General features: G+C 41.6%; 1 protein-coding gene across 1 annotated transcript; it reads left to right on the forward strand.

Moving 5' to 3' along the window:
- Nucleotides 1–16193: 16193 nt before the first annotated feature.
- On the forward strand, nucleotides 16194–53765 carry LOC124775652 (odorant receptor Or2-like). The gene is made up of 5 exons (XM_047250479.1): nucleotides 16194–17029; nucleotides 17651–17750; nucleotides 21036–21137; nucleotides 39503–39709; nucleotides 53694–53765. Exons 1-5 carry the CDS (start codon nucleotides 16194–16196, stop codon nucleotides 53763–53765), a joined length of 1317 nt encoding a protein of 438 aa, XP_047106435.1.
- Nucleotides 53766–72089: the final 18324 nt, after the last annotated feature.

A 72089-nucleotide genomic window follows, 5' to 3' on the forward strand; every position in this document is an offset into this window, starting at 1 on the left:
AACAAAGCAGTGTCTGCCCCCCGCGTTAGCCTTCAGTAAGAGTGGCGGCAGCAGTCCATATTTTCAGCGTGTTCACTTAATTTGCGAAGCCATTTCACCCACCCGGATATATTTATATGTACTGACGACACTCTATGGAAGGAGTTACAATTCGACAAGTGGTATAATTAATTATCTCTCTACTTCAGACAGGCGAAGCAAATGAAACGAGATTATATCTGCATTTCTTCATACGCTCACCGAAGAAAATTTAGTCACTGCTAGAGAAATCATTACAAGCACCACTTAAGGCTTGCGACTGGATTCAGTCAAGAAGTGAGATCACAACGTTGTGCAGGTCCGTCGCATCCAGGTTAAACCACTAGCTGAGGATTTTATGGTGAAATTTCACTAAATTGCGGTGATGCTGATGTCATCGTTTTACCCGCTGTTACAACATGTCCCACATATTTCACTATAAAAATACAGCAACCAGCCACTTTTTAATGCGTTTTATTTATGCCAATATGCATTTCGGGTTTGCACCCATCTTCAGCTGGCAAATTACATGTATCTTCAGTTTCTACAGTGGTACCATCTCGACAGCAGTTTGGATGCTGCAGCTGGCCTGTGGAAAAGCAACGATTCCAATCATTTACTTCAATTTCGCGAGTTTAAAGTTACGCAATATCAGTTGTTCATTTTATTTACATTCTCCTCTCCTTGTTTTTTCTTGGCTTTTCTTCTTTTTTGCAACAACACAAACACTTTTTGTCACGTATTTTGCACAGGCGCACTGCCTTATCCGCCATGTTGTCGACTGACAGTTTTTGTTCACATACAAGCGGTTTGTCTATGGACAGAGTTATATTTTACGAAAGTTCTGAGGTTCTAAGATAAGCTACTGTTTTCTAAACATTGACTTGGGTGGCAGAAGTATTCTAAGCACGATGTATACAAATTTTTTTTTGGCAGTATTGAAGATAATAAACTAACATAACACATTTATACAGAGCAGTAATTCATACATTTATAATATAACAAAAATAGAATTAAGATTTTACAATTAAGATTTTTATGTCGTATATTATTACATGCATTTGTTGGGTTTATATATACCACTGTAGAAACTGAAGATACATGTAATTTGCCAGCTGAAGATGGGTGCAAACCCGAAATGCATATTGGCATAAATAAAACGCATTAAAAAGTGGCTGGCTGCTGTATTTTTATAGTGAAATATCATTATCCACGGCCACGGAGCTCAACAGTCCAAATAAAATGGACAAATTGTTATGTCCCACATATTTTCTATGAGGCTCAAGTGAGGTGATTTTTCTGGCCAACCGAGATGTAATAGAGTGTGGGGTGATCGGAAAACCTGTCACATATAACGTCACAGCCCGACGAACTCCGCCGTTGTTGTCTTGAAAAATGGGGGTATCAATAGCATACTCATCACGCAGATGTTGACTGAAAGGCAACACCTGGCGGTTCATAATGTTTAAATAAGTACGCTGGTTCATTTTAGTGGTCACCTCAGTGAGCGGAACCAGTTCAGAATAAGGAAGAAACCCCTGAAAAATCACATGTCGGCAGGAGCCCGAGGTTGCGCACATTCAGGGTGAAATGCTTCATTTGGCCTTAGGTGCATCCGACGACGTGCCTCATTTTGGAATAAATTTCTTTATTTCCACTTAGGATTGCAAACTTGTCAGATCCTCAGACTTCCGTTTCCGGTTAGCAGTGATCATCTTCATATCTGTTTTAATAACATGTCCTATTATGGATATGATAACCGCTGATCGTAACCACTAGATTGAGCACCTAAAAAGTTTGTGATCATAAATTCAAATAAAGAAACTTTTTCTACACTTTCTGAATCACTGTTGTATTCTTGATAGTGAAACTAGGTGCGCCATTTTGATACAGGCAAAAACGTGACTCATTCAGACCACATTACCTGCCGCCAGTCGGTTACTCTTCACGTTGTATGATTTCTAGCCCACTGAAGATGTGCACCTTTACATACTTGCGTGAGCAATAGCTTCTTGCGAGGTGACCGACTCCAAACTTTTGTTGCACTCAATTCTCGTCGCAATGTTCTCTCGCTAACAGGTTGGCATGCTCTTCCATTCACTACCTGCAGCAACTGCAGTCGGGTTTGTAAGCGATTTTGATTCTCAAGCCGCGAAACACGTCTCCGGTCCCTCTTATCAACGTCTTTTCCCGAGCACAATTCTGACGTTTGGTGGCCAGATGTGTTACACCACATCATGTAGACACGTTGGACAGTCTTCCGCAAAACACTAACAAAGAAAGCTACTTCACTCGACATATGGCCATGGATACGGCAAACACAATTGCCTCTTTCCACCATTCAGTCACCTACTTACAATTGCCCATGTTTACGTACAATGTTTGCTTGAAACATAAACGTCTCACTGGCCACTACTTCCTTATGCTCACGAAGAAGTAGTTGCGCTTGGTTGAGCATGTGATTCTACCGCTGGTCCAGTTGTGATGACTTATCGATTCATCTGTGCCTGAACACTGCGGTGACTAATTTTAGTCCGCTAAGCTTATAATCGCGTCACACATGACTATACATTCGCTGAACTCCACCAATAGGGGAGTTCAGCGTTATTTTCTGGGTATCATTCGGTTCGTTACAGCGTAATTGCATTTCGTCTGATTTCTTAGCCCCATTTATCTCTGTATATGCGTTACACTGAAAACATCTAAAGAACACCAAATGTCTGTGGCACGCGCTGTATGTCTTGTTTGGGATGAATGTCGTTTCACTCACTTTCTGTTCTTCATGTACAGCATGAATCCCCACTTAGCTCTACTCCCGCAGGCAACTGCTGACTTCTGTCACGGGTTTCGTTTTCTGGCGGTATTGGTTGTGTTAACAGTGATACACTGCAGAATGAATAGGTTTTCTGAGGAAGAGATGGCCGAAATGCACCTCACCTGTGAATTCACTCAATGCATTGGAAGAGCGGCAAAACACCGCTACGCGCATCTATTCTGGCATTGGCACCCATCACGTCACGGTACTTTTGCACAGCCTGATGGTTGTTGCATTTAGATGATAGCGTGCTCCAAGGTTTGTCATAGCATTTTAAGGGAAAAGAAACACATGTAATGGTGGTAAGACACCAAGAAAATCATAATTACTGTCTACATCTGCACCTACATCTATATTCCGCAAGCCACTTTAAGGATTGTGTCGAAGGGTACTAATGTCGCCCCCCTCACCTTACCTGCCCCAGTCACCAATGGCTCGCAGGAGGAAGGCTTGTTCGTAATGGTCCGTGTGGTGACGAAAGTCTCTGATTTGATTTTTATGGCCTTTCCGTGAGGTATAAGTAGGAGGAAGCAATATTTTAGGTGACTCTTCTACTACGTACACCGTCGAAATTTTAGCTGTAAACAGCACCGTGATGCAGCATCTGCCACTGGAATGGGTTGAGCATCTCCGTGACCCTTTCCCGCTTACTAAATGAACCTCTAACGAAATGTTTTGCTCTTCTTTAAGTCTTATCTATTTCCTCCAGCAGTCCTGTCTACTACTGGTTCCCGGCCGGCCGTTATGGCCGAGCGGTTATAGGCGCTTCAGTCTGGAACCGCGCGACGGCTACGGTCGCAGGTTCGAATCCTGCCTCGGGCATGGATGTGTGTGTTGTCCTCAGGTTAGTTAGGTTTAAGTAGTTCTATGTTCTAGGGGACTGATGACCTCAGATGTTAAGTTCCATAGTGCTCAGAGCCACTGGTTCCCAACTGACTGACAGCATTTCTGGATGCATATGTGGTTATTATTCAACCACATTGGTATTACGAGCGGCGTTCATTAAGTAACGCATCACATTTTTTCTCGGCCAATTTCAGATGAAAAATATGCGCAATTTTCTGTGGGAAATCCAGTTTTTAGCTCCTTTAGTTTCTTAAAGTACCATTAGGAGGCGGCGCTGTACGTAGGCTTCAAAATGGTGTCTGTGACGGAGATGCGTTCCAAGTGGAGAGCTGTCATTGAGTTTCTTTTGGCGGAAAACCAGACCGTCGCAGATATTCACAGGCGGATGCAGAATGTCTGCAGAGGCCTGGCAGTGAACAAAAGCATGGTGAGTCATTGTGCGAGGCGTCTGTCATCATCGCACCAAGGTCTACATCTACATCTATATCTACATGGTTACTCTGCAATTCACACTTAAGTGCCTGGCAGAGGGTTCATCGAACCATTTTCATACTACTTCTCTACCATTCCACTCTCGAATGGCGCGTGGGAAAAAGGAACACCTAAATCTTTCCGTTCGAGCTCTGATTTCTCTTATTTTATTATGATGATCATTTCTCCCTACGTAGGTGGGTGTCAACAAAATATTTTCGCATTCGGAGGAGAAAGTTGGTGATTGAAATTTCGTAAATAGATCCCGCCGCTAAGAAAACCGCCTTTATTTCAGTGATTGCCACCCCAACTCGCGTATCATATCAGTGACACTCTCACCCCTACTGCGAGATAACATGAAACTAGCTGCCCTTCTTTGCTCTTTTTCGATGTCCTCCGTCAATCCTACCTGGTAAGGATCCCATACAGCGGAGCAGTGTTCCAGCAGAGGACGGACAAGTGTAATGTAGGCTGTTTCTTTAGTAGGTTTTTCGCATCTTCTAAGTGTTCTGCCAACAAAGCACAGTCTTTGTTTCACCTACCCCACAATATTATCTATGTGGTCTTTCCATTGTAAGTTGCACGTAATTTTAATTCCTAAATATTTAGTCGAATTGACAGCCTTTAGTTTGGTGCGATTTGTCTTATACCAAAATTTATCGGATTTCTTTTAAACCCATGTGGATGACCTCGCACTTTTATTTGTTTAGTGCCAATTGCCACTTTTTGCGCCATATAGAATTCGCTCTAGATCATTTTGTAACTGAAATTGATCGTCTGATGATTTTACTAGACGGTAAATTACAGCCTCATCTGCAAACGATCTAAGGGGGTGGCTCAGATTATTATCTAGATCATTTATGTAAATCACGAACAGCAGACGGCTTATGACCCTATCTTGCGGAACGCCAGATGTCACTTTTGTACTACTCGACGATTTACCGTCTATCAGTACGAACTGTGACCTCTCTGAGAGAAAATGACGAATCCAGTCACACAACTGAGCCGAAATTCCATATTCATGCAATTTGATTAATAGTCGCTTCTGAGGAACGGTATCAAAAGCCTTCTGGAAATCTTGAAATATGGAATCGATTTGAGACCCCTTGTCGATAGTACTTATTACTTCATGGGAATGATGCACGAGAACGATATTTTCTGACTCCGTGTTGCTTATGTATCAATAAGTCATTTTCTTCGAGGTGATTGTCGCACAAATCTGTCCGGTCTTCCGCGTGCCAGCCGGCCACACACAGCTGCGATTTCTGCAATGCTGTAACGTGCAGACTCTCTCGTCGCTACAAGACTAGACGTGTCTACCCACCTGAGAGGGGTACACAAAACTTCGTTGGACGCTTCTTACACATCCACCATACAGCACGGATCTCGCACCTTCCATCTATTCTACCCAATGAAGGAGGCGCTCCGCGGGAACCAGTACACGAATGGTGCGGACGTTATTGATACAGCGAGATGTTGACTCCGACATGAACTAGGAGAGTGGCGCCATGTGGGCATACATTTCCTCCCAGTACGGTGGAATAAGGCCGTAGCACTGAACGAAGATAATGTTAAAAAAACACGGTTTTGTATCCAAAACAGTGGTTTATTGGGGTCCTGAATAAAACCAACCTGCATTTAGAAAAAAAATGCTGAATTTATTGAACGCCCACGATGTAAAGTTGTGGACACTACGTTTAATGCTTATCTAACGTTTTTGATCCTGTTTTTTTTTTTTTTTTGCATGATTTAATAAAAGTGCATGGCTAGTATAGTGGTACGGTTTTATTGGTTACGAGTGGGACGGCAAGATTTAAAATCATTCTTCTTACCTCAGTATTCCATATGTGGAATTAATCACTCTTGACTAACACTCTCAAGTTCCTCTAGCGTAAAATAACGGGATTAGGACACCACACGATTACATGCGCATTCATAATATTCGGATTTAGGTCGATCTCGTTATGTTAGAATACCTAGCGTATCAGCATTAACAGAGTCGATGCACACAATTCACAATGAGAGATTTATTGATTAAAAGCAAATAATTAAATAGGGAGCTTTTTAGAAACGAGTCAGCCGATCTCACAACGTTACATATTGACAGAATGAGAAAGATTAGGTGGATCGTCCTAAGTACATCTGATATCACAAGACGTTATATTCTACGCCGATTCTCAACTTGGAGTGTGCGCCATCTACATCTACATTCTACATCTACATTTATACTCCGCAAGCCACCCAACGGTGTGTGGCGGAGGGCACTTTACGTGCCACTGTCATTACCTCTCTTTTCTGTTCCAGTCGCGTATGGTTCGCGGGAAGAACGACTGTCGGAAAACCTCCGTGCGCGCTCGAATCTCTCTAATTTTACATTCATGATCTCCTCGGGAGGTATAAGTAGGGGGAAGCAATATATTCGATACCTCATCCAGAAACGCACCCTCTCGAAACCTGGCGAGCAAGCTACACCGCGATGCAGAGCGCCTCTCTTGCAGAGTCTGCCACTTGAGTTTGCTAAACTTCTCCGTACCGCTATCACGGTTACCAAATAACCTTGTGACGAAACGCGCCGCTCTTCTTTGGATCTTCTCTATCTCCTCCGACAACCCGATCTGGTACGGATCCCACACTGATAAGCAATACTCAAGTATAGGTCGAACGAGTGTTTTGTAAGCCACCTCCTTTGTTGATGGACTACATTTTTTAAGGACTCTCTCAATGATTCTCAACCTGGTACCCGCCTTACCAATAATTAATTTTATATGATCATTCCACTTCAAATTGTTCCGTACGCATACACCCAGATATTTTATAGAAGTAACTGTTACCAGTGTTTGTTCCGCTATCAGATAATCATACAATAAAGGGTCCTTTTTTCTATGTATTCGCAATACATTACATTTGTCTATGTTAAGGGTCAGTTGCCACTCCCTGCACCAAGTGGGGGAGTGGGGGTGGGGGGCAAACCGGAGGCGTTACAGGCTTATGAGGTTTATAACCGGGAGGGGGGGGGGGGGGGGAGGGTGCTAACTGCTCAGAAGAAGGCAGAAACATGCGATCAGTCAAGTCACAAATTTTATACTCTTACGACAGTTAGCAAATGCACTTCTTGTCGAATTGGCAGCATCAGCTCTGCCTCATGTGTCACCAAGTTATTGTTGACACAACACATTCTTCAGTCTGCGCTCTTAAAGCAGCATTACTCCTACCGTTCTCTGTAGAAGTAAATCGTATTCTCATTGGCTTTGTACACTGAGTGGAAATGTCTGCTAAAAGAAGATTGTATAGTGAAGAATATATTAGGTATGTATTCACGTTTATTGACTCTCAGTGCAAATTTAAGATCACCCTCCACAATTGATGTGCATAGATTTCCTGGTGAAATTAAAGAGGATGCAGTTGAACTGAAATATTTTCGAGTGCTAAAGAACAATTTCAACTAATGGGGTTGGAAGAATTTTGGGCCAGTTTCCTTCCTATTGAGCCAGGGCTGGGAATGGAAACCTTAAAAGTCGCCGTATAGTTTTCAACTACACACCTGTGTGATACAGAATTCTCGACACTAGTCACCATGAAAACAAAACAAACAGTCACCTGAAGGTTGTGAGTGAGCTCAGATGTGCTTTAAATAGTTTGAAACCAAACACTCGAGAGCTGCGTAAAGAAAAACAACTTGAAGTGAAAAAATGTCATTATGTATTTAATTCAGTCATAACTACATTTCTGTTTTGGCTACCAAATCCTTTGAAATACTGTTGTTTTGTATTACTTTACGTTTGATAACCCTCTTTTACTAAAGTGTGGATTGCAGACTATTGTCAAAGAAAATATTTTGAAAGAAGCAAATAAATATATAAACATAGGAGGGGGAGGGGGGATGAGAGTATGTGATGCTCCTGTGTTGCCAAGGGGAACAGAAGGTAAAAAAGGTTGGGAACCACTGTTATACACTAATGAAGGTAGAAAGTTAATGTGAGCTTTAAGTTATGCGAAGGATTAAAATGTTTTTATTTTCGAAAGATAGATGCGATCTTGCAAGGGTGTATCTTCTACATGGACGCATGCAGAACCTGCGAGTAACTTTTACAATTATTTTTATGATCAAATGGTAAAAAATGGCTCTGAGCACTATGAGACTTAACATCTGAGGTCATCAGTCCCCTAGAACGTAGAACTACTTGAACCTAACTAACCTAAGGGCATCACACACATTCATGCCCGAGGCAGGATTCGAACCTGCGAGCGTAGCGGTCACGCGGTTCCAGACTGAAGCGCCTAGAACCACTGGGCCCCACCGGCCGGCTTTTATGATCAATTCACCTTTGACAAATGATCAGTGTGCCCTCCGCCAGACGCACAACAAACATCCATGCACAAACATTCGTGTAGTATCGTACTCTCCACGGAAGTCGAGTTGCACAAAACTAAGATGCACCTCTTTAAACGTCGATCGTCAAATGCCTCTTGTCACTGTGTTAGTGGACCTCGGCTCTTCTCAAGTTGGATAAAAATCATCCGAACGAGAGAGTTAGCTGTACAAAGGGGACCGCTGCCGACAAACCACATGACCCGGCAACTTACAACTGGCGCTAAGGTGAGGTTTCAATTTCGATGCTTAAGCTAAAATTCATCTCAAGTTTATATTTTCAATCATGTAGAAGATATTGTGAAATCAACGACTCTTGTTGAAACAACCCTGCACCGCAATTTCTAGTGACACTATGTTCACAGCACAAACATCTTGACAGACGTTTTTATCCAAAACAACCCAACACAATTGAACATAGCAGCCGTAACAGTCGTGCCAAGACAGCAGCAGGAAACATGGATACGTTCTGGAACAGAGCTCACCACTACTGAAGCGGTGCTATCCGTATCTACGTCCAAGTACACGACGAAAGCAAGTAAGTAAGCCGTTGAATTTTCTTGATGTAAATGGGGCCTCGATTTGAATATCGCTAAAAGCCAGATGATTCGCGTGAGAAAAGAGAAAATCCTGAGGTATCCGAATACAAGGCAACTGATAAATGTTTCGACTCAGGGATATGCATTCAGTTCATTCGGAGAAAGATCCCAAATTAATAATGTGACATGAATAAGAAACAACACTTTCATTCCATATTACGGAGTGTGAAAAGAAGACAGATATGCGGAGAGAATACTTGGAAACTTTCATGTATCTGTTAAGGATACAGTATAAAATTTTCTCGGTACATCTATTCTCTGAGTGGCCTCATCTCATCTTTTCCTGGAGGGAACTGTTAAAGGAATTCCAGAATTTGTTTCCATGTTGTAATTTTATAAAGTTTTAGAGAGAATCTCTTGCTACTTAAATAGAATATAGGGGGAAAATCGAAGTATTATTCTAGAAGATTGCACTGGGGCTATTCATTTACGCGTTAGGTATAACGAAAGCATACATGTACCTCACAAAGAGACATCTTTTCAGGATGGAACGAGAGTTCACTTGTTCTACACTGCTGATACAGTTTTCTTCAGCCTTTTCGGCATTACTATTTGAAAAATCTACAGCGCTGATAAAACTGGACCCATTTCATATGTATTGCGCTCCTAAATGCATTGTATTGATTGGACGAGTCCACAGTCACCTCGAGGATCATCTTAAAAACCCTACACTATCATTATCTCCCTACTTCAGGCCACTCCAGTCTACATTCACATCACAGTTTCTTAGTGGGGTTGAATGCTTCCAACTTACAGATTCGGCCAGCACAAGAGTATGGCTCATAGCTTTTGATACGCCCCAAATCTACTTCTATTATGATTTTGAGTGAAAGTTCTTTGTCACTTCAACTACTCGGCAAATTGCCTATTACAGCACTCCATCTCTCGTATGGTCTTACTACATTTCATGTTCGTGTGCATTTATAATTTAAAGCCTTTACTGGGAATAATTCTGTACTCGTATGGTCTACATGTCCCTTCCATTTTTTCCTATTCTCATTTATTTTTTCGTTTATATATTCCTAAACTATTCCTTGTATCTCCATTTCTTTTTCGATCTTCCCTTGTACAGCCTTCTACTCTTCTTGGAGATCCCATTTTGGAGCCTGTATTCCAATTTTTTGACGTCTTGTTGTTCCCCATTCTTCAGTTCAATAAGTAAGGGTTGGTACTGTTTTTGTTTAATGAAACTTCAGCTGCGTTTCTTTTCTGGCCTTATTCTGCAAAATTTTTACAATGGTTTCAGTCATCGAACTAAATTTATTTAAATTTTGGTCCACGTCTTGGTTATATTTGTAAGTGATGTCGCATACCAGATATTTAAGATGTCTTACTTGTCTATGATTTTAATATTCAAGATTATTTTAGATCTTACTGGTAGTCTACCCTGGAATAACATGGCTTTCGTTTCATCTACTGGCGATGTTAGTTTGTTATCTGATGCTATCTGTTGCAACATTAGACTCCCATCTGAAAGACATCTTCATTCCCTGTAATCAGAGTTGGGTCATATGCACATAAAATTAGATTTAGTCTAGTGACATGATCAAAAAGAAATACATTTATGTTCAAAATTTTCCATCCTTGTACCCCTTTGTTTGTGTTGACTGGCTCTCTTGTTATGTTTCCCATATCTATAACGAATGTGGTATTTGTGTATAGATTCTTAATAGTATTTATGAGATAAATTGCATAACGTCGTTCAGCCATGATATTCCTTAGCATTCATCAATTTGCGTTATCACCAAAGCAAAGTCAATTTCCTTACCGACCTCTCGTCTCTTTTCCATAACTTGTTGCAGTGTAAAAACATTGTCAATAGTTGTCGTCGTCTAATAAAACCTGACTGTTCTTCAGCTATTAGCTTTTCCACGATGGTTTTAAGTCTAGATTTCGGGATTTTGGCATATAATTCGTAGCATTATAGCCCTCGATAACTACTACATTTATTTTTAAACCCATTTTTAAAGATTATTATAGCCCTTTTCAAAAATTAATTTGACTCTGCGTCGGTCTTTCGGTATCTTTTTATTTCGGCCACATTCACTAAATATTTCCACAGTTCTATTTCAATCCGTTTCCATTTATGTCAGTGGCTTCCCTATTTTTTGCAGCTTTTAGAGCTTCCGCCAGTTCTCTCGTATCAATATTGTCCAGCCTTTTGTGTCATTCACTTCAGGTAACGTCCGAATTAAAGTATCGACAGAACACAATTTCTTATAATGTCTTATTCGTTCGTTCTCTCCTATATTATCATTTTCTTGTCTGTTGAGTGATTTCATCAGCTGATAAGCAATTGTTTGCCTGCCATTTAAATCATGCTCTATATTGTTAATAAAGCGTTCCCATGATTCTGTGCGCGCTTTCCGATTGTCTTTTCTTTATATTCAGTACTCTTTTTCATTAGTGGAATTATTTGCATAGGTGTTGAAAGCTTCCTATTTTTCTTTAACTGTTGTTACCATTTCTGGCATCCAGCTTCTTACTCCTCTACGTTTTCTGTATTTCCTTTTCTTACCCAGAACCTCATTAGCTATGTTCGATAGGGTTATCTTCAAGTTTTTTTCATTCCTCCTACAATTCTTCTACCGCTTCTAGATTTGTTGATATCGTTTTCATCCATTTTTGGTAGAGACCCCTTATGCTGCTATTTTCTAAGAGGTGAAGTTTAAGAACTTGTTCTTTCTTCTTATCCGTAACTGGTTTCTTTGGTTTCGTCCATTCTCCGTAGACGTCAGTTACTGACACCAGTAGGAGGTGATCTGACCCAATATCCACTTCTCGATAAAATCTGATATTTTTAGCCTGTCCAGGAAATCCCTCGTGTATTAATATGTAATCCATAACACATCTATATCCTCTGGCTGACTAGGTAAATTTGTATATGGCTTTCTTACTAAGAAAATACTGATATTTTTTTGTATGATTAAAGATAGCAAAATCTCAGAGTATTTTTTTCGTTTTTATTACATACGTTTTCTCCAGATGTGCCTATTATTTTTGTAATAGCTATATTTTCTATTATAGCATTGAGATCTCCCATTAGTAAAATGTGACTTTAACTGTCTCTGTTTAACTTCATTTGTAACTGTTTGTAAAAGGTCTTGGACTCGTCAATTTCTCCTCTTCCCGGGCATATGTTTCTATTACTCTTAGGACTCCTGTTGGACCTTGAATTCTTACTAGTACAATGCGTCGATTTACATGTTCTTAGTCCAGTATTTCATCTCCTCATTCTCTATCAATGTAGGTGGCCACACCTTTACTTGCTCTTTTTTCCTTTTGTACTCCACTGTAGATCATAATACAGTCGCTTAAATACTTAGTTCCAGATGATTTCTTCTTTGCATCCGTAATTACTGCAAAATCTATTTCATTTTCTTTCAGATGTTTAGCAAGTGCGATTTTGTTAAGAACAATTCACCTAACGTCCAAGTGGCAACTTTCCAAGCTCCATTAAACCATTTTCTCTTGATCCTATTTCTTGTCCATGTTGTATATCAGAAATGCATCCTGTATCCGAGGCTAGATTATGTACTACAAGTGCGCTTATTGGCTTACTGAGTGGGGTACTCTACACTTTGTACGTCGAGAGAAGAGCTCTGACAGCTGGCAGCGCATCGAGCCAGGAGCGGTCGCCCAGCACAACATCACTGGGGCGTTGCTACGGTAACGTAAACAAAATCTCACGATCTGATTGACCGTCGTGGACGGGCGAAGCACGTGCGGCAAGGTCGCGTCATCTCCCAGAGCTCTTCTCTGGCCTACGCTTTTTTTTTCTTTTTGGCCCATTGCAGGTAAGACTGGTCCAGGGACTACCATCTCTGAGCAGTGGTAGTCACAGCTCATAATGCTCGTCAGTGAGCATAGTGGAGCATTTCCTCTGTACTCGATGTTACGGTTACGCAGCCAATACTCTGTCCGTGATCAAAGACTCCTCTCCTTGGCAAGGTATACCGCTGATGGGCGAGGTTAACAGTTGGGGAGAGAAGTTGTATATTCGTGTCATCATCCCATTACTCTCTTATTATTAAAATCAGTCCCACATCAGGAAACAGGGGTTTTGGGGAGCACTGGCATGCATAGTCAGTCACTCTGAATTTGAACTCAACTAAAACTGAAGTGAATAGTACTTATATGTAGTGGCTGTCGAAGAAACCTTCCATGTCGATGAACAAACATCAGCGCACTATTGATGCAGAAGGACTCAAGGGTAAACAGAGAAAAGATGAAGGTGATTAAGGAGAGTGAAAACAAAGGAAATGACCTTCTTCACACCAAAACTGGGAACGACACGATAGTGGAGGAAATGAAAGAATTCTTTTATCTTGGAGGCAACATTACGTAGCATCTCCAAACCAAGGAAGTGGAATGACAAAGAGAAGTAATCTGTCTTCAAGAAAACCAGCTCCATTGGTATTTGGTACTGATATAGAAATAAGGAAGAAGAACCTCAAAGTATACGTCTGAAGCGTAGCAATCTTTAGAAGTCGGTCATGAACCAACGCAGTCGAACAGGAAATAGTATCAGTTTTCTGTCACCCTTCGCTGGGTTCAGGACTAGATTAGTGTTCAAAGAGTGATAATTTCCATGATCTTCTTCAAAATGAGAAAGCGGAATCTATAATTTCTTTAAATAAGTTACGATAAACTGTTACTATCCTATAATAGTTTTGTCGTAGTTTGCTTAAAACTATTTGGACCTGTGACAAGCCTGCACAGCTTCTGGAACAAGCAAGCCACCTGAATAACGGAAATTACTTTCGGTGGTAGTGGGTTCCTTTCCGGTCACGTTTATGTTGGACGCCGGGTACTTTTGGTGAATGCAACATTGCTTTGATTTCCGATGGTCTCCTACATTTATTTCGTGCTAACAAAACCCTGTTTTTTCTCTTTCTGCCTTCTTCCTGACCAGCATAAAAAGTAATTGTGTTTGACGTACCTAAATTTTGTCTCATGCTACTTTTTAGTTTTTTCTGGATACCACGCTGATGCAAATGTTTTCTTGTGTCAGATACTATTATTTGGAACAACAGAGGCAGGCTCACGATCCACGTAATAAGCAATAAACCAAGCTAATTTACACTTAACTTATTTATATGTTCAGAAAAAATCACGAAAAGAGCCTCCCCAAATAACCAGTTCTTAGTTCATTCACCCTTTCTCTCGGCTATGCAAGTTACTGACTGATAATTACACTTCTGGTGAAATTGCAACAGATACGAAAAGTTACAGAGTGGTTTATTTATGTGTAATTTACATTAAATCTTGGAAATAATGTTCCTGAATCGCTTACAGTATGCTATGAAGTCGACGTTAATTAACCAAAAAGTAGCTTTCACACCAATAAAAACCTGCACTTCCAGGAGTCTCACTGTAGCCCGTTATATAGAGGAAGCATTCGAATGTCGCAAAGCAACAAACGCAGCCCTCATTGATCTGACAACGGCTGTGATACTGTCAGTCATCGGATAATGATAAAAATAATCTCTATCTTCTTATCAAGGATTAATATTTCATTGAGAATTACTCAGAAAGAGGAGGTTCTGTGAAAACAATGCAATCGACGGCGATATCTGAAAAATAGGTTACCACAAGAATATTTATTGGCCCCGCACTCTTTTCAAGATCTACAGCAGTAGTCAGCCACTTTCAGAACAGAGAAACAGTTTTATTCATGCAAATTATGTAGCTTTGTAAGCTCAGGTCAATACTCTGAAGAAGCAGAATTTCACACAGCACATGCTTTAAAGAAGAGGAGTATTTATTTCAATACAATTCAACTTCCCCGAAACTCAGTTAAAACCTAGCCGTGTGCTCTCCATCTTAAACACAGACAGAAACATTGCATACTCATTGTCTCATGACAAGAAGTGCTAATTGTATACTACAATACATCCAAAATATTTAGGTCTCACACTATTACGAAGTAGATTCATAATATGTGACTGATTCGAATGAGTATTACAATAATACAAACCAAAGTGTTACATTGTACGGCAAACATTAAACAAATAATACTTAAATCACGTAGAGTGAACATCCAAGAACGAAAAGCTTTTTGATCTGTCATATGCTATTTGAAACACATTAACACTGTACTTTCTATTTAAAGTAATCGGAAGTTGAAATGCAAACTTATAAATGTATCTACCTTTGTTTAGGGGAATCGTAACTTTTTAAAAACTAAAATCTACTTTTGATTCCACAGCCTAGAAAACATATAATAGGGAATGCATTTAATGTATTAATATATTACATAATGCCAGTAGTCGCCACAGTACCTGTCCCTTTCTACATGGATACATGTCCAAAGGAACTTTGCATCGTAATCTGAATATCACAGGCACTGCAATATCATATATCGTATCACGATCCTCGGAAAAGCGGTTGTATACTTAAGGCGTCATAGTTTATGAAATATTTCATAATAACTTTCATGTCACAAATTTATAACCTACGTACTTCTAATTGCAATAAGTAAAAACCAGCGTAACTGATAAGTAATGAAATGAAATTCGTCCATTCCTGCTCTGTTGAAAAAGCTCACCAGAGACGAAAATGAATGGTAGAACACACCACACTTGTTTTTCTTTGAGAGGACAGCCGTATCTTGAAAGCAAAGTCGTGCGGAAATATTCATCTGCTTTCCGTGCACGAGGGTCAATTGTGACAACGTCTCATATTTTTAATACAGTGTCTGTCCTTTTCGTCGATCTATCATTTAAAAGCGTATTACTAACCCAGCTGGATTTTCATAAGACGACCACGAGGATGGCCCGGCATCAGTTTGTGTGTAATTACATTCCGAACTGCTCCGTCATTCTGTTTGGTCTCCCTGCAGTTCGGAGGTGAAATTGAAAGGACACGTTGCTCATGAAGACTCCCTTCAATACTGAATACACAGGTCGAGATACAAAGAGTAGGAGACATCGGGACAACGTTAGATCCCTGGGCGGTCACACCGCACGTGAGTGCTGAGATTCATCGCGGCTCCCGCGTGACGCCACTCTGCTGGTGGCGCGTTCCACCTGTCAGTAAGAGAGACCTCAGCTGAAGCCGCGCGACGCACAAAATGAACGCCGGTGCCAGCGGATACGAGGGCTACAGCGACGCGCCGCTGACGCGCGACTACGCATCCAGCTCGGTACTGAAACACAGCCTGCGACAGCTGAACTTCCACGGCATGTGGCCGCTGCCCGGTTCCTGGCGTTTCCACGCCTTCAGCGCCACTGTGTTCGCACTTGGAGTCGGCAACTTTTCGCAGATCGCGCTCGGCGTCTACTCCAGCTGGGGCGACCTGCAGGAGCTCACCATGGCCTTCTCCAACACCTTCACCGTCTTCAGCGGCATCCTGAAGATGACGCACTTCCTGAGGAACCACCGCCGCTACTGCGCACTCGTCCGCCTCACGGACAACCTCGCCGCCTTGCAGCAGACACACTGCGAGGTTGACGACGGCATGGCGGCCATCTCCCGCGACTCGCTGAAAGTCGCTTATCGCCTCCCGCTCGCCGTCTACGCCTATATCGCACTGCTGTGTGTCATATGGTTCCCCATGCCGCTCATCGTGGAGCCTCACAGTCATAAACTGCCCTTCATACAGCTTCATTACTGGATTAATCGGACCAGTTTTCCTGTTTACGAAACTTCGTTTCTTCTGCAGGACATTTCTTCCTTCTTCTTCATCTTCATCAGCACCGGCTTGGACTGTTTCTTCGCGGTCATCATGGTCCACGTCACACTTCAGCTGAAACTGCTAGTTTATCGCATTACTGATATTAGATTACGTGACGCATCCACGATTGCTGACGTGTCTGAGGTTCGCCACGGCTACGATGACAATGAAGCGCACGAAGCAATGTACAAAGAACTGTGTCTCTGCATAGAGACCCACCAGAAAATCTTAGGGTAGGCTGATAACGAGAATATGCTGATGACTCAGTATAACAATACATTATCCACTGTTCTATTTATTAAACAAAAAATTTTTAAGGTAAAAAACTTTTTATGCCTCGTCCATCATTTTCAGTATACACTTAAATCACGATGGCTAGTTTTGGTTGTTTTATACAACCATCTTTATATCGTTCGAATTGTAAAAAGGCACTGAAAAAATCGTATTTAATGTTAGTCGTGCAGTGAAATTTATTTTTAGTAGGGGTCAAATTACTATGACAGTACGTAGGTAAAAACGTCCTCATGAGCGAGCCAGGTTGTAAGTTTTTAACTACATACTCTCATTGTTTTGTTGGCCCATCATCCGAATACATTTCATTGCACGCCTGCAGCTAATGATGTTTTTCAATGAACATACACTGCTTTTTTACGATCTGAACTATCTGAAGATTTTAGAAAACAACGGAAACTAGTCACCGTGTTTTAATTGTATACTGAAACTTGTGGGCTGGGCATAAAAAGCTTTTTACATTCATTCTTTTTATTTACTACATTACATGAAGACCGCTTTCTCCTCCCTCACAATGTCAAGCATCACTAGAGAATTATTATAATGGATTTTTCTGTTCGCAGGTTTGTGAAGTACCTGGAGAGTGTCATGAATCCCATTGCTCTTACACAGTTCGTATTCAGTGTGTTGGCTGCTTGCGTGACACTGTTCCAAGAGACATACGTAAGTTCTCATTAACATACCAATCCAATGCATATTAGAACTTCATCTAGTTCATTCTAGATTTTGTATCATCTCCTTGAAATCCATTGTCAGAAAATTTGCCGCACCCTCAAAGATGGTGTTCAGTGGCACCATTAGACAATATGTTCATACGGAAGGGTTGTACTGTTACCGATTCATCTGTCACACTCACCGGTGATCAGATGGCGCCTTCGAGGCCTGTCGGTGCGCGATCTGTTTTGACTCTGAAGGCAGGAGGTGCACCGACGTTAGAGATGAACAGTGTTTGCAAAGTTCATTCCCCCGACTAGTATGTGATCCTGTTGAACAGCTTCAGCCAAGTAAACTGTGTCGCAGTGTGGGCTTGCAGTAAGCTGGACAGACGTATCGACGGATTGCCATATGTGCTCAACACAGCGTGTCAATGACGCGTCGCTGCTTTCAAGTGCGGTCTGTGGAACATTCCCAAACCTGTATATCAGGTTGTGGACCTAAGCCTAATACAGACACACATCAAGGGCACCGCATGGTCCAAGCAGTGGTGTCCTATCGAACGTTATCTAGGGAATATGTTGCAACTTTTGTGTCATGAGGGATCATAAGGTAGCGTCTGCTTGCAGCAGTATTAAGATCACAAATGCCTCTCCCCAGGCTACAACTGACATCTCGACAACGCCAAGTGTGGGTACTCTGGCGTCGTGAAAGAGTCGAGTGGAGAGGGCAATGGCACTCTGTTGCACTCTGTCTGTAAGGGTTGGTGGACATACAGATGTATGGCATTGACTTGTGGAGCTGCCTATTCCAGGGCGCATTCGCCCGCGACAAACAGGTCCCATCCAAGGTTTCATCATGTGTTGAGCCATCAGTTACAACTCACGGTCACATTTGGTGTTTCTGCATGGTAAAGTAACCGGTGCCCGCTACATTGCACAATGGCTACTGCCATTTCCTCGACAGGGAGGTGATGTGCTTTTTCAGCAAGACATTTGTGGTGCGAAGCAATGTGCTCTTCGTGGTCTAAGACAACTACCCTGGCCATCAAGATCATGATATCTCTCACCAATTGATCATGAATAAACGTGAACTTAACTCGTCTGTAAGTATCAGTGCCAAATTGCAGAAAAAGGAGCGAGGTGCTTGGACAGTCTACCGCAGGATGCATTTTGGCACCTTTTGATCGTTTTCATGGGAAGTACATACGTGTGTGGCACCATCTGGGGGTACGTTGCATATTGACGCGACTGTTCTGGCAACTTTTACTGTGACATGAGTGTTCCATTTGGTCTGAATTTATCACATACTACCTGTCATCTCATTTGTCAATAAAATGACGTTGTCCTTGTCGGTCTTGATACTTTTAGGAGAACCAAATTTATTTCACTGCCAGCATCACTTGGATAGTACTGAATGTGGACTAGGACGGAAGACTTCATTTGAGCGTGGAAGAGCAATTATTCTTGCATTACGCCGTTTGTGATAAGTCACAGGCTAACAGGCATAACACTCAAATAACTAGTAGGGGCGATTGAGGGTGGCAAGACCACATGAAACAAGTTATGAAAAATCCAGATGTCGTCTTGAAATTCCTTGGAAAAATTCCAAGAAGAAATTAATTCATCCATAAATAAGGAAGCTCACATAACTTCCGTTAGGGCGATTTTTGATACTGTTCGTGACATTGAGAGTCTCAACAGACAAAATCATTATATTTGTATCAGGATAAGGAGAGACACATGTATAACTGTAACTCCACTTAGTAACATTACAAATGAGCCGTTTTGCATCACAGAGACGTTATTGTTGAAGTTACGACACCACAGATTTGGAAAAGAGACGTCCTTTTACTTACCTCTCGAGAATTTCAGTGGCGATGAAACCAGATTCGTTCAAGTTTCTACAGAGAACGTCAAGTTTAGACTAGAGAAGGAGATATGGGGTGGGGGGACGATAGTGATAGTATAGTATATATCCTCCGCATTGTAGGGCGGTTTACAATTTGTAAGTATAGATATAAAATTTGTTACTTTCTTCACAATACAGAAGGTGGTCACTCAGAATAGATGTGTTAATATTCAGCGTGTGACATGAAGAAATAAGATATTATGATTTCAGAGACTGTGAAACCAACAAACGCAAAATAGTGGAAGATCTATGACGAACGAATTGTTACAGTGGACGATTTTTATTACGGAGACCAGCACGGCATGACTGATGGCCGTGATATTTTCAGCCCATATATAGTACACGACCTTGCGTACATGTTGGACGAAACGTGAGACGTCAACGCAATTTCTTACGACGACATCGGCATCGGAGTAAACGCATGAACGTTCTGTCTCTGAAATGCCATATGTTGGAACCAAGAAGGATGATTTGTTTTCTAACGTCCGTCGACGAAGAGGTATAGGAGATGGTACAAAAGCAGAAAAGCAGTGATTAGGCAAAGATAAAGATGGTTGATATAAACAATTTAGGGAGGTCTGGGATACCTAAATTTCTATGGCTGGATGTCTTTCTGCATCGCCGTCGTCCCAAGTACCGGACCAGTGCGTTACAACTGGATCAACTCGCTCGGCATGTGAGGACTGGATCCGTCATTGGGAGCAGTTGTAGTGGCCAATGTGTGGATGAATGTCTTCGTTTAGCATCTGAGTTGAAGCAGATCATTCAACAGTTCAGTGCTGGACAGTAACATGCGAAAAGTTCCACCACACAGAATCATCTAATCACTGTATGGTGTATATAACACTAAATCATGTAAATACTATTACTAACAGCTCTTAACTCTCAGTGGACGCAGGCCGCAAGGAGATATGGGTGGGGCCCATTATGATCATATCAATAATAAGTTACTTGCACATCATGGCAAACACAGTGCAGTTACCACTAGTGCAGCAGTACGCGTATAGAAATGACGTCTGCTGTCTTCTCGAAAAGATCAGCCGTATAACTATTCCCTGAGAGATCAATAAAACGTGTTTATTTTCCTTCTACATCACACGAAGACCTGTACATTCAGTAGCAAATGTACAAATCGGCTTTGGTGCAATTTATTAAGTACGATATGTTTTGAAAACATTGATATTTACTGGCAACCTGTCAACTTATAGAACCTTAAAGGGCACATAAATTGGGAACAGTTTTAAGTTTGGTTATCAAGTTAATGTTTAAACTTTTGTTCACCTGCACGCAACTGTAGAAAATACTAAAATTATTGTTGCTACCCTACTCTGACAGTGGAAGCTCCTGACTCCGATAACTGATACCAGCAACTTTCGTTTGCAGAATCCAGACATAAGCGCTGTGTTCAAGTGCGCGTCTTACCTGCCGACACCCGGAGCTCAGGTGTTCCTCTACTGTTGGGGCGCACACAACATCATGGAGCAGGTAAGCCGTGCACCTGGTTTCAAATAACTTTGTGAGTGACGTCTCAGCGAATGAGGGGTAATGGCCAGCCGCCAGCCAGTTGTAGTTCCGTCTCGGGCGCCAGTCTTTGTTGTGTTGCTTGTTTTATTTTAATGGGACATCCTCCACCCTGGCAACACTCCACTCCTCCAGTGCCATTTGTCAGTCAGGAAGTTATTTTATTCGATCTCTAATTATCATAATGAACGGAACTCACAGCTAACGTTAACCATAATAAAATGTCGCAACTACGTCTTCTCCAACGTTACATAAGTATTGCTCTTTTTAATTAGCTACACCTACACGCATAGAAGAGTATGTGCAACATTTTTAATTATTTCGCCATTTGTTGACTCCAACCACAATGTCAATAACAATGTTGCACGTTTCAGGCAAATGGACGTGAGTGTCAATACGTTATCGAGGTTCCTGCACCGATTTAATCAATTCGTACCACCGCGAGACTGTGCTGTATAATCATATGAATGGCTCGGCCTTTGCTTGTAACTCTGTGTCTTGGCTGTTACAATGCGCTGTCATCCAAGTGATATAAACCCATTTTCGTTTTTCCTTTATACGGCTGTACTACTCCTTCCCTCTTCGTATCCCTTCATTTTATGGTTGGATGCCGCGACTGAAGGTGTACTTAATTTGAAGCAGGGAGTAACCATCGGAATTCGGGCAGATCCATTAATTTCGCTCCAAGCAAACAGTAAATAAATAAATATAAGTATCTAATTTTACCTAAAATGTTTGTGAAGGTTTCACCTTGACAGAAGTACTCGAGGAAATTTATCCACTAATTCAGTTTTGATATATATACAAATATCTTTAGATAAAATTAGGTACAATAATCTCATTCAGGATTTATTTAACCGTACCTATGCATTACTTGTGTTTTTGTTTAATGAGATGCTGACCGGAAGACGGTTACAAGGGAGTAATAACGCAGGGGAATAGGGAAGAACTGAAATGCAAACGCACTGAGAAAATCAAGACTTACTTGAGCCTGACGATTCTAGAGAAAACAATATTAAGTCAGTTGAATTGCTATCTGAGCTAATTACGAATGCATAAATTTTCTGTCACTGTAGTAGTTCTGTCTCATTCCTTATACAGGAGAAGACCTTTAATAACTCGGCAGTAAAATACTTCTTGAATAGGCGGTCATCAAATTTCTATTACACCAGACCGCATAAGCAAGTACGAGATACTTCCTCTGGGGTATTTATTTATTCTACAAATGCTGATGAAATTTACACTACTGTTTCAGTATACTTTGAGAATACAATACGATTGATGGACTACTCCAATAGCTGAAACTACTTCAAGTTTTATCAAGCACTCCAACCGAAAAATTAATCAAATTTCAATATTTATGGAATATTCCGTCGGTAGAAGAACATAGCAATTCCATGACTTCCGACGACAGCTAGAACTTATTAAGCATTTCAAATATTTATTTACATGTTAGGTCACACATTAAATACGGAGAGTACTGATGTTTCTTGTTCTTATTTTTAGTTTGTATTTACGCGGTTTGTCAAGTAAAATGAACATGGTGTTTATTTCGCAGCAGCGTTATGCGCGCGGGTAGTTTACACGCTTGCGTGGTTTGCGTGACTACGAATTACTTAAAAGCCTGCAGCCCGTGTGTGCACTTCAACAGATTCGTTTCCCCAGAAGAGAGTCCAGTGGTTACGCTAGTGGGCTGGTAGCAGTTGTGTGCCCTGGGAGATGTGAGTGACCGTACTGTTTCAACATGACACGATGACCACAGTAATTCATACAGAAACTTCGGGCATTAAACCCTACATATGTGGATGTTTTCGAAACACCCTAAAACATTTTTTTTCGTAACTGTTTTAAAGCTACCATCACTGTCTTCAATACAGCCACTCCATTGATACAAACAATGCAGAACGTCTCAGAATATTTCTTTAGCCTTGAAACAGCAGCAGCAGTAAGAAAAATTATAGTCGCATTCTGTAAAATCGGTGTTGTAATCATCTCCTGGCTCTCATGCTTTAGGTCTACAATCTTTTTCTCTGATTATCTGAGGCAGAAGCCACTGCAGTTCCTTGGACTACTCTCGGTCGCTTATTTTTCTCATTGTTGCACAAATGGGCTAGTTCTGGAAGAGACGCTCAGCTCCAAAGTTTGGTAATGCTTTGTCCTTATATAGAGATAATTAATATTTAATGTTGAACGCTGATTCGTACTAAGCAGCTTATTTTATTACCTTCTTTTCCGCCTGTTGCTATTAGTGCTGTTTTTTTTTCGGTCATCAGTCTACTGACTGGTTTGATGCGGCCCGCCACGAATTCCTTTCCTGTGCTAACTTCTTCATCTCAGAGTAGCACTTGCAACCTACGTCCTCAATTATTTACTTGACGTATTCCGATCCCTGTCTTCCTCTACAGTTTTTGCCCTCTACAGCTCCCTCTTGTACCATGGAAGTCATTCCCTCATGTCTTATCAGATGTCATATCATCCTGTCCCTTCTCCTTATCAGTGTTTTCCACATATTTCTTTCCTCTCCGATTCTGCGTAGAACCTCCTCATTCCTTACCTTATCAGTCCACCAAATTTTCAACATTCGTCTATAGCACCACATCTCAAATGCTTCGATTCTCTTCTGTTCCGGTTTTCCCACAGTCCATGTTTCACTACCATACAATGCTGTACTCCAGACGTACATCCTCAGAAATTCCTTCCTCAAATTAAGGCCGGTATTTGATATTAGTAGAGTTCTCTTGGCCAGAAATGCCTTTTTTGCCATAGCGAGTCTACTTTTGATGTCCTCGTTTCTCCGTCCGTCATTAGTTATTTTACTGCCTAGGTAGCAGAATTCCTTAACTTCATTGACTTCATGACCATCAATCCTGATGTTAAGTTTCTCGCTGTTCTCATTTCTACTACTTCTCATTACCTTCGTCTTTCTCCGATTTACTCTCAAACCATACTGTGTACTCATTAGACTGTTCATTCCGTTCAGCAGATCACTTAATTCTTCTCCACTTTCACTCAGGATTGCAATGTCATCAGCGAATCGTATCATTGATATCCTTTCATCTTGTATTTTAATTCCACTCCTGAACCTTTCTTTTATTTCCATCATTGCTTCCTCGATGTACAGATTGAAGAGTAGGGGGGAAAGGCTACAGCCTTGTCTTACACCCTTCTTAATACGAGCACTTCGTTTTTGATCGTCCACTCTTATTATTCCCTCTTAGTTGTTGTACATATTGTATATGACCCGTCTCTCCCTATAGCTTACCCCTACTTTTTTCAGAATCTCGAACAGCTTGCACCATTTTATATTGTCGAACGCTTTTTCCAGGTCGACAAATCCTATGAAAGTGTCCTGATTTTTATTTAGCCTTGCTTCCATTATTAGCCGTAACGTCAGAATTGCCTCTCTCGTCCCTCTACTTTTCCTAAAGCCGAACTGATCGTCACCTAGCGCATTCTCAATTTTCTTTTCCATTCTTCTGTATATTATTCTTGTAAGCAGCTTCGATGCATGAGCTGTTAAGCTGATTGTGCGATAATTCTCGCACTTGTCAGCTCTTGCCGTCTTCGGAATTGTGTGGATGATATTTTTCGGAAAGTCAGATGGTATATCGCCAGACTCATATATTTTACACACCAACGTGAATAGTCATTTTGTTGCCACTTCCCCCAATGATTTTTGAAATTCTGATGGAATGTTGTCTATCCCTTCTGCCTTATTAGACCGTAAGTCCTCCAAAGCTCTTTTAAATTCCGATTCTAATACCGGATCCCCTATCTCTTCTAAATCGACTCCTGTTTCTTCTTCTATCACATCAGACAAATCTTCACCCTCATAGAGGCTTTCAATGAATTCTTTCCTCCTATATGCTCTCTCCTCTGCATTTAACAATGGAATTCCCGTTGCACTCATAATGTTACCACCGTTGCTTTTAATGTCACCAAAGGTTGTTTTGACTTTCCTGTATGCTGAGTCTGTCCTTCCGGCAATCATATCTTTTTCGATGTCTTCACATTTTTCCTGTAGCCATTTCGCCTTAGCTTCCCTGCACTTCCTATTTATTTCATTCCTCAGCGACTTGTATTTCTGTATTCCTGTTTTTCCCGGAACATGTTTGTACTTCCTCCTTTCATCAATCAACTGAAGTATTTCTTCTGTTACCCATGGTTTCTTCGCAGCTATCTTCTTTGTACCTATGTTTTCCTTCCCAACTTCTGTGATGGCCCTTTTTAGAGATGTCCATTCCTCTACAACTGTACTGCCTACTGCGCTATTCCTTATTGCTGTATCTATAGCGTTAGAGAACTTCAAACGTATCTCGTCATTCCTTAGTACCTCCGTATCCCACTTCTTTGCGTATTGGTTCTTCCTGACTAATGTCTTGAACTTCAGCCTACTCTTCATCACTACTATATTGTGATCTGAGTCTATATCTGCTCCTGGTTAAGCTTTACAATCCAGTATCTGATTTCGGAATCTCTGTCTGACCATGATGTAATCTAATTGAAATCTTCCCGTATCTCCCGGCCTTTTCCAAGTATACCTCCTCCTCTTGTGATTCTTGAACAGGGTATTCGCTATTACTAACTGAAACTTGTTACAGAACTCAATTAGTCTTTCTCCTCTTTCATTCGTTGTCCCAAGCCCATATTCTCCTTTAACCTTTTCTTCTACTCCTTCCCCTACAAGTGCATTCCAGTCGCCCATGACTATTAGATTTTCGTCCCCCTTTGCATACTGCATTACCCTTTCAATATCCTCATACACTTTCTCTATCTGTTCATCTTCAGCTTGCGACGTCGGCATGTATACCTGAACTATCGTTGTCGGTGTTGGTCTGCTGTCGATTCTGATTAGAACAACCCGGTCACTGAACTGTTCACAGTAACACACCCTCTGCCCTACCTTCCTATTCATAACGAATCCTACACCTGTTATACCATTTTCTGCTGCTGTTGATATTACCCGATACTCATCTGACCAGAAATCCTTGTCTTCCTTCCACTTCACTTCACTGACCCCTACTATATCTAGATTGAGCCTTTGCATTTCCCTTTTCAGATTTTCTAGTTTCCCTACCACGTTCAAGCATCTGACATTGCACGCCCCGACTTGTAGAACGTTATCCTTTCGTTGATTATTCAATCTTTTTCTCATGGTAACCTCCCCCTTGGCAGTCCCCTCCCGGAGATCCGAATGGGGGACTATTCCGGAATTGCCAATGGAGTGATCATCATGACACTTCTTCAATTACAGGCCACATGTCCTGTGGATACACGTTACGTGTCTTTAATGCAGTGGTTTCCATTGCCTTCTGCATCCTCATGTCGTTGATCATTGCTGATTCTTCCGCCTTTAGGGGCAATTTCCCACCCCTAGGACAAGAGAGTGCTCTGAACCTCTATCCGCTCCTCCGCCCTCTTTGACAAGGCCGTTGGCAGAATGAGGCTGACTTCTTACGCCGGAAGTCTTCAGCCGCCATTGCTGATTATTTATCAAAATTTAGGCACTGGTGGGGATCGAACCCGGGACCGAAGACGTTTTGATTATGAATCAAAGACGCTACCCCTAGACCGCTCTATTTTCGCTAATGTGTGTGTGTGTGTGTGTGTGTGTGTGTGTGTGTGTGTGCGTGTGTGAATGGAGGATGAATTTGCTATTGCGATTCCGTAAGTAAATATGTTTCCTCTCTTCACATCCGTTGCGTTACAGGTGAAGTCATTTCACTGCTTTCTATGGACCATACTCTGGCCGTTCTACATCGTATAACAATGCCAGGGCTGCACGTAGGTGGCGGCCATCGAGATGTGAGTAAGGGGCAGAGGATGGCGGCCTTCCCGTTATGTGACACGTTCAAGGTGGCGTAGGTGTGATGATATTTGGTGCCAATGAGACATCTTTAACCCACCTCACACGAACTTATGAGACTAGCTTTCTTTTTGCTTGTGTTGTGAAACTTCCTGTCAGATTAAAACTGTGTGCCGGACCGAGACTCGAACTCGGGACCTTTGCCTTTCGTGGGCAAGTGCTCTACCGTCTGAGCTACCCAGGCACGACTCACGTCCCGTCCTCACAGTTTTAGTTCTGTCATTATCTCGTCCCGAGTTCGAGTCTCGGTCCGTCACACAGTTTTAATCTGCCAGGAAGTTTAATATCAGCGCACACTCCGCTGCAGAGTGAAAATCTCATTCTGCTTGTTTTGTGTTTGAAGCATCGCCGAGCCCGATGGGGGCGACGCAAGGCTCCTTGTTTTTCCATCATTACAGCGGATGAGTCTTAGCATTTAGCAGTAAGACTTACTGAGGATATTGGGCAGGAGAGTCGCAAGAGTGGACGCCGTAACTGGTTCAACGATAGCCGAGGAAGTGCGCCCTTTGAAGAACTGCTAGCTGGGGGTTCGACTAGTGGAAGCTACCCTCGTGTTGCCAGGGGGAAAGTCACCTCGGCTAGCGCCATATTGGCGTACAGCTTATTGTGTGGTTCATTGCACGTACCCATTTTGGATGGCCAAGCTGAAAGTATTCTTTCCGGATGATGGCGCCTATGACATGCTCAGAAAGGTACGATCAGCTGATAAACATCTCTCAGCTGTCTTAAAAACCCTGTAAAATATCTATAATATGTTACAAGCTCCTAAGATTCTGCAGATTCGACAGAAAGTCTATAACACAGTATTTTTAGGCTCTTCCAGCGACCCTGCTTGAGAGAGCACCGATTGGTGAAATTGATGTGACGTCAGGAGAACGTAGCAAGTCGTGCGAAGTTTTCAGTAAAAATGAGGAATAAAGCGAGGTTATTGATTTTTAACAGTTCGCCTCTTCTTGCTGTAGATTTTGTTGTAAGGAAACAATTACACCATTGGCGGGTAGGGTGATTGAAGAGAACAGTTTGCCGAGATTCTTGGCAGGAATAAGTGAGCAGTCAGTTCTTTTTCTCACTAGATAATTGGGACTACGTCTCTTTGTCATGGCGCCGAACGCATCATTATTCCACAGCATTCACTGTCGTCTGGAACAGGTGACTCACTTAGCAGAGTGGTGTCCAATGTTTGAGTCCCTACAGCGTAGTTGATGGCAGCCAGATATGGCGTCATAGATCTACCCATATCGCGCTAACGGTAATGGTGAGCACAGTTTGCATCTTCGACATGTTGGGACTGTCTTATACTAGAAGTTCAGAATAGTGTTCGGATTCACTTTCCCACTTTGTCAGCGGGTTCTCAGTTGCATAAGCTTCTTGGTTTCTCTCATCAGAAAAAGAATCACTGTAATTGATGTGTTGGCAGGGAGAGTTAAATTTCGCAAACTCAGGTATGTGATCAAGAGCTAATTCCTGCCTTCACCAAGTAACTTTACCAAGAGAAACTTCAATCACCTACTTCTCATAATTAAAATATCCTGTACATGTAATTTTCGTTGTCTCATGACTTTTTCAGATGGTTGTTCATTCTCATGCCTTTTTGTAATAAACTAAAGAATTCACTTAAATTATATATTTGATTCGAGTACAGAGTCTCTCCTTGGTCATACCTCATATATTTCGATGGTAAAATGCGTATTTCCGACCTTAAGATTAACTGCTAGAACCGAGATGTTCCATAGCATTAATAATTCCGTTGCGTAGATTTTTAGTCCAACATTTTTCTGCATCAAGACTAGTTATGATGCAGTTAACTTCAGTCACGAACACAGGGTTTTCGCAAGACTCATTCTTATGAGATGTTGTCACAATTGGAGCGCAAATTCTTAGGAAGAACAATTTTAAGATTTTGTAAATGATTCGATTTGGCCTTTTTGATTTTCAGTCTTTCTTCGTATGGTCTCTAGGAAGCAAAGTCTAGCATAAATTTTGCTCCGGCGTCGTAGTATTTCTTGTCACACTTCGATAAATGTGCACTTGTAACAAATAAAAACTGCTGTACGGTACTGTATCGCCCACAAGTCCATAACTGCGGTCTCATTCCTTACAGCTCTTCGAAGTCTAATTGAGTCATATAGCCACAAACTTTTCTCTCCATAGTGAAAAACGAGTAATCTAGGTAATGGACTTCGTAAGGTCGTAGCTTTTTTCTCGCGTTTTTATATATCAGGGCACGCTGGCTAGCAAGAGTAACTTCACGTCGTTTAAGCTTGCTCTCGATAGAACTGCGAACAAAGTCACACTCCATCTGAGTATGAACATCCTCCAAAGCCTCCTGCGTAACGCGTTTCTTTTCTGGTGTAAGGCAAACTTGATGCATCCTTCCGTTCCCTCGAACCACTAACAAGGTTCTCTAAATTACACGGTGTTAAGTTGTGAACTATCAACTTTGTGTTATAATAAACTGCACTTGCATTTAAAAACGAAGCTACTTTGACGGCCTGTAATTCCAACGTGTTCCCCGAACAGCTTCCGCTGGGCATCTTTCTTATGTAGATGATTTTGTGCCTCTTCGCTTCCTATGTGCAGCTTTGTCTGTTCGTCTCGTTATGTGTACAGCTTCCACATGTTTTCGGTCAAGTTTCCGAGCCTGTAACTACAACACAAGTCGCATTGGTGGAAAATAAGCTAATGTGTCTCGACCTAAAGGTGAAAGCTTCTTCATTTTGTATTTTTTATTCTAGAGTCCATACAGATATTGTTTGCAATGTAGAATAGCATCAAGACTGAGTTTGAGGAGGATTTCGTGCAGCAATGCGATGACACTTTTGGGAGGCAGCCTAAGGATTATTGTATGAAGAGTCTCTGAACTTAGATCTTGGTTTGTTTATTCGAAAATACGTGGAATTAACCTGTCATATCTGATGGTTCTTTCGTTAAACCCATGGTTATTGACTTTTCAAGTTTTCCCACCTCAGTTCTGAGATGATAAATCAACGTGCCTCTTTTCCTAGTTTCGCCAGCTATCTTCCCTGGACGTTTGGTTTGAATTTTGTCCACCAGACGGATTACGTCAATCTCCCTCTGATCCTATGGCATCGTTTACCCGAATGTATTAAATACCGCACATACTTCTAGACACTTACTATGAACGTATTTCTCACACATCTTCAACAAAAGGCCGGACCTAATGTTCGTGACTATCTTGGATTATTAAAAGTAATTTTTCTGCTTCGACGTTTTTATATTCAATATATGCTTGTTCACGCATTCTCAGAACTATGTTGGCGTTTCTCCTCAGTCTTCGTGGCTTCCTTTACTTCCTTTACCTGTATCTGCTAAAGTCACTATCAAATTCTTGGCCTTCCATTTCCACATAATTGTTTCCGTCATTTTCCAGTAAATTATCTGAATTAATTTGTGCACAATCAGCATCAATGTGTAGCAGTGAGCGTGGAGATGTACTCTCATATGCAATGGCAACTGTGACTGGTGTTTAATTTGAGGATTTCTAGACAAAAAAAAAATAGTAAATAAACGTAATCAAAATTGAAGCTCAAATTCACATGTTTACAATAAAGACGATATCAATAACGTCATTAATAATAACGACAAGAAAAATTACTTTCGTCGTTATATGATCCAGGCAAAGTTACGGAGAACCACACATACAAAATTAATTCGTCTTTTGTGCATGTAACTTTACTGTTAGTACTGTTCTTACCTGTTATTCGTTCTGGGTTTACAGGAGAACCTATAATCCTACAAATAAGTGGGTATTCTAAAAATTTTGGCAGTTATAACTAAGGCACAGAATGAGTGAAGTGCGGCGTTTTGATTTACATAATAATCAAACACTTGTGGTACTAACAGTTTCCATACTTTTAACGGACTGCTGTTAATGCGAGGTAAATAACAAAATAGTTTTCTTACTGCTGTCATTCTGAGGAAGGAATCTCCGTTTCCATACGTTGATTTCAGCCAAGGAACAATTTCTTCCCAGTAAACAGATAGTCTTGTACCATGCTGTCCTTTTTTATGAAGTGAAGTTACTCGCAAGGAATCGCATTTGAAAACTGCGAGATACGTGGTAAGCAATAACAGTGTTCTGTGGCTTCCCGCACTTTTAGGTTGACACGGTGTTGTTTACCACACCCAGAACAGTCTAGTCACGGACTGTTTCATTCTGTTGTAGTCACGGGGTGTTCCCTTTACTTTTTCGCTATTTCACAAACGCTACATTGTTCTAGTTCATTTCCCTTGTAAATAGCTAAAAATTCGGCGTTATGGCGGTAAGAGCAGCTAAGCCGAGAGTCAAGGATCAGTTGACTGAACAAAGGCGAAATCGACAAATATTCCGTGACACAGTACTGTTTCTTCACCGACGATATGCTATTTCACCGAAGGATTCAGATTTCAGCCGATACCTGCGGACTGAGGCTTGAGGGAGACGCGAATGTGGAGAAAGCTGTCAGCAGAGGTTGTAAACCCTCGATGTGTATAACACATAGCGTGTGTATGTGTGGCTGCCTGGTGTTGTGTCCGCAGTGGAATTCTCACGCCTATAAACGATTAACCTCACCCTCCCGTTGGCAAACTACAAATAGGGATTTCCATAAAACGAAGTATCGAGTTGTGCTTTAGTTCAAATTAACACATCAAACCAATCATTCTCACTGGGTTGCTACTCGAATGAATTATAGCGAGACACTATAACTTGTTTCTTCTTAAGAAACATGTAGAATGCAAAAAAGTACAAATATAAAACACACAATATCGAATTCTAACCTATATGTAATTTCGAGATTGGCGACGCGTATATTTGACTTTAGGACACCCTCCCTCCCCGTTATTAGACGGACCCAAAGTTGGCTCATACTGATTAGTGCTGAGAAACAGAGAACCTACAACCCGACTGGAACTTTCAACAAAAACCTGAGTGGGCCAGGAAATGGAACTCAACACATGTACTGTGACTGCTTCCCTATCGCCAAACTGGAGAACGCATATCACCTGTTTAAGTACGGAGAGCAGTTGTACTGCGCCGATGATACGCTAGTGGTGGCGCTGACCGCTGCGCAGATGATGCACATGGCGTCCCTGCAATTCTCTGCCTCATTAGTGAACGCAGTATGCCGTCCGCCACCTCCTAGACCGGAAATTATTCCAGTGCAAGACAGAACACGAGCCGAGATTTCTGTTTGCTCACTGGCCAGGAACAGAAATTCGACTCAAGCATTCTTCGGTAAAGAAGCACCCCTTAGATGGTCGTCAGTGCAGTAAACAGAATAACTCTCCCTCAAAGAAACGACTTGCGCGCTCCTCATGTTGAAATCAACACTTCATAAATTTCGACCGCCAGCTCCTCCGCTATGGCTATCGCCAGGGAAATCCCATCTAGTGATATTTAGATGCCGACCGGTGTGGCCGAGCGGTTCTAGGCGCTTCAGTCTGGAACCGCGCGACCGCTACGGTCGCAGGTTCGAATCCTCCTTCGGGCATGGATGTGTGTGATGTCCTTAGGTTAGTTAGCTTTAAGTAGTTCTAAGTTCTAGGGGACTGACGACCTCAGATGTTAAGTCCCATAGCGCTCAGAGCCGTTTGAACCATCATTTGGTATTTAGATGCAAATGGTCTCAGTCACTGCCGGCAGGGAAGCCCCGTCTTTTTCGCCATGCGCCGCCCTTAGCTGGACATAAGATCTCTATATTAGGGGTCCAGATGACGAATCTCAGCGGTCGTTCTATAAAACCTTACCTCCAACTACATGGATCACGAATCGGCCTGCCAATCGCCTGAAGTTCATACTCCCTTCAGAAGAATTTCTGGAAGGCTCCATTTCCCATCTTTAACGCGTCTCTGCTTTCTTCAGTTGGAGACGTGCTCTGGCGCTGCCCGTAAGAAGATTCCAAAGAGATAAGGTCGAGAGCATCGTATGTGACCCCGCGCATTCCTTCGCACTAAAAGGATGTCTTTGCTCGTTCTTTCACCCCTGATGCTCTTTTTTCGAAGTATGCCATTCTGAAATTTTTTTCGTCTCTCCGGCGAGCACCTCTCGCCTACTGTGTACCCACTACTGGGGATCTGCGCCTGTAGTACCTTAAGTCACCGACGTCACGCACTGTTATCTTCCAGTGCAAAAAAATGCCTGCTCCTCCTTAGCTGATAGCGGCTTTTAAAGAACGCTGTCACTGCTCATGCAAAATTAACTCCCATACATGTAGTGTAACGGGAACTGTGGTGCTACCCAGTAATAGCCAATGAACTGATTAATCCGATTTTCCACCGTAAATATACTGAAGAGCAAAAGAAACTGGTACACCTGCTTAATATCGTGTAGTGCCCCCAAAAGCAAGCAGAAGTGCTGCAACACGACGTCGCATGGACTCTACTAATGTCTCAAGGAGTGCTGGTTGGAACTGACACCATGAATCCTGCACGGCTGTCCATAAATCCGTAAGAGTACGACAGATTGGAGATCTCCTCTGAACAGCACGTTGCAAGCCATCCCAGATATGCTCAATAATGTTCATGTCTGGGGAGTATGGTTACAAGTTGAAGCGTTTAAACTCAGAAGAGTGTTCCTGGAGCCACTCTGTAGCAATTCTGAACGTGTAGGGCGTTGCATTGTCCTGTTGGAATTGCAAAAGTCCGTCGGAATGCACAGTGGATATGAACGGATGCAGGTGATCAGATAGGATGCTTACGTATGTGTCACCAGTCAGAGTCGTATCTAGACGTATCAGTGGTCCCATATCACTCCAACTGTACACGACCCACACCATTATACAGCCTCCACCAGCTTGAACAGTCCCCTGCTGAAATACAGGGTTCATGGTTTCATGAGGTTGTCTCCACACCCGTACACGTCCATCCGTTCCACGCAATTTGAAACGAGACTCGTCCAACTAGGCAACAAGTTTCCAGTCATCAACAGTCCACTATTGGTGTTGGAGAACATGCTGGCCACTCTAGTCGAGCGATGTCGTTAACCTGAAGGATGTGCACGATGGGGCGCGAATTGTCGTCCATGCAGTCGAATGTCTCGCCAATATGCTCCCGATATGGTTGCACTATCGGTCGGAGGAGGGCATTCACGTATCGTACAGCCATTACTCCGCCTTCTATGACCACTAGCGACGTACGTCTCCCCCACATATCCCCACATAATGGCACCCCAAAACAGCAGGAAACCTTCAGTATATCGCTGGACAGTATGTCTAGGGCGTCCAGCTTGACCGGGTTGCCTCCAAAAACGCATCCTACGATTTTCTGGTTGAAGTCATATGCGACGCTCATCGGTGAAGAGAACGTGATGCCAGTCCTGAGCGGCCCACTCGGCATGTTGTTGAGCCCATCTGTACCGCGCTGCATAGTGTTGTGGTTGCAAAGATGGACCTCGCTATGGACGTCGGGAGTGAAGTTATGTATCATGCAGCCTACTGCGCGCAGTTTAAGTGGTAACACGACGTCCTGTGGCTGCACGAATAGCGTTATTCAAGATGGTGGCTTTGCTGTCAGGGTTTCTCCGTGCCATAATCCGTAGTAGCGGTCATCCACTGCAGTAGTAGCCCTTCGGTGGCCTGATCGAGGCATGTCATCGACAGTTCCTGTCACTCTGTATCTCCTCCATGTCCGAATAACATCGCTTTGGTTCACTCAGAGACGCCTGGACACTTCCCTTATTGGGAGCCCTTGAAATGTTCAAATGTGTGTGAACTCCTAAGGGACCAAACTGCTGGGGTCATCGGTCCCTAGACTTACACACTACTTTAAACTAACTTATACTAAGAACAACACACAGACCCATGCCCATGGAAGGAGTCGACCCTCAGGCGGGAGGAGCCGCGCTGTCCATGACATGTCGCCTCAAAGCGCACGGCCACTCCGAGCGGCCTGGGAGCCCTACTTGGCACAAAGTAACAATGCGAACGCAATCGAACCGCGGTATTGACCGTCTTGGCATGGTTGAACTACAGACAACACGAGCTGTGCACCTGCTTCCTGGTGGAAGGACTGGAACTGATCGGTTGTCGGACCCCCTCCGTCTAATATTCGCTGCTCATACATGTTCGTTTACATCTTTGGGGCGGGTTTAGTGACATCTCTGAACAGTTAAATGGACTGTGTCTGTGATACAATACCCACAGTCAACGCCTGTCTTCAGGAATTGGGGGAACCGGGGTGATGCAAAACTTTTTTGATGTGTGTATGTTATATTAACCAATGAACAGCAGCCACTAGCTACAAACTTTGTTTTAATTTCAATTTCTTTAGAAAGTTAATACAATTCATCTTATTTGCTACAATCTCAAATTCAATTTGTTGTGTGTAACATTTTTCATCAACGGTCTTCATTTAAGTATTTTTTTTATAATACTTAATTTTTATTATACTTACAAAGTTTTTGGAACATGCATAGGAAAAATTACAGGCAAAAGAGGGATGGGGGAGAGGGCCCAGTGCTGATCGTTCTCCTAGGGACGCATGACCATCTTGGTACAGTTCACAACTCTCACTTTTTTATTATTTGTGACTAATGCTTTTCTTCGTGTTCATTTGAGCATAACCAATCGTAACGATTAGTCACTCGACTGCGAGCGAGATCATTCCGACTGTATTCAAGCTACAGTTTACAGGATGTGTTTCGCTGCACACCAGAGTAGAAACTGAGATGGCCACTGAAAATACTTCGTGCACGGATATATTGATTACCTAGTTCGTGTTCCTTTATTTACATTTGTTGAAGTGCTGTTAGAGTGCAGTACTTCTCTTTTAATAACATAATGCTATGTGTCAATCGAAATATCACTCAGACAAATGTTCGTAAGAGATTTTAGCGATTCTTACGGCGTAGAGATGTAGATGTAAGAGCCAGTCGTAATCTTGCAGCTATTAGTGATGCTTTCATAGTCCATCCCGTCTTTTACTCGGGCAGTGTTTGTGTAACAGGAAACTTTTTTATAACACGTAAAAGTCTGTGGCACTTGAATTTTTCTCGTCAGTCTATAATTACACTTGCTGAAACCTAGGTCTCCTTCAAAACGACGTAATGGATCGAGTGTACGTTTTATTGTACCTACTACAGTCTGTCATTTCCGTGCACCCATTGTTCAGCAGTGAGGGTCAACTTCATCAGTACTTCAATCCAAAAAACCAAACACGTTACGACAGTACACCATGTAGCCACTGCGATTATGTTAAACCCACAAAGAGGGAGTGATGGACTCCCATTAAATGTCAATACATTTATTCAGACAGTATTTCCTCAAGATTTACAAGCAATGAACCAACCACCAGTGACAATATTGGCACAGCAACGGAATGTCGGAGAGAAGGCCGAACTACTGAACTCGGTATTCCATTTCGGCCTTCCGAAATTGTTTCACCCTTACTTGAATCATCGTACGAATGTTGAAATGGCAGACATTGCTATGGTCAATCGCGGAACAGAAAAGCAAATATAATCACTTATAATGGTGGAAAGGCATCCGCATCAGATGCGATACCTAAAAGAGTCTACAAAGATTATGCTAAAGAATTTGCTCACTTTCTAGCAGCAGGTTATGGCAGGTCACAGGAGCAACGAAGGGTACTTAGCGACTGAAAGAAAGCACAGGTCAGTCCCATCGTAAGACAAATGTACATAATTATAGGCCTATATGGTTGAGGTCAATCTGTTGTAGAATTATAGAACGTGTTTTATACTCAAGAATTATGACGTTTTAGGAGAACGAAAATATCCTCTATAAAAATCAACATGGATTCCAGAAACAGAGATCTTGCGAAACCCAGCTACCTCCGTTCCTACATGAGATCCATAACACTGTAGACAACGGCGCTCTGGCTGATGCCGTGTTCCTTGACTTCAGGAAGGCATTTTACACCGTCTCACACTGCCTCTTACTGGAAAAATACCAGCTTACTGCGTGTAAGGATAGACCTGCCACTGGATTCAAGACCTCCTTGCACACAGAACTCAACATGTTGCTCTTAACGGAATATAATCTACAGTGGTATAGGTAATTTCCGGAGTATACCAAGAAAGTATGATGTGATCATTACTGTTTACGGTGTATATAAATGATTAGTAGAAAGCGTTCGAGTCGGCCGAAGTGGCCGTGCGGTTAAAGGCGCTGCAGTCTGGAACCGCAAGACCGCTACGGTCGCAGGTTCGAATCCTGCCTCGGGCATGGATGTTTGTGATGTCCTTAGGTTAGTTAGGTTTAACTAGTTCTAAGTTCTAGGGGACTAATGACCTCAGCAGTTGAGTCCCATAGTGCTCAGAGCCATTTGAACCATTTTTTTAGAAAGCGTCCGAAGCTGTTTGAGACACTACGCAGATGATGCGTTGTCTCTAAGAAACTAGCAGCGCCAGAAGAGAGTATCGATTTGCAGAATGACGTCCACAACTACGCTATTGATGACAAGTTGTTGGGAACATTATCTGAATACAGGGTGGCGCAGAATAACGAGTTGAAAAGTGTTTGCCTACTGTGATTTAATCGTATGCCGTAAATAATTCTCCTCGTGGCATTGCTGTATTACAGCTCTGAAAATTATATACCTCACTGACTGATGTCTCAGTTCACATTTCAGAATGGAAGCATCTTCATTGGAACAGTGGTACATGGAAGTCGCACGTTCAAGCTGCTGTTCACCTTCATCGCCAGTAAGTTATTGTTTGGTGCGCAATCTGTGCAAAATGCATTACCGGACCCACCTTTTTGAGGAACTTGTCACAGACGATAAATACAGACGAGTCCTGGAACATGAATTCGTACGACGCCGAATGCTCCGAAACTACTTGTTCATGCAGGATGGAGCACACCCACGTCGTCTGCAGATGTCTTCCGTTTTCTTCTGGCGACATTCAGACATCGGATCGATGCCCTGTACACCTTTGCGTTCATTGGACATGGTGTGGGATGGTGCCCTTATAGACACGATCTAATTTCGTTGATTATATCTTATGTGGTTAGCTGAAGGGCAGAGTCTTGAAAGATGATCCTGAAACACTCCACGACCTTTCCAGAGAAATATGTGCAGCCGAAGATGATGTTCTTCAGAAGTCATCACGGAATTCAGTCACGGAATTTAGTTAAAGGATCTATACAATCATTGCTGAAAGTGGAAACCACTTTGGAAGCCTTCTGTATCAAATTTCAGATTGACTGCTAGAGCAAAGCGATAAAAAATTATTACGTCATAGCAGACAAAATCTTTCTAACACCTATTTGCGTCACTCTGTATGTACGAATGGCTGTAAGTGGAATGATCATATAAACAAATATTAGGAAAATAGTAGTAGTAAAATCAGATGGCAGACTATGATCCTTAGGAAGAATGTTCAGAAAACGTAACTCAACCACGAAGAAAGTTGCTCACAAGGCGCCAGTTCGACTGATTCTTGAGTGCTGTTCATCATTCTGGGCTCCTTACTAGGTACGACTGATAGAAGGGATAGAAAAGATGTAATAAAGAGCGGGGCGTTTTGTCAAGGCGCTACTTAGTCGGCGCGAGAGTATTACAAGAGATGCTCAACCAACTCTAGTGGTATAGTTTACAAGAGAGGCGTCCTGCATCACGGAGAGGTTTACTAACGAAATTTCGAGTGAGCACTTTCCAGGAAGAGTCAGACAAGGTATTACTTCATCCTTCATACCCGTCACGAAATGACTAGCAAGACAAAATTGGAGAAACTGGAGCCAATATAGAGGCTTACCGACTATCATTCTTCCCGCGCGTCATTACTAGTGAAGCTGCGAAGAGGGGATCAGTTCGTAGTACCAGAAATAACAGTCGGCCACACACGGTTAGGTGGCTTTCGGAGTATGATATAGATTTCATTGTACGTAACAGTAACATCCTCATCAACACTTATTTTGTCATTTCTATGGTGCGTTTTGTATCTGAATAATTTTAGCCCTTCTATTTCCATGCCAGCCTCGCTAAATCAATATAAAACTATAAGCGTGATTTGTTGCAAACAGTCAGCAATCTAAGAGGGACCCCAATGATCATTTTCATTTAATTAACTTTCCATATAATTTGCCTTCAGTATAATTTCAAATAATGGAAAATATGAGTCAGAAAACGTTTTGTAGCAATGCAGTATATCTCGATTGAAGCAATAAGAATGACATCATAAGCCAGCATTACAATGCAAGCTGCCTCAAGCTGCCTCCGCTGAAGGAGGGAGAGTGTGGGGAGGGTGACAGTAGTAGCGGTTCAGATATATGTTTTCACTTGTGCTGTAGCTGTAGAGTAGGAAAACAGATCGTAAAATTTTTCTTACTTACTTGAACCACATGACACCTCAGACATTAAATGAAGCTGTAATCTTGTAACTCTGGGAGAAAAAAAAGAACACCCAATTGTGAATGTGGATATTTAGCAACAGAGTCTCGATTAATAGCCAGAATGTAAACACTATGAAATCTCGACTTTTTCGCGAGAAACTTAATTCTAGGTGCTGGCATCATCTGCGACTGACTGTGTTCCTCCCTTGCCTTCTCGCCAGGGGGAGGCGGTGTCCGCAGCCGCCTACAACAGTTCATGGTTCGACGCAAACGCTCGCTTCAAGCGCAGCATGAGGATCCTGATGTGCCGTGCCCAGAAGCCACTGTTGCTCACAGCGGGACGCATGTACCCCATCAGCAGGGCTACATTTGTATGGGTAAGTTCCACAGCTGCCAGCCGCCGCGTTGTAGAAAGACATTCGTGGAAAGTCAACAGCTCCTCCTCGCCCTCGGAAAATTATAAACACAAGCAAGAGCTCCAAAATTAAATCTACACTTAGTCTCTGTCTTGTCACTCCTCTGCTGTTCGGCGACCACTGCATTCTGTAACACAAGCCTTTTGCAATCTAATGCTTACAACATGTTTAACTTTTATGACCCGCAAAACAAAAACTCTTATCGTTCGCTTAACGACAATTTCTGTCATCATCACTCACGTATATGATAGTTTATATACGTTCTTCAAATTGCAGTGTGTTTCAATAAAATTGATCTACGAGTCTATATCTTCTACAGTTTTAACTCGTCCCAAAATTAATCATCCATCGTACAAGGGTATTTGTTTTACATAAATGCAAATATAAACTTGGATAAAAATATGGAACTACCGCGAGAAATGCGTGGTTTAGCATGAATGAAGATGCTAGCCAAGCAAACAGGTAGCGCTGTTGCATCTGAGCACGAAAAGCACTTGTGCAATGTCCTCAGTATGTTGAAAGTGTCACTGCTGGTTAGGACAGTCTTCTGTATAGTTGTGAGGCCATTACGTCGGAATTAAGCGAGTTCGGAACGTTAGCCAGTTGTTCACGTTCGTATGGTGCATGCTTCCCTAACCAAGGTAGCCTCTGTTTGGTGCTTCGAGAGTCACCGTATCGAAGCTCCATACGGGATACACGGAAAGCGGAAAGCCACAATCCGCCAAGTCTCAACGTGGACGAATGTGTGTGTTGATTGATCGTGACAGGCGGTGATTGAAGAGGACTGCAACGACAAATAAGACGACGACAGCTGCGAAACTTACTGTAGAACTGAATGTCGCACTCGTTAACTCACTCAGCACCAAGGTAGCACAAAGCGAGCACCATAAGCAAGGAATTAGAGGCGAGCTGAAACTCTAAAACAAGTGATGCAAATGCTTGTAACAGGTGCCAAATCATGAAACCTGAACTAGCGAGCAATGGAGCAATGTCATTTGATCGTACAAGTCTTGTTTCTCACTATTTGCAACACTTGGTCGAGTTTACATCCCAAGAGTGAAACATGACGGGGTTTTGGTGATGATTTGGTCAGTCAAATTGTGGTATTCCATGGGTCTCTACAAGCATTATGTGATCATTTCGGCTGATCAGCTCCATCCCATGATACAATGTTCACCATTGATGATGCTATGTTCCAAGACGCCGCTCCCATCGCCCAGGACTAGTTTTGTCAGTATGAGAATGAACTGCCGCGATTCCCCTGGCAGGTACAGTCACTAAATCGCAATATTGCTGAACCTATGCGGTTTATTTTGGAGAGAAGAGTGCGTGGTCACTACCCACCTCCATCATCCTTACCTGAACTTGCCACTATTTTGCAGAAACAACGGTAAGTTTCCCTTGAAAAGCGTGTAGGACCTGCCTTTACTCATTCCGAGACGACCTGAATATCTTTTAAATGCCCAATTTTTTCTGACTCACTGCTACGCACGGTAATGCGCTGTTCTTCGTGTATCTGTATTTTTGTCCATCCCCTGCACAAACTTTCAGGCCCAAAGGTTTCATTCAATGTTCACAAGAACTGCATGTGCCGAGAAGGGGAAACATTTAGCTTAGTGAGGACTGTACCCTCAATTTTAGGCAAAAGAAGTACAAATGTAAAAAGAAAAAAAAGACTTATATGGGTGGGAGGATGCAAATGGCTTATGTGATGTTGCAGCAATAGGAACACATCAGTCCCTGCACCTGATGTGCGACCAACGTCCACAGGCGGTAGTCAGACAAGTCGTTTAATTTTGTACGTCTAGAGTTACTGCGTTCACATGTATTGCTACGAAGAGCTGCAGCCCACCCAAAGTTTTTGGAATGAGAGACGTATAGACGAATTCATTCATACACAATAAGAAAGACACCGCATACTTCGAGATAAAGGCAACACTGGAGGCCCATATTGCAGTACGAGATCTGTAAGCCTCTTGTGATTGATCTGACGTTGAAGCAGCTGATAGTTAAGAAATGCAATTACATGCAGGTACCTGTCCGGCGATTCTCCATCCCGTTGAAATAAGAACTTTTCGGTATGTTCTCTCAATTTTGGAAAAAGGCATTTTACAGCACACCAAGCTACGTTACTCCTGTAACGGAGGGAGCATGGCAAACTCACCAGCGACATCCCTACCGCCAGTAAATGGAACGGTACCTTACAACTCGCACAAACTAATCTTCTGTATGACCTCTACAGTTTGATGCGTAAGTTAAAATGCATCCCAAGTTTCTATCTTCAATCATTTGGCAGTTCTAGTATAAAAGGATCAATCATTTTCAGACATTTTCTGTGTAAAAGAAAGTTTCTGCCTCCTTTCACCAGTAGGACACATTTTCATAAGATAAAACGAATACTTAATTTGTTTTCCAACAATTTTTAGCTTTCCTCGTATATTCGCGCCTTTCCTGAGCCAAAATAACTTGAGAGCTATAAGTGTGACAGCTGCGAAAAATAATGTGTTTACGAAAGACAAATAAATGGACAACGTGAAAGCTTGCTTATAACGTTATGAGAGATGTACAACGCAGGCAAGGCCAATGACGACTGTGACTAAATCCGAAGGGAAGTTTCTCTTTGTGAGTGGATCGACAAAGCTAATTCGGTGGGAGGAATAGGTGGGGGAAGTCAGTATCGTGTAATACAAGTACATGTACGACTGCAGACAATCGCAATGAGAAGTAAAAACATGCATCCAGACAGACAAGTGGTGTTCACGATCAGCAGCGCGTTGTACACGAGGATGGGCGGCCACGGTCGTTAGTTCTGCACCGGAGGACACCCAAGAGCGAACCCCTGCGGCCTCGGAGAATCGCCAGCAGCCGTCGGCAGAATGGCTGGCCGGGAATATGGCGTACGTTAATTAGCTCGCTAATGAACACCGCCGGTGCAGCTGTTTGAAATGGACCAAGAGTAACTTCTCTTTCAACATACGCCGAGCAATCGAAGATTTACAAAAACGGGTAAAAGAGAGAGAGAGAGAGAGAGAGCAGCGTATGGGTAACAGACGGAACAAAATTCTGCATCACAGGATAGGAGCACCGCTGGTTACCAAAAGAGGGTGTAAAACAGGCAACGTTTGATGTTAGCACAAACTCGAATTAGACCATCACATTTCTATAGTCACTACATCCGGAAACGCTTAATGTAGTAAACCCAGGGAAAACCTATTGTTTATGGCCATATGTAGCTTTTAAATTCGCTCTTGCGGCATGGGAGTCTAGAGTCTGTACCACTCAATTACCTCGTTCTCTGGTACTGATTACCTGCTGATGGATTGCTGATAGGGAGTAGTTCCGTTGACACTTCAGGCTGAAACGGTACTGCTTTATATTAGTCACGGTGAAATAACAAACAAAATCCAGTGAAGGACTGCGGATGTATATAAAATCTGTATTCTTGTAATGAGTGCTACATAAGATTCACTCTTTTTCGTATGACAAGCGAAGTAAACGTGGAAGTCAGACAAAGAAAAATGCTTAAAATACTTGCAATCATCTATCTGAATACTGTGTCCGACGTAGTACTTCACCTATAATCGTGGTAGACGTTCAGTATAAGAGTTAGTATTTATGTTTATAACAGACGTTTTAGTACTAGTTGAAGAAGCAAATTCAACAAGGCCTAGTAATATTTGAGTCAGTAGTAGTAGTAGTAGTAGTGATGAATGCATTTCCAGGATGAAGTTTTCACTCTGCAGCGGAGTGTGCGCTGATATGAAACTTTCTGGCAGGTTAAAACTCTGTGGCGGACAGAGACTCGAACTCGGAATGGAACATTGGAGACTAGGTACTGGTGGAAATAGGCTGTTCAGAGTAGTCATGACTCGTGCTTGGGTAGCTCAGTTGGTAGAGCGCTTGCCGCGAAATTCAAAAGTCGCAATTTCGAGTCTTGGTCCAGCACACAGTTCTAATCTGCCAGGATGTTTCAAAGTATGGAGTTGTATTCATAGTTGTAACAGCACTTCAGTTGATTGATGAAAGGAGGAAGTACAAACAAGTTCCGGGAAAATCAGAAATACAGGAATACAAGTCGCTGAGGAATGAAATAAATAGGAAGTGCAGGGAAGCTAAGACGAAATGGCTGCAGGAAAAATGTGAAGACATCGAAAAAGATATGATTGTCGGAAGGACAGACTCAGCATACAGGAAAGTCAAAACAACCTTTGGTGACATTAAAAGCAACGGTGGTAACATTATGAGTGCAACGGGAATTCCACTGTTAAATGCAGAGGAGAGAGCAGATAGGTGGAAAGAATACATTGAAAGCCTCTATGAGGGTGAAGATTTGTCTGATGTGATAGAAGAAGAAACAGGAGTCGATTTAGAAGAGATAGGGGATCCAGTATTAGACTCGGAATTTAAAAGAGCTTTGGAGGACTTACGGTCAAATAAGGCAGAAGGGATAGATAACATTCCATCAGAATTTCTATAATCATTGGGGGAAGTGGCAACAAAACGACTATTCACGTTGGTGTGTAGAATATATGAGTCTGGCGATATACCATCTGACTCTCGGAAAAGCATCATCCACACAATTCCGAAGACGGCAAGAGCTGACAAGTGCGAGAACTATCGCACAATCAGCTTAACAGCTCATGCATCGAAGCTGCTTACAAAAATAATATACAGAAGAATGGAAAAGAAAATTGAGAATGCGCTAGGTGACGATCAATTCGGCTTTAGGAAAAGTAAAGGGACGAGAGAGGCAATTCTGACGTTACGGCTAATAATGGTAGCAAGGCTGAAGAAAAATCAAGACACTTTCATAGGATTTGTCGACCTAGAAAAAGCGTTCGACAATATAAAATGGTGCAAGCTGTTCGAGATTCTGAAAAAAGTAGGGGTAAGCTATAGGGAGAGACGGGTCATATACAATATGTACAACAACCAAGAGGGAATAATAAGAGTGGACGATCAAAAACGAAGTGCTCGTATTAAGAAGGGTGTAAGACAAGGCTGTAGCCTTTCGCCCCTACTCTTCAATCTGTACATCGAGGAAGCAATGATGCAAATAAAAGAAAGGTTAAGGAGTGGAATTAAAATACGAGGTGAAAGGATATCAATGATACGATTCGCTGACGACATTGCTATCCTGAGTGAAAGTGAAGAAAAATTAAATGATCTACTGAACGGAATGAACAGTCTAATGAGTACACAGTATGGTTTGAGAGTAAATCGGAGAAAGACGAAGGTAATGAAAAGTAGTAGAAATGAGAACAGCGAGAAACTTAACATCAGGATTGGTGGTCACGAAGTCAATGAAGTCAATCTGTCAGTCAAAACTGCTACCTAGGCAGTAAAATAACCAATGACGGACGGAGCAAGGAGGACATAAAAAGCAGACTCGCTATGGCAAAAAAGGCATTTCTGGCCAAGAGAAGTCTACTAATATCAAATACCGGCCTTAATTTGAGGAAGAAATTTCTGAGGATGTACGTCTGGAGTACAGCATTGTATGGTAGTGAAACATGGACTGTGGGAAGACCGGAACAGAAGAGAATCGAAGCGTTTGAGATGTGGTGCTATAGACGAATGTTGAAAATTAGGTGGACTGATAAGGTAAGGAATGAGGAGGTTCTACGCAGAATCGGAGAGGAAAGGAAAATGTGGAAAACACTGATAAGGAGAAGGGACAGGATGATAGGACATCTGCTAAGACATGAGGGAATAACTTCCATGGTACTAGAGGGAGCTGTAGAGGGCAAAAACTGTAGAGGAAGACAGAGATTGGAATACGCCAAGCAAATAATTGAGGACGTAGGTTGCAAGTGCTACTCTGAGATGAAGAGATTAGCACAGGAAAGGAATTCGTGGCGGGCCGCATCAAACCAGTCAGTAGACTGATGACCGAAAAAAAAGAAAAACGGCACTAATAGCAACAGGCGGAAAAGAAGGTAATAAAATTATTTAAAAGAGATTCTAGTAAAGGATACCTACGGATCTTTTTCTGATAGAAGAAACTGAATGTAGTTTACAGAAAGTTATGGAAATATTAGAGTAACACAAGCAAAAATAGGAAAAAGATAAAATAATAGATACTACAGATTTAGCTCACCATTCAATATAGAAAAACGTTCTAAAATGATAGATATAATGATTCACATTAACGTACGTTGTTCAGAAACTGTCGGCTCTTATCAAAAATGCGGACTAGAACAAATAAATAAATAAATATTTCATTTGTAGGGTAACGCAAATTTCTTCTACTAAGCTGATTAAACAGTCCTGTTCGTGATATAACAATGCTAATTGTGACGTATTATGCCCCCTGCATGTAAGTGTAGATCGTTTGTTACAGCTACTGAGGAGCGTAGTAACTTTTATTTTGTTACTTGTTCCATTCAATCTGTCAGTCAAAACTCCCTCCCTTATTGATTTACGAGAATTGTTCCGTGTCAGTTGGACATTTTTGAATTAGATTACATTTTTCTATCACTCAAACTTAAAACCTAAGTAGTTGCGTCAGTAACCCGTCTGGTCTATTCAAAGTATCAGACTACTGTGATACGTAGTTCTGAGTAGACAAGACGGGTGGCTGAAGGAACTACTTAGAACTGAAAATGATCCTGAGTGATCTAAACACCTAAAACAATTTTAAAAATGTGTAACTGAGCCGGAACAATAAATGTGAATTATCTTAAATATTAACACTGTTGCTGAAACTCTCAAGACGAATGTGGTGTCTGTAGTGATTATTTCGTTCATACTGCACTTTGAGTTGACAAGATACGGTGTAAAGAACCAAAGCTAAGGACCTACTGGTCAGTGTTTGGCTTAGAAGGGCTACGAAACAATTATAGTGCAAGTCAGAGAGACGACTACGACTAAAAAATGTTTCATCTTGACTGCACTGAAAACCGTACAAACCAAGTGGGTGGGGTGGCGCATCGGTTAACAATACACTCATATGCGGAAAGACGGCAGCTAAAATCTACTGTATCCTGACTCGGAAATTTAGGTTTTCTGAGGTTACTCTAACTGGCTTATGAGAAATGCTAGGACTCCTTTCCCTATCCTTCCCAATACGAATTAGTGTTTCATCGCTAATCTTCTCATTGTCAATGGGACGTTGTGTCTTAACGTTCCTTTCCTTCGTTTGTTGCTGGATAAATTAATGGTGAATTTTAAATAAAAGCTGAAATAAGTACAGTTGATAGTACAATTACAGTGAGTTTCATTTACATTCATAGATAGTGTTTATCCTAAGTGATGGCTACCATTTTATTACACTGTTCTACATATTTAATTTCCCGTGCCGAAGCAGACAAATAGGCAAAAACTTGCTGTGGGTTACACAGGATGGCCCACCCTTGACACTACGGATATTTGAATATTGAATTGCCTAATGATTTTCGAAATGCAGTTCCTCATGCGTCTAGCTCCAACTGCTACTCGGCGTTCAGAGTCTGTCAGTTCCCATCGAGCGGCCATAATCACTTCGAAAACCTTCTCGCATGAATCACTTGGTTACAAGTATCAGCTCCGCCATTGTATTTCCTTTTTATGTCTTGTGTAGGTGATGCTACAGCCATCTGTATGTGCATATCGCTGTTCCTCATTTGTGGCAGGATGCAGATGTACTTTCAAGTAGTGCTAAACAAATTCCAAGAGAAGTTTCTGAAAAATTTTGCAGAACAATCAGGTGTTGGCAATAAACGAAAATACTGGTAATGCCAAGTTTAGTAAATTATGCTTGTCTGAAGCAAGAAATAGGTAATCTAAAAATTGTTACAATCCCGCCAATCATGAAATGAGGCTGTCTGGCCCTGCGGAGCAGACGTGCGACCTATGTATTGTAGTAGGTATCAAATACGAATGCTTTCGTCACAAGCTACTTTATTTAAAATTAGAACTCGTTTAAGCTTGGCAGCTACCACAACTCTAGAGATGAGAAAATACGGACGAAAGGAAATCAATATATTTTTAAAACAGGAGTATGGACTTATTAAATGTGCGAATAAACTGAACAAAGTGCCTAATGATTGAAGCAGTGACAAGCAGCTGCGTAGTAAATACACAGAACAACAGGAGCAGGTAATGCGTATTTAAGAATAAAATAAGATTTCGAATGATCAGCTGCGGTAGCACTAGTAAAATACAAGTTATAGATAATTGAAAGAATATATATGTACAACGTTAAAAAGAATGTTACACATTATTACACATTATTATGACAGGCAGAGTCCTTTTATTGAATGCTGTACTACACTCCAAAGTAACTATTTTTTAACAGTCAACAAGTCTCCGTAAACAACAGTGAGAACTTTCTACCAGTCATTCAGTTTCTCGGCAACAGAAATCCGCTCTTTGGTCATGGTGCCAATCGTGAACAAATGTGTTAACGTACTCACTGTTGGAAATTCTGCGATTACTGCGAATCACCTCTTCGACTGCCTTGACATTGTTGTCTGTTGTCTACATCGGTGGCCTTCCTTCCCAATCAGAGCCACCCACGACTGCATGGCCTTGGTCCGATTGTTGACACTGTTTCACTTCTGCTGGACGTGACATAGCTTTTGGTTCATGTACCAGTAGAATTTCATGGCGAATCTGAGTGCAATTTAGGCTTCTGGCCCAAAAGAATTTTAGTCTCTCCCGCACTTTATCTATGAAGTATGTTTCCAGTTGTCGCCCCATTTCACTCCCACACTATGATACACATGTTACCATTACCCCACCAGAAATGTGTCTACAGGAAATCTACAACACGTACTCACCTCTGACAATCTGACAGCGCTCCACTCTCGTTGCCGAAGAGTGGGACTACATATGCAATTTATTTCTGAAGTCCACCTAATATATGTAAGAGTTCTCAGGCGCATTTTCTCTGGTTGTTTGGCAGCTATAAGTAATTTCTTTTTTGCATCGTGTAGCTGGAGTCAGTGTACATACTCTAAACAAATGCTGCTCATCACGTCTTTCATGCGACGGCCGACGACGATGAAATGCGTTGGTTTGTTTCCAGTTGCAGAGAAAATTATTTTTGAAGTGGAGTTTTACACAGAGAGGACCCCAAATTAGTCTAGTACGATATTTGTTATAGCGATATGTATTAACAGGAATATTAAATCAAGAAATAGCCAGGAACTTAGTTGCGACAGCATTTCCCTGACAGCTGTCCCCATGCAGAAGCGCGCTGCTCGGTCGCTGTTGGAGTACTGCTTCTCTTAATACATCTATAAAAAGAATATAGCACTAGACTAATATGGCAGCGCTATATCGAATGTGCACGTAAAACTCTGAGTGAGAAATCACTTTGTTTGAAAAGGGAAACAAATCGAAGCATTCGGTCGGCATTGGGCGTCGTATCGAAGACGTCATGAGCAGGATTTGTTTGGGATGACACCACCTAAACACCTATATATTGCGCCGTTTTCGAGTTAATTAGCATAGAATTTAGCCAGTCAAACCCGCCCCCACACTGCAAATACGATGAAGGTTACGCTTCAACGATATGGTTGGAAAAACCTGTAATAACCTCAGTACAGCCCGGATCTTTCACCGTGGAATTTTAACATCTTTGGCAGCCTGAAGAAAGACACACGTTGATGTCTATTTCCGTTGGACGAGGAAGTGTAAGAGTGGGTATGGTTGTGGATCAGCGTTCTACGAAACGGGAGTTGACCGTCTTTTCTCCCTGTGGGATAAATGTCTTAATGCGTGTGGTGGTTTCATTTCAGTGGAACCATTTCATGGTCCCGTTCTGCTGAGTGTTCGGTTTTCATTTGAGTGTGCCTCATCTATACAGGGTGAATTACCTAGAACTTCCATCGCAAATGTTACGGAAATTGAAAGTGTTCTTGATGTTTTATTTTCACAGAATGGATTGGTGGTTATGGGCTCGTCTTGTTAGCAAATCAACAGATTGTAATAATACTTAGAAAGTGTATTTTTTGTGCAAAAATTCATTTTTTAAATGGAAGAATGCCTATCGACATTAAATACTAGAAGTATGGAAAAGTAGAATGTGAGTGGTGTTTGTTGCAGGATTCTAGTGCGAATGGCTTATCAGATATCGTATTTTGAAAAGTTTCTATACCTACACTTCTTTCTGCCATTCAGCCTTAGCAGTTGCAAGGTACGATATTATTATGTTTGCCTACAGTTTTCCTGTGTGTTCCTTTAGTCCATTGAGATTTCCTAGTCAGTTAGTGTGTGACAGTACACCTGAACCTTACCATCACCTGTTACCAAATTAGATTGGGACTCATTCAACCAGACCATAGTCTTCCAGTCACCTAGGGTCAAATCAATAAGGTTTAGAGCCCAGGAGAGGCGCTGTGGCGGTTTTGTGCTGTTAGAAAAGACACTCGCTTCGATCGTCTGCTGCCATAGCCCATTCACGCCAAATTTCGCATCACTGTCCTAACGGATACCTTCATCGTACGTCCCACATTTCTGCTGTCATTTCACGCAGTGTGGCTTCTCTTTTAGCACTGACAAATCTATGCAAATGCCGCTGCTCTGAGTCATTAATTGAAGCCCGTCGGCCACTACATTGTCCGTCTTCTTATTCTCGGCGCTCTTGACACTGTGAGTCTTGAAATATTGAATTAACTAGCGATCTTTGAAACGGAATATCCCACGCGTCTAGCTCCAGCTACCATCCCGCGTTCAAAATCTCTTAATCCCCGTCGTCCACCCATAATTATGTCGGACACATTTTCAAATGAATTACTTAAGTACAAATGACAGCTCCGCCACTGCACTGCTCTTTCATACCTTGTGTACGCGATATGACAGCCATCTTTATATGTGTATACAGCTATGCTATGGCCTTTGTCACTTCAGCGTCTATACGGTTTGGTGCAGGGGATTTGAAACATACACACGCACACAGATATACAGGCTGACTAAGGAGGAACGTCACCTGATTTGTGAGGTGGTTCTACATGTGAAAATAAACCTAAAAAGTCACGTGTCGGATTTTCGATTATTACGGAACTGGAGCATGTAGAAGACTACAAACATCCATGACTGATTATGAAGACAAGTGCGATAATAGTTATCGAGATTCTGTGTAGGTGCTGTGATAGATAGAATAGTGGTGGGATGGATAACTGATCCGTCCTACAAGAAGTGTTCGAAAAGACCTCCACACATTTCAATGTACTTGCGAGCGTGTTGGTGTGTGTGTTGTGTTGCATATCGAACAGCATCTCGGCGGGCTTTAGTGCGGGCAACAGCTTCAGGGATCCGAGCGACAATTTATTCAGGTGTATCCATTCTCACAGCGTACACATCCTACTTTAACCACACCTGTAAACAGAAGTCTAATGCTCTTAGACCAGGTGATTTGGTACTCCATTTAATGGGTCCCCAAGGTGAATCCACCGTCGAGGAAATGTGTTATCCAGATACTGAAATACTTTTCGGGTACAGCGAATCGGTGACACATCATGTTGCAGGTACATTTTCTCTAATGACAAGTTTTTCAAAAGTGTGGATGGGTCTTCTAGCAGGAAACGTGCGTATGCTGCGGCTGTCATGCCATTTGGCTGGCCCCATCACCAGGACATTAGTCATACCACACCAGACATTCACTGAGAACCTAACTTCGAATCTTGTTTCCCAAGTGTCATGTGGGTACTCCATCACCCATGTATGAGAACTGGAGTGCTTAAATACCATTGCGTGTAAATGCAGCTTCGTCTGTAAGTAAAGTTTACAGCCAACCACTCACAAAATGTTATCTGCTTATTGAGTCACATAGATACAGATGTTGCATGGGCTGCACATGGAATGGGTAAAAGCCCTTGGAATGTGCCGTACATCACACTCGTGTCTGTGAAGATAAAGCTGATGCCTAATGCGCTGTGTACTGGTGGTGGGACTCTGTTGCACCATTGCGATAATGTATTCCCTTTACTAAATTGACTGGGCAACCTTACGTTCTGAAATTATGTGTAAACTGGGTACTGTTCTTGATTCAAATAATGTGTGAAAAACCCTGAGAAATACCCTGGCACGGGGGGATCGTCGATAAGGCAATCATCTCAGATATTTAGTCACATCCGCACGGCACTGCCATTACAATATCCGTACACAAACATGTCTGCGTATTCTGCATGGATGGACGTATGCAGCATGTTGGTACTGATGGACACAGTCGATTTGTTCAATTATACAACACTCAAGCACGACACGCACCTGGCCTCACGACTGCTTACTGATCCAACCCATGATTGCACGCTGGGTAAGCATGGAGCTGTTGCCTCTACGTGATGTCACAGACCTGTCATTTGTTGGAGAACCCCAAACCTCTTGTATAATGGATTAGTAATTTGTTCCAATGGTATTCTATCCACTACAGCTCCTGCATAGGATTTCGGTTAGTAATATTCAAAACTGTTTTCATAGACCTGTCATTTGTTGGAGAACCCCAAACCTCTTGTATAATGGATTAGTAATTTGTCCCATTAGTATTCTATCCACTACAGCTCCTGACCAGGATTTCGGTTAGTAATATTCACAACTGTTTTCATAGACCTATCATTTGTTGAAGAAACCCAAACCTCTTGTATAATGGATTAGTAATTTGTCCCAATAGTATTCTATCCCTTACAGCTCCTGCACAGGATTTCGATTAGTAATATTCACAACTGTCTTCATATCCGTTCACAGATCTGCGTAGCCCTCAACCTGCTCCAGTTCAATTGTGTAACGATAGAAAATTGGACATATCTCATAGTTTCTTGGTTTATCTTTACGTGTACAATCACTTCACAAATTATGTGACTGCTCCTGAATCACCCTATGTGTGTTTCTCAATCTCTTTGCATCTAACGTCTGGGACTGCTAAGTCATACGGAAAAACTTTTGTTACAGGTAAAATGTTCACTGATACTTCCCGTCGACGGTAGGCGACCTTTAGCATTCGCCGCTGTGGGATGAGATTTCACCGAACTAGTTGGGTCTGCTAACGTGATGTGCTGCTTAATAGCTGATCCAGGAACTGGCAGATGATTATCAACACGAAAACTTCAAGAATGAGTATCTCTAAGCGGAGAAAGATATTTTAGAAGCGAATAAGGAGCTTTAATTTTGCTCGGCGCAACCCCTTTCACACGGAGCAGGTATTTGGATTATAGCCAAGACGAATTTCATGTGCTCGCAGAAGAGTTCCTACGGACAGTCGCCTCCCAGGGATATAACACATACTAAAGGACCGCCAGGAAGTGTCAGCGAACATTTTGTCTCTAACAAAATTTATTTCCTGTGACGTGGTCTACTAGCCCTAGATGAGTGATGAAAGGACTTTGAAACATGGTGTATATAAATCATGCTTTATATTAAAAACGTAGATAGTAGTAACTCTGAAACATTTCTAAAACATGGTTTCTTTTGTATAAACAATAAATGTAATATGCTTTTTTATTCCAGTCTCTGATCACAAATGAATTCTTTAGACGATGACCGGTTTCAGTCTGTAATGACCATCCTCAGATCTTTTTCACACCATGTTCTAAAGTAATACGGCCATAATGGCATCGGCAAAACAAATAAATATAATCAGCATATGTTTTGACGATGCCATTATGGCCGTATCACTTTAGGACATGGTGTAAAAAAGATCTGAGGATGACCATTACAGACTGAAACCGGTCATCGTCTAAAGAATTCATTTGTGATCAGAGACTGGAATAAAAAAGCATTTTACATTATTGGATCACTGTTTGTATACGCTATTATGTCGCAGTTGGTGAAAATAAATGTAATGTATTGAAGCTATAAGTCAGCTCACTTCACGTAAGAGAACTTAACGTCTAATGTGCGCTTTCGAGTATTCTACCATAAGACAGTAAAATTAAGATGCAGCTGCAGCAGCTCCTGTAGAGTGTATAGCGAGTAGAAGCGGATACCTCCAGTGTTGCAGAGCAGTGTGTGGCGCCTGTTGCAGCTGGTGAACGCCTCGTACAAGTACTACGCACTGCTGCGGCAGCTCCACAGCCGGGACAGCCAGAGGAGCTAGACAGCCGCCGGTCCTTCTTGCTTCCGACGTGCACTCCACCAGCCTGTCGCACACTGACACTCGCAGACCACTCACCACGTCAAGTACCAGCGATAGCTGTATATTACCACAGTTCATAAAAATTTTAATCAACTGATACATCTGCACATGTACTTCACTTTGGTTCCAGCAGTTGTTACTACCTGTTCCATTGCGTTTTGTACTCTCACAATTCCTGTATTAAAATAGTGTAATTTGCTTACAGACGTTGAAGAAAATGTCAAAATTTTTCACCACTTTTGCAAATAATCAATACTAAAAATCTGCCTGTTGTTTTCCTCTCATGATCGATTGTTAGGAAAAATAACAAGAGAAACAAAAAAAATGGTTCAAATGGCTCTGAGCACTATGGGACTCAACATCTTAGGTCATAAGTCCCCTAGAACTTAGAACTACTTAAATCTAACTAACCTAAGGACATCACACACACCCATGCCCGAGGCAGGATTCGAACCTGCGACCGTAGCAGCCTAGCGGTTCCGGACTGCAGCGCCAGAACCGCACGGCCACCGCGGCCGGCAACAAGAGAAACAAATTTCAGTGTCAAACACCTGCTTGTAATTTATTAATTATGGTTTCCATGAGAGTTGCAGATAATATTTTTACTAGTCACTAGTTTCGTACATTTATAACATTATAATTTCTGGAAAGACGAGCATATTAACGCATAATAGACAAATGAAGACACCTGTCAAGTTCTTTATTTACAAGTAAATGCGGGTCGAATATTTAACCAACCAAGAAAACTGCGATGCAGTCAAATAACGTTTTTTACATTGATCTGATGTGAGAGCAAATGTATTATTTACAATCTAACATTTCAAGTACGAGTATATAGGATTTATTTCTCTATTGAAATCTGTGCACAGAAAATGTTTGAAAATTTTATATTTCATGTTTTATTAGTGACATTGTACCTTTTGGTGTAGGTCATGGCCTCAGAATCAACGAAAATGCTCAAAACTGGTCACTGATAAAAATATTATATGCAAATCTGATTAAGACCTTGTAATGTTGTTGCTTTAATTTGTTCTGTAAGCGGTGCTGATATTCAAGACCATAAAAGTGGGTTAAAAGCTGTGAGCTATCTGAGGAAGTTAACCTGGCATTACAGCGCAACTGTTTCACCAGGTATCCAGCCTAGCTTGCCAAATTCCCAACCAGACTAACATTGATTATAATCTTTTAGTACTCATCTTACGATAACCGGTGATATATATATATATATATATATATATATATATATATATATATATATATATATATATATATATACAATTTAAATAAAAAGAAATAAATCAGTTTATATTTGGACATTTATTTTAACATTGATGATTGTTCCGTTAAAATTTCAGCGTATCAAACTTGATTCATAACTAAACTGGTGCCTTATTTAGGATTGTGAAAATGTGAGTTTGTAATCTTACGGAACACATCAAATAGGGAGCCAAGATTGGGAGACTACATACAACACTGCATTCATAAAATAACTCACGAAGAACGTTGAAACATATCCAAGAGGAAATTAACCACAACCTACCGATTCAATTTTCACCCAAAGAAGTTACGTTCGTAGCGCAATCCTGTCCGTCATGGAATTACCACACACTGGTGTACTAAATTCATACTAACACTCTGTGAAATCTTCCCAAAAAGAATAGCTGAGGGCTACTTTGATGCTTACACCACATGCTTCACGTGGTCAACTTGGTTTACACAAAGAGTGTAACTCCACGATAATTTTGATAATTAAAATAAATTACATCGAAACGCAATTCAAAATAAAAACCTCGAACTGGTTACTATCGTCTTATTACTAATCTGATGGGTCAAATAATTGTATAAGCACGTGGTACTGGTCTCACAAAGTACACCCCAAGTGGGTTGAACATAAAGAAAAGTTGCTATATTGAAAAATATTGTCAAGACGAGATGTTATAATCTCACGCACATTCGCATTTAAGATCGATGATCTTAGTTAGAGTTACTGATCAACGCGTGGTTCCACTTTACTCACAAAGTAGTGACAAAGCAACTACCGGAATATATTCTGAACTTCACACTCGAATTACACTGCGTTGCAATTTAAGATAACATTAGATATTTTAGAGCTAAACCTGAAATAAAGGTGATTAAATTTTCAGTTAGGCTGAACTTAAGAAATACATTGTCCTACAGACTTAGCAGACATGCGCTTAGCCAGATATCTTACCGCTTCAGACGCTTGCTGCGGGCAGACTGACCTGGGACCCTACCGAGCGTGCTTAACAGATACAAACGGAAGTGACCAGAGAGGCAGCTTCCTATACCAATACGACAAGGGATGGACAGGACCATGCTAAGAATAGAAACCTCTCTCCTTTTAGAAAGCGTAGCTACCTGTTCCGACGTTGGTCCTACTGTTCTCTAGCAGACAGGCTTGTCTGTTACCATCAAGCATGCAACTAGAAATACATTTGCTCATTCATCCTCTCACACAGAAGGGAAGGGGGATGACAGTATCTTATCATATACAGTATATAAAAGAAAGTGGATGTAGGTTCCGTATGAGACTGTGTGACATGAATTACATATAAACTGTGTTTTAAAGTGTAGTAGCGCGACAGATCGTTCTTGTTTACGTGTAAAAGTAACACGGTTCACTGCTCAGTCTCCTCCCAGATAGTCATAAACACCACAGTAAATTTAGAAGAGGAATTTATGCCGTAAATGACAACATATTTGAGAAATTATCATGAATGGAATCCAACAGAGACCTTTCAACCTTAAATAGTAATTTAAAAATAGGTTTATATTGAGTACCTGACCCTGATACCAGCATAATGTTGGAATTACGTGAAGATCTGCCTGTTGAAACTGGAATTAAAATTAAGTATGATGTACAGTTTTGGTCTGGACGTAAGTTACTATCAGTGGCTTTCTAATGTCGAGTAGGAGATTCTTCACCCATCTCACGTGAACACAAGATCGTGAATTTAATATACAGCTATATTATGCCGCTACATCCAACATTAGCTGTTAGCTGCCGGGCTAATACCTCAACTGTAGTTAGATAATGCTTCGATTGAATCATTAGTGAATTGCAAAATAAAAACACAAATGTCGTCCAAAATGTACTGCTTCTTAAGAGCTACGACATATTACATGAAATACAGAAAAGTTATTGGTGCATTCCTTATGCCAGTTTTATTTTTATTATACTCATCACTACCTGCTGCGTCACGCCATCATCATCAGGTGAATTACGATACTTCTACATACTGAAAGAGTTTGTGATATACATGTGTGTTCTCGACCTGGCGTACAGCGCTCCACCAGGGAGCTTGCATGTCCTCTTGCACTGGTGGAGAAACATCAGCATTATTTACGGTTGTGAAGGGAGTTATACACATTTTCTCCTTGTTTGTGAATTCTGTACTTACTGCGTATCTGGGCGAATACATATGTGCTGTATACGGCCTAGTGAACTCCACGTGTTCGTCGCAAGGCACTTTTGAGTGTTACCTATCACGGATATTCTGGACACGTGCCAAGATTTCCTTAATAGATGGGGGAATACATTAGAGGCATCGATTTTTAGTTCTACTTAAAAATATTCTAATGAAATTAATTATTTTAATTTAAAAAAGAAACAGTGATAAAAATCGGTAATTTGGTTCAGCTGATTTCAGCACTTTTATACTACTCCATCATAAACTCAACCTATTTGCAAACGTATTTACCGAATATTACAAATGTAACTTAGTTACATAAAAACTGTTTGCTGGCATTACATTAATATGTTTCAAAAATTATGTCCTGTGTCTTTCAAGTTTGTTACTGTTCCAGAGCTACCAGGTGCATTGTATCCGAAAGCCTTGGCGTGTTCATTAAAAGAGACATCGAATTTACATCCAGTTTTGCCCAGAATGAGGCTGCTAACTGCTTCTCCCCAAATTAATTTTTACGCGCTACAGACATTCGTTATCTGTTTTCACCGAGACCAACAGGTGGTCACGAAACATACAGCAATGTGTTCTCGCAACTTCATTAATAATCCAATTACTGAAAATGTAACTATGCTATTTTTGCCGACGGGGTAGCAGTTCGAAGGAAAAAGTTCAGCGATATAATTATTTTGTAAATCTAATACTAAATCACAAAGCAGATATACATTTTTGCGTTCTTATTGTGGCCGAAATGTGGTAATAAGTGGTGCTTTTAACCCACGACATGATTATCAAAGTATGCTTGCATTAGATGAACGAAATTGGTAATTGCGAATCACGTCATGCGCAAACTAAGGCCCTTTCATCTGGATATTAAAAGGAATGAAGATTAGGGGCTAACGTCCCGTTCACGATGAGGTAATTAGAGACGAATCGGAAGTTCAGGCTGCACAAGAAAGGGAATGAAGGTCGGCGTTGATCTTGTGAACAAACGATCCCGACATTTCTCTAAAACACGGCTGGACGGGTGAGCTGGCGGCGAAGTTACCCGCGGACACCGTGGGCATTGGTGACTTGTGGTTTGTGACGCCTTGCTGGCACGAAGAGGGCGCAGCTTGGATTCTCCTACTCTCGAAGGGAAGGGTACCGAAGACTGCCGACTATGCGCAATCGAATGCTGTTGCTCGACTTTGTAGTCACGTAAGATTGTTAGAAGCATTCTTTTCACTGTCTTAATTTTTGCAGCACGACAATGCAGATAAAACAAGAGTGTAGTATTTGCGTTGTGTAGTCTACCTTGTGTTACACAAAAGTGCGGTCGAATGAAAAAGTAGTAGAACTTACCTTATAATAACTCTTTTGTGACGAAAACAGATGAATGAACGCTATACAGTGTGTATGCTTTTATGCAGTCAGCCAATAGCCGCCGGCCAAGACAGAGTAATAGCATAGAAGTAAACAATTTTGTGACATTTTACGAGTTCCTAAGTAGGAGCGAATTGTATAGTTTCATCTGCGTGCTTTGGTAGTTTCTTTTTGAATTTTTGCTTCTTAATGCAATATTTAATAGATACAGTTCTCGTGTCTTCTTTTATGTCGGAAAGTAAACGATTTTGTGACATTTTACACGTTCTTAACCAGGAGCGACTTATTCAGTCTTATTTGTGTGCTTTGGTAGTTTAGTTTTTGAATATCTGCTTGTTAATCTAATCTTCTACACACAGTTCTTGTGTTTTCATCAGTGTCTACGGTAGTATCGTAGCACCTGTCGATTGCCGTTAGTCTGCGTACTGTAGTTTTCCACCGTCTATAGTATGTATAGGAACTGTGATTGCTGTGTGCGAATGCATGCAGAGTGTGTTGGCAACGGTTGCACAGCTTCAGGCTGCAGTGGATTGGCATCACTGTTGTCCACCTTCCGAGGGCAGCCAGCGCACGTCTAGCACGACCTACGTGTCCGCTGATAGGTCCGCATCGCTGGCCAACCCAGTTACTGCTCACATTGAGCTTGACCAGTCGTAGAGAGGCAGGGTTGCCTCGGAGATTGGAAGGCTGTGAAAGACTGCCGTGGGAGCCGAACGTAAGTCCTCCTTGGTTAGTCTGACAAAGAGGTTCGCGGTGTAGTGTGGCTGGCACTGTCTTCAGCCAGATGCAGTCGCCCGTCCTTTTTCAGAGGAAACATCCCAGCCTGCAGCATACTGCCAGACACAAAGGGTGGGATAGTTGGTAGTTCGGAGGTATAATGTTAGGTGCACTGCAGAGCCCTTTAAGGGCGTGGCTACAAAGATGAGGAGAAAGCCAGTGTGCAACCCGTGTGCATACCGGGCGGAGGCATTCCAGGCGTGGAACGGGTTCTCCCTGATGCCATAAAGAGCACCAGTTGCAGCTGGTGTCTCATTACGATACCAATGAAGTATGCCGCTTTGGATCATTAAAGATTCTCTCTGATTTACAGCGTCTATCAGAAGTGGTAAAGGCTGGAAGTCCTTCTTGCGAGATGAAAGCAGAGCTAACAATTTGCATCATAGTCGATAGGACCGATTGCAGACCTCTGATAAAGTACCGAGAGGCTCAGACGGTCCTGCGAACTACAGTAGATTACAGATTCCTAGACTTGGGTCTCTGGTTCCACTAAATAGGTGAGGAGTCCATTACGCGCAGGAGGCGGCTACACGGGTACCAGGGCCTTATAACATCGACTGCGCAGTTTTTTAGGTTAGAGAGCCTCGGGGAAACACAGAAAGAGCTTCAGTCCAAAAGGGTGCAGGTGAAACCAGGATCTTCAGTAGCACAGTTTTAAATTGTCGTAGCTGTGTTTGGAAAGTACTAGGGTTCCAAACGGTAATAGAAAGCACTGTTGCTCAAATCGCTACAGCCACTGAAAGTTGGCTAAAGCTGGAGATAAGTTCAGCCAAAATTTTTGCGACTTATCTATGGTTGTTCGGAAATGATAGACTAAATACAATTGGTAGTGGCGTGTTTGTTGCTACTAGAAGTATTTTGTCTTGCAGTGAAACCGAAATAGCTTATGTGAGTTAGTATGTGTAAAGATCTTTCTTGGCAGCCGGAATAAAATGATAATTGAATATCTTCACCGATCTCTCAATTGAGATAATACACTAGCAGGAAGGTTCAAAGAAAACTTGAGAATAATTTCAAGCACATACCCTATTATAGTTGGTGCTGACAGCAATTTAGCCGGCCGGAGTGGCCGAGCGGTTAAAGGCGCTACAGTCTGGAACCGCACGACCGCTACGGTCGCAGGTTCGAATCCTGCCTCGGGCATGGATGTTTGTGATGTCCTTAGGTTAGTTAGGTTTAAGTAGTTCTAAGTTCTAGGGGACTTATGACCACAGCAGTTGAGTCCCATAGTGCTCAGAGCCATTTGAACCATTTTGACAGCAATTTACCCTCGATATGTTGGTGAAAATACATTTTTAAATCAGGAGGTACGCATAAAACATCAGTCGAAAGTGTGCTAAACGCATTCTCTGAAAGTTACTTCGACCAATTAGTTCATGAGCCCACTCGAATGGTAACCGGTTTTGAAAGCAAGGTTGACCTCTTAGCAACAAATAATTCTGAGTTAATAACGAGCATCAAAATGGATACAGCGATTAGTGAAATCAGGGCTGTCGCAGCGAGATGAATATCGCAACTTCCAAATACTCCAAAAATAAACGAAAAATGTACCTATTCAAAGAAGCAGATAAAGCGTCTATTGACCCCTTCCTGAGAGACAATCTCCACTCCTTCCAAACTAACAATGGAAGTGGAGACCAGATGTGCCTTGTACTCAGAGAAATGATATCGTCACAACTGAGAGATTTATACCAAACAAATTCACAAACGACAGAGCTGATCCCTTGTGGTACACAAAAAATGGTCAAAACATTGTTGCAGAAACGACGTAGAGAGCTTGCCAAATTTAAACGAACCCAAAACCCACAAGATTGACAATCTTTTACAGAAGCTCGAAATTCAACGCGGACATCAACGTGTAATGCTCATAATAGTTTTTACAACGAAACTTTGTCTCGAAGCTTGGCAGAAAATCGAAAATGATTCTGGTCGTATGTAAAGTATGCTAGGCTGCAAGACACAATCAATGCCATCTCTGCGAGACAGAAATGGAAATACTATCGATGACAGTGATGCTAAGGCAGAGTTACTAAACACAGCCTTCCGAATTTCCTTCACCAAAGAAGACGAAGTAAATATTCCAGAACTGGACTCAAAAACAGCTGCCCACATGAGTAACTTATAAGTAGATACCCTCGGAGTAGTGAAACAACTTAAATCAATAAAAGTAAGTCCTTCGGTCGAGATTCTATACCAGTTAGGCTCCTTTCAGAGTATGCTGATGCAATAGCTACATGTTTAACAATAATATATAACCGCTCGCTCGACGAAAGATCGGTACAAAAAGACAGGAAAGCTGTACAGGTCACACCACTATTCAAAAAGGATGTAGGAGTAATCCACTAAATTACATTCCCGTATCATTAACTTCGATATGCAGCAGGATTTTGGAACATATGCTGCGGGCGAACAGTATGAATTACCTCGAAGAGAGCTGTTGAAACACAGTAAGTAAGTACTTAGAAAACATCGTTGCTGTGAAACACAACAAACTCTTTATGCACATGAAGTTTTGAATGCTATTGACAAGGGGTTTCAAACTGATTCCGGTTGTCTATATTTTTCAGGATTTTGGCACCTTACCTCACGAACGGCTTGTAATAAAATTGTGTGCTTATGGAATATCACCTCTGATATGTGCTTAGGTTTATGATTTCCAGTCAGAGAGGTCACAGTTCATAGTAACTGATGGAAAATAATCGAGAAAAACAGAAGTAATTTCAGGTATTACCCAATGTAGTGTTATATACTCTTTGTTGTTCCTTATCTGTATAAAAAAATTAAGTGACAATCAGAGCTGCCGTCTATGGTTCCTTGCAGATGGTGCTGTAGCTTATCATCAACTTAAGTCACCATAAGATCAAAACGTATTGCAGGACGATTTAGATAAGATACCTCTATGGTCTGGATATTGGCAATTAGCACTAAATAATAAAAAGTGTGAGCTAATCCACACGAGTGCTAAAATGAATGCTTTAATCCTCGGTTACACGATAAATTAATCAAATTTAAAGGCCGTAAATTCAGCTAAATACCTAAAATTACAATTACGAACAACTTAAACTGCGAAAAACAAATAGAAAACCTTGTGGGAAAGGCGAACCAAAGACTGCGTTTTATTGGCGAACACTACTAAAGAGCCTGCTTACACTACGGTTGTCCGTCCTCTTTTGGGGTACTGCTGCGTGGTGTGGGACTCTTTACACTTAGGATTAACAGAGTGCATTGAGTAAATTCAAAGAAGTGCATCATGTTTTCTATTATCGAAAAATAGGAGTAAGAGCGTCACGGACATGATACAGGATTTGGGGTGGCCAGCTTTAAAACAATGGCGTTTCTCTTTGCGGCGAGATCTTCTGACAAAATTTAATCACCAACTTTCTTCTTAGAATACGAAAATATTTTGCTATCGCCAGCCCATGTTGGGGGAAAGGACAATGGTAATAAAATAAGAGAAATCAGAGCTCGCACAGAAAGATTTAAGTGTTCGTTTCTTCCTCGCGCTGTTAGGGAGTGGAGTAACATAGAATTATTGTCAAAGTGGTTCCATGTATTCTCTGCCAGGCACTTAAGTGTGATTTGCTGAGTATCCATGTAGATGTAGATGCATATGCGCCATCTCGTCACATAAAGCTCTGCATGTTGAACAGTCGCGTTGTTTTCCTATGTTTGTCACTAAGGGAAATTTTATTTTTTATTTTTTTTTCCTGTGCGATCGGCTCGTACTTCATGTTCCACTTTCCTCTGAGCTTTGTTTGAAATACAGCGAAGGCAGCTACACGTTCAGATATCACCAGCAAACGACATAAAAGCGGTTGACGGATCGCTATTCAATAGAGACACAACACAGCGACAAAGAAATGAGTAAATAATAATTTCTTCACTGTGTAATGCCGTAATGGGCACAGAAGCGCCGCAAAATAATAAATACAGGGCACATGCTGACATTAGGTACAAGCTGTGTGATACGTTCTAAATTCCGTCTTTTTGTTCATAGAAGAACTGGGAAGGAATGGGGGATCAAGATAGTGAGAATAAAGTACTGCTCTCGTCGACTTAAATTACCGGTCATTAATACAACAGAGGCATATGCTTTCTTTTTAGTAAACACTTTTTGTAGATGGCCTATTACTTACGAAAGAAGAAGACATATCTATCTTAATCAATCTACTATTGGCTTTAAATGTGTTTTTACTAACATATCGATACCTGGATCCCTTGTCATGAAACTCAAGAACGTTAGTAAAACTAGTCTTAACTGTCGATTTTGTTAATTTTAGTGTTGAGAAAATACTTTCACACAAATATATAGTCTAGAACATATTGCAGCCTCCAGCAGCTATTGCGCGAACTATTTTTGAGGATATTTCTCTTGAACTATATCAGTATTTTCTGCAGTGTGAAACCTCTCCCTGAGCACACGTCTACACTCAAAGTCAATGAGCTCGAGCTAAATTTCAGGAGGAGCACCTTCAACGTCCACTGCCAAAGGGATTGATACATACCAAAATCACTAAATGTATTATCAAAATTTTGTAACAAAACTTGTAAGGCAGTAACAAATTCACACAATTTTTGCTCAATGCCTGCTTTAAACAAGATTTATTTCTTCTACAACTTGTGCAATATTGAAAAGTTCGCAAATTACACTTTTGAAAGTTTCTTAGTCCACAAAAACAATTCATCCTTTTGTACTCAAGTCATGGATGTACTTTGTAAGACCAGTTAGAAGTTAATAACACCATGTCTTTACGTAAGATGAAGAAACGTTCTAAAACAAAATCTCGACTCAGCCAGTGTATTTCACTAAAATCCGGCACATCGCCATTGTGGCACTCTAGATCACCCAGGATAGGATTTAACTTGCCCATCTCCAAACCGCGTGATCTTCGTTTATTAACAGTTTTCACAAAAATGTTCATGACGCCACATATTTTGGCAGATCAGGTTAATGGGATGCAGGGCGCTGTCTCGAAGATCTTTCCTATTGGGTAAGAAATTCTTTACGCTTTTCTCTTGCCAAAACAATTACACCAGAAATCTGATCAGTCATTGCAGGTGTCCATCCGTGCAATCGAGGACTATTTTTTCCCAACGAAGATCAAATTAGTCAATGTTTTCTAAGCAAGAAAATGTGTCGTAGGTTGTAGCGTCGACACCTCATAATGCTTTATAAATAATAATATTATTTTTAAAAAATGACATATATATATATGAAATTACTTCTTTCTCTGTCTTCTGTTTTAGCTCGAGAAGCTTGGCCTACCTTTTCCATATATCCAATGTCATCACGAGTTTCTTATGAAGGAGTGGAATATATCGGTTCACATTGTACTTCTTCCATGCTGATAAAGTACACTACTGGCCATTAAAATTGCTACACCACTAAGATGACGTGCTACAGACGCGAAATTTAACGGACAGGAAGAAGATGCTGTGATATGAAAATGATTAGCTTTTCAGAGCATTCACACAAGGTTGGCGCTGGTAGCGACACCTACAACGTTCTGACATGAGGAAAGTTTCCAACCGATTACTCATACACAAACAGCAGTTGACCGGCGTTGCCTGGTGAAACGTTGTTGTGATGCCTCGTGTAAGGAGGAGAAATGCGTACCATCACGTTTCCGACTTTGATAATGGTCGGATTGTAGCCTATCGCGATTGCGGTTTATCGTATCGCGACATTGCTGCTCTCGTTGGTCGAGATCCAATGACTGTTAGCAGAATATGGAATCGGTGGGTTCAGGAGGGTATAACGAAACGCCGTGCTGGATCCCAACGGCCTCGTATCACTAGCAGTCGAGATGACGGGCATCTTATCCGCATGGCTGTAACGGATCGTGCAGCCACGTCTCGATCCCTGAGTCAACAGATGGGGACGTTTGCAAGACAACAACCATGTGCACGAACAGTTCGACGACGTTTGCAGCAGCGTGCACTATCAGCTCGGAGACCACAACTGCGGTTACCCTTGACGCTGCATCACAGACAGGGGCGCCTGCGATGGTGTACTCAACGACGAACCTGGGTGCACGAATGGCAAAACGTCATTTTCTCCGATGAATCCAGGTTCTGTTTACAGCATCATGACGGTCGCATCCGTGTTTGGGGACATCGCGGTGAACACACATTGGATGCGTGTATTCGTCATCGTCATACTGGCGTATCAGCCGGCGTGATGGTGTGGGGTGCCATTGGTTACACGTCTCGGTCACTTCTAGTTCGCATTGACTGCACTTTGAACAGTGGACGTTACATTTCAAATGTGTTACGACCCGTGGCTCTACCCCTCATTCGATCCCTGTGAAATCCTACATTTCAGCACGATAATGTACGACCGCATGTTGCAGGTCCTGTACGGGCCTTCCTGGATACAGAAAATGTTCGACTGCTGCCCTGGTCAGCACATTCTCCAGATCTCTCACCAATTGAAAACGTCTGGTCAATGGTGGCCGAGCAACTGGCTCGTCACAATACGCCAGTCACTACTCTTGATGAACTGTGGTATCGTGTTGAAGCTGCATGGGCAGCTGTACCTGTACACGCCATCCAAGTTCTATTTGACTCAATGGCCAGGCGTATCAAGCCCGTTATTACGGACAGAGGTGGTTGTTCTGGGTACTGATTTCTCAAGATCTATACACCCAAACGGCGTGCAAATGTAATCACATGTCAGTTCTGGTATAATAAATTTGTCCAATGAACACCCGTTTATCATCAGCATTTCTTCTTGGTGTAGCAATTTTAATGGCCAGTAGTGTAGCATTACAAAAGAGACACTGGGAGACACTTAGAGCTAGTTTGTTTCTCGATAAAATATAATCTTCTTCCCATTGCGGATTGATGCATGGGGTCCCGACCAATTTTAATTTTGAGGATCTCCCAGTCGATTTACTCTCACAAATTTTGTCCTAACACGAAAGCGAAAGAGTCTTCGATACCGACGACACTAACGGCACGAAGTAAACAGGCCGGTCTTGCCACTAGCGCGTGCCGGGTACGGACGAGCGACGTTAGCAGAGACCTGGAGGGGAACTGCTGGGTGACAGCGCCCGCGGGAAAGCATTAGCGCATTTGTCCACCCGTGCTCTAAAACCATTTAAAGAAATTACGGTAACCCTATAACAGAATGGTCACACAGATTTGACCCCTTTTCCTGAATAAGAGTCAAACGACTTCCACTGCACCACATCGCCAGGGCATGGCAATTCACCAGCCTGTCCAAAGTATTTCACAGACAGTTCGTGAGCGCAAAGCTACAGTTTCTATTTTGTCAACAAGTGTCCTTCCCTTGCCTCAGGAGTGGGACTGAGATGCTTCCCCTCCGGATTCCCATATTCGGTGGAACAGGTGAGAAGTGTTCATTTTGCTGCCACTGTGACGTAGCACATTATATACCCCCGCACAGTCAAATGCTTGGATTCTTCCCTTGGCACTGGTTGACACTTCCACGAATTGTTTCTCCGTTGTCCATCCTATGTTTCATCGATATGGCCGGATGAACTTAACGTTGCTAAGTACCCATTTTGTTTGTTCCTTTTCAGGCTTTTATAGTTTTGTTACTGAAATGTGGTCACTTAAGTTTAAATAGTAAACCATTTTCCGCTTAGGGGTATCAGTGAGTCCTGGAAAGGATAATGAGAAGAATCCTGTGATAATGGTGCCTGCCTGGTTGGCTATCAATAGTAATATATATTTATACTCTTACTACTGGAGACACTAGAAGATACAGCACGGATCCCTGGATCGTAAGGGGGGTACCCAGGAACAGACGGACGGTAGTATTTTTACGAGGAATAGCTGAAGTTTAAGGAATGATCATCCAACAAAGAATGTGTGATACGATTGTGGAACAATAATGTCTGTTCGAAGTTCTCTGAGGCTGTGGATACTCCGATATTTAATATCCCAGTAGGTGTAAGGGGCAATCAAATGAAAACTAAAAACACGGAAAAAAGTTTATCATTTCCAAAGTAAACTTCACAACTCTTAATAAATTTATCCCAGCGTGAGACAAGGCGGTCAGTGTTTCATGGAAAAGTGTTTTCCGTTGTCTAATGAACCATGGTATACATGAAATGTATTCGCATTTGCTGATATGGACAACCAGCAGCTGTATAATGGAATGACGACAGTGAAAATCTGTGCTGGAGCGCTCGCGACATGCGGGGAAGCCACCTGTAGTCACCGCAGTGCCTGTTAATTTGGACATACATATATGACCGAAGGAGCACTGCGTTGTAATTCTAAACAACACAGGCACTGCAGTAGCGTATCAAATCTAGGCTCTATGCAAGGGTGCGTCTGTTTGTCCGAAGGAAATCGGTAGCCACAAATGTATTTCTTCAGGGCCCCAAAAACTTGGGAAACGCATGGGAAGGAAACTGCACTGACAAACGCGGAGGAGGGAGCGGATACGTGAAAAGACAACATAGAAGGGAAGAAGCGGAAATGTGGTACAGTTGGGTGTAAGTTTGGAGTTCAGATGTACAATTTTTATTTGTCACTTATCACTTCTTTCCAGCTCCATCTATGTCTGTCAATGTGGAAAACGCGGAACGTTTCCATGACCAGGAGTCCACGTTAAACTAGGTTCCCTGTAACTGGCTAGGTGAGTCATTTCAGATGTCGGAAGAAGACAACGGCATATCACCACCAACAAGACCGTGGCTAGTAAAGCACTGTGATGTTGAAACCTCCTGATGATAGAAGGGAATTACACTAAGGCCGAGTTTGACAGGATTTTGGTAGACATTCTATCCATAAAGGCAGGTTATTATGCTTTGTAGTCCTTAAAATCATTGGGAGGAATGGTAACTGGAGAACAGAAGCGTACCATCGGATTTCCTGGGAAGCATCTGCTTGGTGACCAGGTTATTATACACAACAATCGAAAATAGACTGAAGATCTGTTACACTAAAATCTGTTGGACTGTAGGTGACATTTTTTCTTTTTTTCTTTTTTTTTAAAAAAAGAAAAGACAAAGTAATGATATTATCCATGACAATGGAAGTAAGACATAAACAAAATACGTATGTGCTATAGGAAAATTCAGGTAAATTACAATATGTACAAGGCATATCAGGAAAAAATAAGAACGGATAATTCAGAAAAACGTTCTCAGATTAAAAAATGTTTAAGTCTATCTTCTACGATTCAACCAGTAGGCAGAAGAAGCAATGAAGAGAATAAAAGAAAGGTTCAGAAAATTTCATGTTGACTTGCTATCCTCTGTGGAAGCGACGAAGAATTACAGGATGTGCTGAATAGAATGAACTGGCTACTAAGCATAGAATGTAGATTCGAGGAATGCGGAGTAGTGGAAATGAAATTAGTTGAAGATAAACAGAACAGGCTACTGAGCGCAGAATGTAGATTCGAAAACTTGACAAATATGATATTGGCTCGATGAATTTTTGACTAGTAGAACACGGTACATAATACAGGATACTGTCTGTTCTGCCGGCCTCGGTGGCCGAGCGGTTCTAGGCGCTTCAGTCCGGAACCGCGCGACTGCTACGGTCGCAGTGCGGCGGCGTGGTTCTTTTCGTCCCTTTACGAGGAACCTGCATCTACCTGTGAACATTGTCTCAGCAGATCATCAGTAGGAAAGCCAAGTGAAACCTACTGTACTTCGACGTGAACCAGGCTGCACTTAAAGTCACTAATCTACGTTTCGGGAGAAAGTTATGTCACTAATGAAAGGTTGGAAATTTTGTCCTCAATTAATATATTCTAAAACTTAGGTGAACAAGTATCACTGCCAATCCCGTGCTAGTCGTAACACAGTCACTCACAATCCCTTTCACACACGTTAGCAAGTTTATTGTGTTGCATTTCCCGAAAACGTAATAGCTACAAAAATACTGATTCTTTTTGATGATAATGCTCGCCAAATACTAAGTCTGTCGGTACCAAACGCAGTCACAGTTTTAGCCACCGACCTGCTCAATACGCCACGCGGAATGTATGTCTTTTCTCGCCACAAAATTCACTTAAAAATTCCGAAATTTCTACACACATCGGAATAGTTATGCCGTCACTTTCCAACACTTTTGATGTATGAAACACTGCTAGACCCGGCAACTTATCATTTCCATCGGAACTACTACTGCACACGTCCAATCTCTTTCATGGCTAGGCTTCGACTCCTCTCTAGAATATAAGTCTTCTCTTCTCTACCATCCGAGAAAAGCGCGCGAAGAATATTGCTTTACCATTGGTCAGTTTACTCAACAGCCAATATGAAAACAACACTCTCCCGCGTCATTCCGCGCTTTTCATCAATAACCAATGGGAAAACAGTAAACCTAACGACTGCACCTTTTACCGACGTAATTATCTAATATGCTGAAGTTTTGTTTATGCATAAATTTATTTACTACTGTTATTTATACCTGAATTAACTTGACCTTTACCATAAACTTACTTTACAAATCTATTCTACAAAACTCCCCTTTATTCATATCCATACCTCTTCGAAATGTTCTCACACAAAATCCTACTACATAACTCGTTAAACAATTATCTTCATATTAACATTAATCCACACTCAAGCATCATTCATACTGCTAAAACACATTTATAACATTTTACATACACAAAAAGACATAATAACACTTTATGAAAATACTAGAACAGTTTATGAAAAACATTCTACTACTTTAGTGCACTCTAGTGGGCACAATCGAAACTAAAATCACAGTCCCCCTATTCAATATTGTCCTCTATCGGCTGATACATAAACTACGTGCGCGTCCAGTCTCGCGTCACCATCTGTCACTATCCAGCTCTGAGACACATCGCCCACTTAACTACCTCCAAGGCAGGATCGTTATACGGCGCTACGCCTCAGCAGGTTCGAATCCTTCCTCGGGTATGGATATGTGTGATGTCCTTAGGTTAGTTAGGTTTAAGTAGTTCTAAGTTCTAGGGGACTGAGGACTTCAGATGTTCGGTCCCATAGTGCTCAGACGCATTTGAACCATTTTTGAGCTGACTGTTCTACAGAATCAAAGTAACATCTGGTATGTCTCAAAGATGTGAGGGATAATAGAACATCCAGTTCTCAATATACACAAACGATTCATCAAGTAGGATCAACAACAGTTTCAGAATGTTGGCTAACAACGCTGTTGTCACCATAATGTCGATGGACGGTCGTAAAGAAATATTAAACTATTGGACAAAATTTCTACTTGATGTAATGAGTGTCAGCTGCTTTGAATGCAAGATATTGTCTATAACAAAGAGGAAGAACGTGATTGTATCCGTTTACAAGACTAGCTGCGACATCTGGAGCACCCCACGCGTTTGAATAGTTAACGGTAACGCAAATAATCAAACTTTGATTTTATCCGTAATGGATATGAGGTCGTAGTTGTATAAAATAGATGGAAAAAGGCGGCTCACCCAACTATTTGCAACGTGAAAACACTAGAATTTACGTGTTTTGGAGAACAAGCCTCATAGCAGTTTCTTGTACAGAACTTCAGAAGACGAAGGTTTGATCTTCACAGTGCATAAATTCAATAGGTGCTTCAGCTAACATTTTGACTTCAAATAAGAAGCGATATAAAATGCAGAGAACACGTACAATCAGTACTAGAGAAGCCGCCTAGGAGATTTGTTGGACTGTTCAAAGCTTTCTGGGAAAATGCAAAGGAAGCCTCGTGTTAGAACCTTGTGCTACGAGTTGTGATGTTATAGCATTAGAGTCCTCTTCAAGATGACCTGAGTCATTTTGAGATGCTCTGCCGGGATACTAACAGGTGATTATAGTTCATACGAAAGTGTGACAAATTTTAAATGGGGATCATTGATAGAAAGAGGCTATTGTTCCCACGAAAACTGTTTAGCTACATTTAAAAAACATCCTGAATAATAATCGCTTGGCTATTCTCCAAAATAATTTACTTAACAATCAGTTTCGTAGCTTGGAATCACATCATTACGTCGGATCTGTTAGATAAAGAGTTCGCCACATTTGTTGTCTATTATAGCTACAATCAATAGTGAGAAATGCGGCAAATTATTTACATGTTAAATCATAGCATTAAGCTTCCGACATGGACGGGACCTAACATTCTTTGTCTACCGTCAGGCAAGCGGAAAGAATGGGTCCACGATTCATGAAGCATGCCCAATAAATTGTTTAAAAAACTTTCTGAATCATCAAGAAAATGAATTACTTTTGAATGCATTACGGGAACAGCAGTGATCAATGTCTTATAAATAATTACTATTAAAAACAGTTTTGATAACGATTTATTTAACAAGGTGACCGGTTTCGACCACTACTGTGACACAATAAGAAATTTCCTAAAACCTATGAGAATGTAACATAAAAATAACAATGGCCTGAAACATGTAGCCAGACATGTAGTCACCTAACGTGGACGACAATAGGTCGAACATAACAAGTTAAGCATTAGATTGAGAGTCACAGTCCATCAAAAGCGCCGACACAAGGATCTACTAAGTAATAGAAACAGTATAAAAACCATAACCGATGCGGAAATTTGTATTCTGATGAAAAAGACATACCATAAAAAGAGCTCTGTTTCTCACTATTGTTGTAACTATAAAAGATCACAATTATAGTGACTGAATTTTCTAATTTAACAGGTCAAACTGGTAATGTTGCTACGGAACCGATCGTTAAATAAATTATTTACAACTACAGAGCAGCCAAGCGGTTATTACTCAGGA

The sequence above is a fragment of the Schistocerca piceifrons genome, chromosome 2 (genome assembly GCF_021461385.2).
Source record: "Schistocerca piceifrons isolate TAMUIC-IGC-003096 chromosome 2, iqSchPice1.1, whole genome shotgun sequence".
Classification (NCBI taxonomy): Eukaryota; Metazoa; Arthropoda; class Insecta; order Orthoptera; family Acrididae; genus Schistocerca; species Schistocerca piceifrons.

What these genes read in the sequence shown, in the direction of transcription:
- LOC124775652 (XM_047250479.1), top strand. Translation starts at nt 16,194, where the DNA reads ATGAACGCCGGTGCCAGCGGATACGAGGGCTACAGCGACGCGCCGCTG. An exon ending in ACCCACCAGAAAATCTTAGG is followed by an intron (nt 17,030 to 17,650) that starts GTAGGCTGATAA and finishes TTCTGTTCGCAG; the next exon opens with GTTTGTGAAGTACCTGGAGA. An exon ending in CACACAACATCATGGAGCAG is followed by an intron (nt 21,138 to 39,502) that starts GTAAGCCGTGCA and finishes ACTTAATTCTAG; the next exon opens with GTGCTGGCATCATCTGCGAC.